The sequence below is a fragment of the Athene noctua genome, chromosome 5 (genome assembly GCF_965140245.1).
Source record: "Athene noctua chromosome 5, bAthNoc1.hap1.1, whole genome shotgun sequence".
NCBI lineage: Eukaryota > Metazoa > Chordata > Aves > Strigiformes > Strigidae > Athene > Athene noctua.
In genome coordinates, this window is record NC_134041.1 from 21,225,365 (window position 1) to 21,297,453 (window position 72,089).

Here is a 72,089-nt window from a genome sequence, read left to right on the forward strand (position 1 = left end):
ACTGCTCTTGCCACAAGCTCTAAGCGCTTAGTGAGGAAGTGACCTTTATGAAATTATTGTTTATGATCTCTCCGTGTGTGCCAGTATAGGCACAAAGAGTATTCCAATTTATTTAAAAGGTTACATATCAAAACTGAATATGCAGTACAACTGTGTTATCACATTGTATAGCTTTTACACAGGAAATGCAATCCTTGGCATGTATGCCTTCTAGGCACTGGGGCTGGATTCCCTCACTATCAAAACTAGAGATGAAGAAGTAATACATAACAAATTATTCATCCTTCTTTTCTTGTTTATAAATTGTCTACAAATCACTTTGAAAACTCCCCAAATAATCCCTGGCTTTAAATTACTCACAAATTTCTTTCATTAAATAGTATTCTAGCTTGCAGAATATTTGAACATGGAATTCAAGGTACTCAGCACCTGTGCAAGCAAAGACTGTTCATGCTGAATAATTTAGTTGTCTCAGTTTCGGAAACCTGATCTGATTTCTTCTGAGCTGTATGACCCTCTTAGGGTACCTTATGCATCATAAACAATCTCCCCCCTCGACTGCTGCTTGTTAGGGGCACAGACTGTGCCTGCCGAGGAAGACTGACCCAGCACTGCCTGTTGCCTGCCCTCAAGCTGACTCTAGTAACTAGCTGGAAAACCACTCCCCTGCTCCAAGGTAATACGTGTGTGCTAGTGTGTACTTCAGTTCTTTCCTCCCCAAGCAAGAAAGTGCCCTGAATCAGCCATAGGGAATGTGCCTTTCACTTGACAGGGTAAAAGATTAAATCAGGACACATTCAGTTCTGTAAAATAAGTGGCTAGAGTCCTTATGCACAATATGGGATAAACTCACAAAATAAAAACGAAACTAAACTTAAGAAGTGCATTTCTAGACTAAAGTTATTGATATGGACCTCTCCTAGCCCCCCCAAGAACAGCAGCACAGTGGGCTGGCAATTACAGTTCCAAACCTCACCCAGTCTGTTCACCCCGAGCAGCACCTTTCCCTGGTTCAAGGTGGATGAGCTCACCTCCTCTGGGCTAGCCTGGGAGGTCCTGTGGGCACCTCTGCAGGCTGCCAGCAGCTTCTCTTTCCTCCTCCTGCATCGCAGCTCAGGCCAGAACAGATCCCACTGGATCTACGGCATCCTTCCTTCCTCTCTTTGTTTCTGGGAATACAAATGTACCTGTGCCAAGCAGGACATGTCCTGTCCTCTGACCTCACCTCCTGGGGTTGGTTTCTTCCCCCACTATGGAAGGTCTGCTGACTTGTCATTTCTATCGTATTCCCTGGTAAGAATATTCTTTTCAGCTTCAGGTCTTCTTGCAAGTCACAACACACTCAAGATTATGCTCAGACTTGAAATACCATGAAAACTGTTACATACAAACATCTTATTAGAGTTAGAGCTTCTTACTTGAAGTTAGCTTCTAACTGAAACCACACATCACATTCTGGAGCTCCAATGACAGTCACTGCACGTACACCACTTTTTCTGTCTAAGTTACCCAAAATTATCAGCCATTGCATTCTATCGATTCCTGTGTCTTAAATGGTTAAAAAAAACCCCAACTACTTTCTTAAAATTATTCTGCTTGGACATAGTCACTGAACTTGCCAGCGACAATCTCCTGACAGCACAAATGAGGAGAAATAGGCCTCTAAGATTCACTTTATGCTGAAGTATCATGTTCAATGCACTAAAAAAAATTTCCTCAAATAGAAATTTGAAATCTGAAATCTGCACAGTTTCTTATTTTCTCATATCTTTTGATTTGTTTCTGCTTTTCAATGAATCCTGCAATTCACAAGGTAAAGGTTCTCCAAAGTCCTCCATCCAGCCAAAATCTTCCTGAAGTCTTTCAGGTATGCAGTCCCATAGAATTGATGACAAATACCAGGCAACATGATGTGAAATCCAAATCTCACAATTTAATATATCACTGAAATTTTATTTTCTGCAAGTATCTGAAAAGTCTAATTGAAAATTTGCTTTTGCAAATATTCATGAAAGATAATTTCAAGTGCTTGTATGCTCATAGAGAGCAAATTCACAAAGAGTCATAGACATGATCAATTTGGAGTTCATTTCCGAATTTAAATGAATATTCATAGACATTTTTAACTATTCCTTTAACTTCAATACAGACTCATCAGCTCTCATTTGCACCTAGTTTTTATTAGTGCAAATCAGGATTGAAAATGTTGAAATCAAAAGTTAAGCGTGTCTGAAAAATGCTTGAAGAACAGAATTAAGCCATCCTTTCTTATCTTCAGAATGGAATAAATCTAGCTTCCTTTTTTATTAAAATTTGAGAATAATTTGTGATCTTTTGAAGTTATTGTTCTGCTGTCAGCTAAAGCTATTTATATGCTTTGATACTAAACATTCCTTTACATAAAGGTGTCTCTCCCTCCCAATCTCTTAAAAATTATTCATCTGCAATACTTTTTTTCCCATTTCCTTGGATTCAGTTTAAATGAAGTTTATAAAACCCTCATAAAATTATCTATTTCAGGCTGGTTTCAAATGCTACAAAGTTGAATATTAAAAATTATTTCACTTATGAAAAATTTGACAATATCAAGGAAAAGGAGGAAGATAGTTGCAGGCCAATGAGTTACTGAAGCATTTTCCTGAAGAGCAGCAATAGTCACACTTAGTCAGATTATTTACATGCCCAAGTTCCCATGTGACTGAAGAACTTGTGGGATATGATAATACAGTAAAATCACATTGTTTTGAAAAGATTTAGTCCTGGAACTTTCTTCACATCTTGTGATTTATTCTTTCTCAGTTTGAAGCTGATCTCGGTGGTTCCTCATTTAATTTGACTCCAAATTTATCTGGAAATGCTGGGATAACCCCTGAAGCTGTCTGGAAAGATGGGACTGAATTAAAGGTCATATTTTCAAATATATTCTAGGTGATTTAGAAGTATAAAGGTCTATTGACCTATAGGATTCAAAATGTGTACTAAAACGGGCAAAAATCTGGGACTATTTGGCTCTTTTGACTGTCTTCGTAACATTACTCATCAAAGCTATGCACAATAACATACACTGAGTTACATCACAAAAACTAAAGAAGATAATTGCATTAGAGCTAATTAAGTTTGTGCATGACAATGTCAACCATAAGCCTTTTCAAAAAGCCACTGATGAACCTCATGACTATCATTCTTGAAGAGTAACCAATGAATTCATCCTTTTGCCTGGAAAGCTGAAGTGATGTGGAACAGCATCTCTTAAGAATATATCCTCCAATATCACAGCACCTTCTAGAAGTTACAAATGTAGTATTTGCAGTTATTGTTTGCATTTATGTGGAGCTAGTTGCTTCTCTACAAAAGAATTTTCTGGAAACTATTGGCAACAAATGAGAAAGCTAAAACATCCAAAATGAAGAAGAGACAGAGAGACAGCCCCCCTCCCCGCCCCCCCCCCCCCCCCCTTTTCTTTAACCATTTTTCTTAGATTATCCTAACATCTAAAATCAATATTTTCCCCCCTACTTATTTTTTTTTCAGTATCCAGCTTCTGGGCATGTTTTATACAAGGCAAAGTGAAATTCTTGGCTTTGAAGTCACAGAAAACTCACTGGCCAAGTGCATCAGCAATTCATGGAAATACACATGAAGGCACAGAGCAGAGAATTGGTACAGATCAGAGAAACTACACAAGCCGCTGTATCAGTTCAGCTTCATTTATTAAAAGGAATTGACAAGATACTCTGTATTGGAGTCTCTGCTATATTACTTACAGAACAACAGGTCAAACTTTATGAGAAATTTCTGTTGCTGCCTTTTGTGGATGCAAAGATCTTTACTGCAGGTGAATCATTTAACTCCCCTGAGATAAGATATTCTAATTCCATCCAGCCTGATCACTTTTCACCTTTATTTCTTAGATCATATTCACTCTTGTTGCATCAATCACTAATTATCTACAATTCTGCAAATACAATTGAAACATGACATTTCCTTAAATCCCTTTCTATTATTAGAACACTGAGGCATGCATACACCTCCTCTGATAATTGATTAGCTAAGATATGTCTTAGTGGAGAAAACTGGTTTAACATAGGTTTTAATTCAGACTGCAAAATCCTGCAGCATTCTTTAAAATTCTGTACAAATAATTTTCATCCTTGTCTTCTTTGCTTCCTCATTCACCGCACAGTCACTTACTCAACTATGGGGTTATGAAGATGGCAGTAGCAGTTAGTCTACATGAAGAAACTGTTACATTCACACCAAATATATGATATGCAAATCTACCATTGTAATTCATCTGTTTCTTTAGGCTAATTTATATTTTAATGAATTTTGTCATTGGGAATTGAAGTACTTTAGCTTCAAAAATAGAGCTTGTTGAAAACCTTTTGCTGCAATATATAATTTTCAAGCAGGTTTTCAGCCAGCTCAAATCATTGTTGAGATCCTTTACTTAGTGAACTAACACTTCAATAAATAAGACAGAGATATGACTTTTGTATAATAGCCCATAATTTTGTATATGAGATACAGGGACAGCAGAGAAAGCCATGCACCACTGGGATAGTTAGATAAACTATTTCTGAGGTACAATATAGTTATAAGCCACATTTTGAAAATTATTCTAAAATGACTTTGCCTTCATTTTGTTGCAGGAACAGCTTTTTTCAGAAGATAATTTAAATTCATTTAAAAGATGCCATTAAGATTTAATAGACAAATTCTAGTCATAACTGGGAAACAATGTTCGGAGTGGCCCATGTGTCAGGCAGCTGCAGGAATGGACCGATGGGAACATTCACAAGGTGGAAGTGGCGGATGTCCCAGCCTAGCATCACCAGAGCTGATCTGAGGAAGACCGCCCATATCAAAACTCTCACAGATCTGAAAGAACTGGAAATTAAGCGTAGTCCTTACACTGGCATATCACAGAGCATTTTGGTAGGAATATATAGAACTCACTTGGTGAACTGAATTCAGGCATTAATGAAATTTTCTGGGGAAGTGATGTAAGTCTTGTCCACACTGGGTGTGGTGCTGACTAGCCAGTGACTTCTGAATTCACGCAGCAGCTTAAAGGTATTAATTTTCCCTACAGAAAAGCACGGAATTTGAATTTTACCTAGGCTGAATTCAGTCTGACATCTGCAAAAAATAGATTTTCCATTGGCAACACTCAATTACAAGAAATGTGAGCTTTTAAAGAAACCCCTCACACAACGGACATTTTGGAGCTCTTGTTCATTAGCTGGGGATTACTGAGCTCGCTGCTGCTGGAAAGCCTGCACTGTCATGGTCAAGCTAGAGTCGTGCGTGGTGGCAGTTTTTGGCTCTTTAAATAGATTACTTCAGTTTGGATGGAAAAAACATGCAGATTCAAGATCACAATCAGGAGGATGGGGACAGACAGAATGAGATTAAGAAAGATATCACTAACAAACCTCACACACTGAAAACAATGGCAGTAAAATCCCAATGACAGAACAATCATTTATGTCATACCAGTTTGAGAGAACATCGATTTAAAAGGTGTAATCAGATCCATTTATTGCAAGGACTAAAAAAATATGGAAACTGTGAAAGTGAATACAAATACATCCTTTGCTATATTTTAAACCAGTAGCATAGCTTTACCCAATTAGAATGAAATCCATCTTATAAGAAATATCTAATTAGATATGGTAAACTTATTTTATTTTAAAAGAAAGACATTGATGACTCCTAATTATACACATACATGTTCTCTAAGTAAATTAGTTATTGTCTCAGCTATTATGCTGAACATGTCCTTATACAACAGTGTCATCTAGTGGTCAGCGGTCAGACTCTGCTTTGGCTGGAAGAGGGAGATGATCAAAAAGAGGAGTAATAACACCACCGGGTTTTTTGTTTGTTTAATAGATTACATTATTTCACGTAAAAAAATAGTTCATGGTTTATTATGCTCATGATAATGACAGGCCTTTCAGCACACTAGCAGAAGGCATGAACGGACTGATACTGGGGAGAAGAAAGCCTACAGGCTGCTAGTCCAATGGAAACCAGGGCTGAGCCGGGTTCTGCCATGTTAGCAACAACGACACGTTTAGTCTTTCTCTGCCTCCAGATGTGTTCCCTGTAGTCCTGTTGGTCCAGACTTACAGCTCCAGCTGGGGGAAGTTTTGCTGTTGACTGTGTGTGTTCAGCAGGGAGCATGGCGGGTCCATGCTGCCGCACAGCCCCTGGCTGCTCCACAGCCTCCCCTCCCTGACAGCAAACAGGGAAGAGAAAGCCCCAGCCAACCCCCACATGACTGAAGCAATTCAGATCAATTATGCATTCAGGCTCACAGTCTCTTGCATCGAGGTTTTCTGCTGTATGACTCTATTGTATTCAAGAAAGCTTGCTAATACTTTGCTTCCTACCAGCCAGCTAACCACACTGGGTGAGAATACGGCCAGCATGTGCTGCCTCTGATTGAGACACTAGAGACAAAACACCCAGTGGAATAAATAATTACATTTTACAGAACTGCATCCTAGAAGTTTTCGTAATTAATGGGAAACAGAAAAAAAAATATGGGAACTGGTGAGATGACAACATGCCCTAAAAGCAATGCATCACCATGGCCCTGAATAACCTGCCACCAGCTGAACCCTAGATCTACCCGTAAATCTTATTTTATGAAAAACAAGAACTTTATATTCTAAAACTATCTGAAAGTTCTGGATAACAACATTGTGAGCATATACTCTGGATAGGGACATCTACCACAGACTTCAGTGAAATCCATGTTCTATAAGGTATGTACATGCCTCTCAGATCCAATACTGATCATAACGGTCAGACATTCAAACCCAGACAGTATTTCTCTGCTCCTTTCTGTAACAGTTATTCCTGTTCCCAGAAAAGCCCTGGGGCTTGATCAAAGCAATCTTGACAAATCAAACATCACAAAATTGTCAGATTGGCAAGCTGTGATCTTTGAGATAACCAAATAAAATTCAGATTCTACCTCAATTCACCGGAATTCAGTACTATTTCCAAGAGTCTACTAATTCAAATGTATTCCTGGAAGACTTGAGGCCTTATTTCTTGACAAATAAATATCATAGTTGGGATCATTAAAAGACTGGATTAAATCTGGAAGGTCTTTCTGAGTATGTTCTACAAAAAATTTCACAATACATTATACAGAGATCTTCAGCATCCAGCAATTACAACTAGTATTGTCTTACATATATTTCCCCTGAGGGAGAGAGGGAGGGAGAGAGAGGGAGAGAGAGGGAGAGAGAAGGAGAGAGAGGGAGAGAGAAAAAAAAATCTGGTAGAAATCAGCTTGTCAAGGGTTTTTTGAGGTAAGAAATAAATCAAGGCCTGGATTTTATGCAACAAACCTGGTCTCTAAGCAGTATAGGGTTTTGCCTATTCCATGCTGCTGGGTCCCACTTAGCCAGCTTTTTCTCTCAATCCAGCACTCCCGAGAAGGCCTGCACTAAGTCAGCATTCTTTGACTGGATTGTTCCAGTGATCAATAGAGAAAGGACAATGATTTATTTATAAAGCAGCAATGCAGCACTGCAAGAATTAGTTCTCTTCTGAAAATGTTTCCCATTTTATGCATTTCCTACATAAAAGAACGCACAATAAACTTCAGCATGAATTGCAGTGCGAACCACATTTTAAATTTACCTGTTCATTTTTTTTTCTCATTTGGAAGTATTGTGTGGGTTTGGGTTTTTTTGTTTTGGTTTTTTAATTCTATTTTTTTATTTAAAGCTTGTTGCATACTGATTTTGCAAGGAATAGAAACAGAAGTGACTGATCCATTGGCTATTGTGAGCTATTCTGATTATATTATACATAGATTATGTAGTTTATATATATAAATAACATAGGCAAGTTTTAGTTATGCTTCAACTAACATAGGCAGTATTGTTAAAAGCAAGAGGTCCATGTCAGCAGTATAATATACTAGAAAATGTTGTTTTGCATAGGAAATGGCATATATGTTTCTGAGTTCCTTATTATGTTGATTATTACATTTGGGAGAAGTAACATTCAGTATTATTATGGCAGTTTGAGAAATAAAAATGTATCTGAATCTGCAAAAACTACAGCTCATAACAATCTGGGCACACATTCAGTGTTTCACAAAAAGTAAATGGGATAGAAAGTATGTTTTACATCTTCAAAAAGAGATTTTTTCCCCCCCTTTTGGGTTGCATGTTTCTTCATAATCATCATTTAGCAATATAATGTCAGAATGAAGCACAAAAGGGATTTTTTTTTCCCAACAATTGGAATTGCCATGGCAACACCCCAGATCTCAGATAAAGTTTGGTCCTGTACCGATAGTCACATTAGCATTTGGTTTTGTGCTAAGCGCAATACTGCATATGAAAAGCACTTTGGTCTCTCTAGTTAAGTACAAGAAGGTGTAATTTAATTATTTCAGAAATGTGAACCATTAGATTTTGACAGCTCCATAGAAAGCTCCATCTTTAAAACCACATATTTTTGAAATTACACAAATCATCAAAAGAAAATTAGCTAGGGCTATCAATATTAAGACCAGTTGTTTCCATCTTTATTCTCAGTTATGCTGAATTTGAATAACCGTCCACTGTCCTCTTTCCAGCAGCTCTTAACTTTCCCAAATATGTTAATCTTCAGTCTTTGTATTCACATATATATATAAAGAAACAGATCAAATTAGCCTTTAAGCTACGAAGAATCAAAAGAATCAAAATGAGACTATCTTTCCCAGACATCTTTATGAGGATAATTTCCTTAATACAAAGAATCAGTTGAAGATAAACACAAGACATCTGTTTTCTGACACTCCAAAATCCTATCCAAATTATAAGGGAACCAAAACCCTTTAAATTACAAATATTCTAACCCAGAGACTATACATATCTATAGAGCGTATACACGTAAACATATTTAGGATGTGTTCAGGAGGTTTTTATCCTATAACACTACTCTGTAGGCTTGTAGAACAACCTACCAGAAACAAAATACAGAGGGAGAATACATGACCATTCAAGCTGAAACCCAGTTCTTCCCCAAGCAGAAAAACAAAACTTTCTATCAAAGTAGAATACAGTTCAGATTTCAATTAATGATTTTCTCAAATAGTGTAGAGACAAAGGCTTTGTTTTCAAAAAAACATTCTGGAAGTATCTATGAGACAACCATAATTGTTCCCAAATAAATTGTCTAGCAAATAGACAGAGCGCCAAAGTACTTACTATGAATTTTAACAGTTCCGATGACAAAATAAATAGTACAGAATGCAAGATGAGACTGAAATTCTGTTGCAAAAATAAGAGATTTCAGAAAAATTCGATTATCTATCATTGGGCAAATGTCATGAGCCATACAAACAGAGCAATACGAATACGTCATCTTGGTATACTCAATCAGGTACCACATACTCTGTAATAAATACAGTGAAGAATATAATACACCATGTTTCCAGCTGAAGAGGGAATAACTCGAACGCAAGACCTGCATCTCCCTGCTCTTTAAGAGACAGTTGGCTGAACAGCACTGGTTAGGAAAGGATCTTCCAGAAGCTTGACATTAAACAAGTCAGTCATGGCTGTCACTGGAAAGATTCTAAATTCTAACATTTTACAAGGATGCAGGGTCCGCTTGAAATATATGCTGGTGTTTAAAGCGCTACTCTTTTCCTTAGCTCTTCAAATGAAAAAAATGACAAGCTGCAAACTTATTTAAGGGCAGAATAAACTAATGACCAAAATCAAAAGCACAAAAATATGAAAAGCAAAAAGCCCAGGGCCAGATACCGTTAGCTGTCATGGGGCTCAGTTTCCAAGCACTCAGCAGGACTTTAAGTCCCTATTTACTTGCCCCAAGAGGCATGCATGGCTCTTTACTGAGAATCTCGATGCCTTGATACACCGGTGTCCTACCTGTGACACTCAAGTACTTAGAGTTAGGCAAGGACTCCTTAACCACTTTTGAGATCAACAACCTCGACAGTTGCAAAGCCCTCGGCAGATAAATCCTGCACGTCCCAGATGAGGTCCTGAGAAGCCAGCAACATGTGCTTCATTAGAACCAACTTAAATGTGATTGATTTTTAGTATTTACTGGTGGATACTAGGAAATAGAAGGGAACTTCTTGCTACAATTCTTCAACACTGTTTAACGTTTTTCTTTATCCTATTGATTTCTATTGTGCAGGACAGGTTGCAAGCTTTACAATGCAGTGATCATCATTTGGGTTCACTCCTGCTTTAATGCACAAATTCTTAATTAACAGACCTTTCTTACAGAAAAGGCAAAGCATTTCTGTTAATGCACAACATCTTCCACTCTCCAAAGTAAGATGTTTATTTTGTATGGGAAATAACTTGGATCTCCTTGAAGATCCAGGCATACTTTGAATCCGCTTTTCCAGATTTCACGCTGTTAGGCATGAATTATTATTCCCTGTGATGTGAGGCAATAAATAAGTTGAGCTATGAAAACTCAGTACTTTGGAGATCATAAACCAAAACAAAAAACAGGGAGGGAACTGGGAAGAAAAGACCAGCAGCAGTGAGACCACACCACTGAGCATCTGGGTTTTTTTACACCTTTTCTTGCTGCCTTACGATTTTTTTCTAGTAGCTCCTCTTTGAAGGGAATAATATGCAGGTAGCTGTGCCACTGGTAGCATTATCTGCAGCCATGCAGTTGTGATTTTATTATGCAGTGTTGTGTTTTAATAGCCATTTGAAAGCATTATTGAAATATCTCATTGCACATTACGATGACTCTTGTACCAGTAACTAAAGATGTAGTCCCCAGGAAGTGCCATTTATTTCAGTGGAGCACAGCTGCACTAGCGGAAAAAGCCTGGGGCACCCACAGTAGCAATAGGGAAGCAGAGGGAATCAGCAGCTTCTGCCCGATTTGAAAGAGGAAACATGTCTTTTAAAGTATTTATTTGCAAACACCTTGCATAATTACAGACATTTCTAGAGGAGTCTCCCATTTGTTTTATTTCTGAAGCAGTTTTTCTTCAGGTGTTTTGATGATTTTGCTAACCTTTTCCTTTGCAAATAAATCTATTCCTTGTAAAAAGTCTAGCAGTTCTTTTTTTAGTATCCAACAAGCCCACACATGGAGGTTACACATTGAAAAACATATGCCCCTTTTCAACTTGTGCTTGTGCTCTAATGGAGGAAAAGCAGCAAGTCTTTGAAATGTCTTCCTTCCTATGCAAAAATTTTGTTTCTGTTTTTTCCATTTTAGAAAAACATTACTGAAATGACAGTTGGAAACAGTAGTTTCTGAAAAACATTTCAATGAGGTTTACAAAGCCAGTGTAAATAGTTATAGTAACTGTAAATAGTTATAATTATTTCTGCAGAGAAGAAAAAAAGGATAAAAATAAAATTCAAGGCAATCCCAAACCCCTCACTTTTTCCTAAAAATCAGGAATTACATTTTTTATGCCTCCAAATTTAGTAGGTTGGGAATCTACTTCTCATGCTGCCAAAGTGTGTGTTGTGATCTGGAACAGGTCACTTAATCTGTATCTGCTGTTTTTATTCTTCCTTCCATAGTTGTCTAATTTATACAGTGAAATATCAGGACAGACTATAGCACTCTGCTGACGATACAGCATGTAGTAAAATGAGGCATGATCTTTTAAATAGAGTATTCATTATAATACTGGCATTGGAAATGCTTTACTCTTTTACAATGCAAATAAGAACATCTTAGTTATGAAGGTTACATATACACATGTCACAGAAGCACATTTAAGGACAAGCAAATACAGGGAAAAACAGAATAATCTGAATGATGATTAAATTTATGGGGTAAAAATCTGATCATGAAGGACACTTTCAGCATAGTTCATAATGGAGGGTACAGTGTATTCATTTATGTTCCTCAAACGTGTATATTTTCAGTGTGTATCGTTCCAGTAACTAGAAAAAAAATTTGGGTGATAGAGTTTCCACAAATAACAAAAATCATCAAGATGCATTTTTCTCTTGTCCTTTTTTTTCATTTTTATCTGACATATTTTTTTTATTTCCTTTATGTGATCTCAAGAGATTAAAGTCCAAACCACCTAGCTGTATCACTGGCAAAATAAGTCATATGACACACTCGATTTTTAGAGTCATTAGCTATCCGCAGGCATCGTCTTAAACACCGGAGTTAAAAAACCTAAAGAGAAAAAGACAGAATATATCTGAGGGTAAAAAGCCTTCGTGGGTGTTGATGGAAGTATATAGAAGAAACCAGCAAGAACAGTGGATAATGGAAGATTGCTAGTGCAGGTAGTGGGCTTATCTATATGACAAATTGATGAAGAATGAGGAGGAAAACTATGTTGATTTAATGCTGGCAATTTGAAGCATAGGCTGCACAGCTGTTTCAGACAGAAATACCAAGATAAATTCAGAAGCAACCCCTGCTCTGACAGATTAATAAAATACCAGGAATTATTTGAGCTTCTTAGAGGAAGGGATCACTAAAGAGCCCTTCAAATACCCAAGATATTGCACATAAGAATAAAAGAATGGCTCATCCAGCCCTTGCCTGCCTGTTATCAAGAACATGCTTTAAACTGATAGCCAAGCTTTTCTAGCAGACATGAAAAAATACGTATCAGAAGTGGAAAAGTAAAGAATAAAGTGAACACCTGCTATTGATACAATTTTAGAAAAAAACCTGTCAGTGGTAGAGCCTTCAAACAGGACACCTAAGAAAGGCTTACCTAAAATAAGAAAAATACGCCATACAGGGTCTTCCGTTTCAACTTATGCTTCTTAAACTCATTACTAGCAATAGGAACATTTATCCAGATAAATGGAAAATCCAGGCTTTTTACACTTCAAAAGTAAGTCAAACCAACTCTGTGTAAACATTTTCACCATCACTTTAAACATACCTGTGAATGCCGAGCTCTCCATTCTCTGATCAAATATGAAAGAATACATTTCCCTGGTTCTGACCAGGTGTTTAATACGTGGTTTGCATGCTCACTACCAACAATGTCAGTCTATCCAATCATTAGAAAATATATTTTAGCACATTTTACTAAGCAGTTAGCCATGCTTCCTGGTTGGATTTCTGAAAGAAAGTTTGATTTACCAGCATTTTTGTCCAGTTCTAGACAAGCCAGCACTCTCAGAAAAGCTACACTGTGTCAGCAGTTTTCCACTGCTCTGCTCCAGAACCTTTTGGAAAAATAACATGGATTAATTTACAGACCAAAAGATCAGAGCTGAGAGTAAGTTCCTTGCTGGGAGAGAAGCTTGCTATGGAAGAAGGCTTAGCAAGTGGTAAGACTGCATGGTAGCATTTAAAAAAAAAAAAAAAAAGTAAAAAAAAAATTAAGTACCTTTGGTATCCCTCCCCTCCTCCCCTAAAAGAAGGGAATGCTTCTTTGGAATACTTCTGTGTGATGGCTCACTAATGAATTATTCACGGAAGGGTAGGACTCACTTTTCTTCCCAGGGGTTACAGCAATGTCAAGTGAAAACATGTCAGTCTGCCAAGAAACACCAATGGTGTGGAATAATTGTACCGGAGATGACACAATCACCCCTTTAATGATATGAGCTCTTTTGATGAGTGTATCTGGACCACATTCCTAAGAGGGATGCCAGGAATTACCAATAATTTGATATTTAATTTTGGAAAAACTTAAAAGATTAAACAAGCTCCTCTGACCAACTTCTAAAGCCTTTATTTTTAATTTATCAGCATTGCTTAAACCTGTTATTCATTGCATAGGCCTCTTCCAGCACTATTTTCAACAGTATAAGCACTCTAAGCACTAATTTTAATACTAAAATGACCTGTGTTGTAAAAATGCCCATCACCTCCTCATCTCAGTTCTGGGAAGAACTACTCAAACCTCAGTCCAACAGACAGTCCCAAAGGGTGGGGAAGAGCATAGGTCACAAAATGTAAGTGATTTCTCTCTGATATTTAAGTTGAGGCTATTTTTCTCTGTAGATGTAATATAGTCTTTGTAGTATAGTCTCTGTAGATGTAATACAGAAAATGTGGCATTTAGGATGCTTTTTGTCAGGCTGTTGGTTCTGGTGGTCAAGAAGGAAATTCCTTTACTAGAGAACCTACTGGGAAAGGTCGGTTGTGGTTTTTGACCTTATTCACAACATCATTGCTTAAATATAATTCAGAAATAAATTTAATTTTTCTAAACAGATTGCAATTTAAAACTTAATTTATGCTTAGTGATAGTAAGAGGTCTAAAGCACTTACCTTCCAGGACAAAACCTGAAAGTCATCTAGTGAACTTGTTTCCTATGGGAAAATCTCTGTAGACTCAAGTGTGTTCTTCACAATCTCTCTCTCTCATCCTCAAGAAGAAAGCTAAGATAATTTCAGAGTTAGCTGTATTCATAAATCAGTTGGAAAAGAGCCTCACAGAAACTCCATAATCTGTGTTCTGCACCTATATTAAGTTTTGGTACTTTGTATGAAAAAGTTGTAAACTACAACTGAAATCCATGTTTGGGCAAATCTTGATCTGCCCATTATGTATCAAAATTAAGTTACAGGCAAGCAATTAAGAAATGCTAGACTGACTCATGCTCAGACACTAAAAGATGTCCAATATTACCTAAAGGTACAATTTGTTCAGGAGAAGTATTTAGCCTGCAGGTGGGGTAAACTGGCCCCTAAGAATGCCTGGTCCCTGATGAGGGTAAGTGTGTGCATACTGCCCACAGCAGGCTGCCAACACCAGCAATCCTGTGATGGTCCAACACCTACAACCAAAGCTGGTATCAGTCAAGCATTTACAGGTACAGGAAGGATTCCATTCAAAATTTCCTCTAATGCCTCAAGGGCAGACTAATGCACCTATAACTACATCAAACTGCTTGTATCTCAGTTGCAATGATTTTTATTTTAAAGCCTGTGGACTCATTCCTACTAGGCAACCTCCATTTCCTGCCACAGTCAGCTGCAGGATTTCTAACAAAGACAGAATAAAACATTTTTTTATTTTTATGGTCATACATTTAACCTCTGAACAGTGACCCTATGTTGTTCTTAGTGGTTTGTTTCTGAAACCACTTGTTTAAGGCTGGGTAATTTTATCATGTTTAATATCCAGTGTGAGGTCTAGTTCTGTTTGACTTCTGTTCAGTTCACCTTATTCTTATGCTTCTCTACCTCTTTTGCATAGATTTATTTGCCTGTCAGTCCCTTTTGCAATCTTTTTTTTATTCTACTCATTTATTTTTAATTATGTGGCTATTCAGTTAATTCCTTCTACAATGTTTCCTTCTTTGTCCTGGATATTAATCCCAGATAGTTTTCAAACTTTTGAGTAAGAAAGTTCCAGACGTCCTCCATGTTTGAGTTTCTGCCTTCTTTGGTAGATTGGTTTAATCTTTCACATCCATAGAGTATTGAGCTTTGAAATCCTCAGTTATGTACCTATTTGTTTTACTCTTGTAATTTAATTATATCTGAATCACATATCATACTTTCTTCAATCAGCTCATCCAGAATATCTTAATTACTTAAACGAAACCTTAAAGTTGGCCTCTTATCCATGAAGTGAAAATACTGTCAGCTATTACCAGCAGAAATAACCAGTATTATTATAGCATTTGTTCTCCAAGCCATACTGAAGAAGTTAAATACTTCCATATGTGGGGCTACCCACCCATATGGTCACAACTCCTGGTAGTACTTAGAGCTTTAACCACGCACAACATGTTAAAACATAAAATGCTTTTAAAAAACCCCACCTTTTAGTAACCAAATCGAACCCTACAATATCTTACAGACTCAGAAATTAATAGAATCTTTCTATCATTCCCTAACTGTAAAGCGCTTTCAATTCAAACAACATAGCTACACTATTGCTACTTTCTTCTTTAATCTGCCTCATAAATGAATGTGCAATTCTATCTTTTTTGATTACCACACCCCTATCTACGCTTGTTTTTCCACTACATTCTTGTAGTCCTTCTACCATCCCACATTTTGCTGGGCTAGCTCATTATATTTGCATACAAACATTTTAATTACTCTTTTCTGACCATCAGTTTTTACCCAGATTAATCAAAATCCTTCTGCTGATTACAGCACCTAACTATAATCCTGAAGAACTGCTCTGGCCTGTTGTTTTTCCCTCCAGCAAGATCGGCTGCACTGCCCTTGCCAAACACCTGAGCATGCCCTCTGGCCCTAGAGTGGCTACCCCTGTACCCCTGCCCAGGCGCAGAGGCGAGGCAGGGAGCGGTGGCACGACGTGTCTCCCTCAGAGGTGCATCCATTGGTGCAGGGCTGACAGAACAAGCCCCAACAAGGAATACATCCCTCGCACTGCAGAAGCTGGACCAGACTGGCCTGCCTGACTGTTGTTATGCAGATCCTTATCTTCTATTCTTTCTGCTTGCTGCTAACTCCATCATGATTGGAAGACACTTGAACTCACTTTTTCCCTTTACAGGAGATAGGTTAGGCAGTCCAAAAATCTCTCCGCCTTACTCCTCATTTCTTAGTTTCAGACTCATTTTACCAATTATGCCAATCTCAGTTCCCAGAGGCAGATTACCATTTTGATTACCTAAAAATTAACTGATTCATTTGTAAATAGGCATAATTTTGTTTCAAAGTCATTAGTATTTCAGACCATATTTATACTGGAGACTCAGTCCTTCAGCTTCTGTACTGATCTGTACATTACTTGCTTTTTTGTTCTAGAAAAATAATAGTGAGAAAAAATGCTTTATTAACTAGATCATACTTTTAAATATGTTGCATAACTAGAGGATTATTGAAACCTTTTTTTCATCTAGGTTTAAGTTCATAGCTACCATGTTAGCTTTTATTGTTTCCTTTTGCCTTCTTTCCTCACTCCTATCAGGCATGTATCTGCATTCAGGGTAATGTTAAAAGGCACCCACACACCAGCAGCACATTTTCATGGGAACCTTAGGCCCATTTCTTTGTTGTCTTGTGAGTAATTTGCATTGGTTCTGTTAGCGCATGGGAATCATGAATCCTCTTGGGGAATGCTCCTAAATCCCTAAAATGGCACATAAATATCAAAGGAGATTTGCTCCAATCTACCTAGTAATTTATCAAGCAGAGAGGACAGCTGAAGGCAACAATGGCTTTCTTGTGCTACAGCACTATATCCAAAATACTTGCTTTCCTTGTCAGCATAGGTATTCAGAGAAAAACCTTAGAGCTTATCAGGAATTATATTAGACATGTTTGGCAGAGTGGGAACCAAATCAGTGTCTCCCACATCTTGTATCATTCCTCCTGGCAGCTTGAATGGCTTTCTGAAATAGAGATGCAAATTCACCTGAAGGCACTCCTAACTATTCCAACCTGCTAAAGAGCTAATGTCATCGCCAGCTGATACAAAACCAGATGCGTTTACCACCGAGAGCCTTTCCCTACGCTCAGCTATTGAGTCCAGCATCAACTGAGTTTGTCCATCTAAGAACCAGTCTAAGAGATGCTAGAATGGTTAAACTGGAGTTTCCTCTTAAGCAAACCCAAAACTGCTCTCAGAGATGTTGTATATGGACAGTGAACTTTTTCTACCAGTTGTTATCTGTTCATTGCTGTTCTCTTCACATGTATCACAAGAGAATGAGAAAGGTCACAGTTTAAAATTCTAGCCTGTTTCATATACAGTCTAGAAATGTGAACAATTTGGTAGTATAAATCATTATGTCAATTTAAAGAAGAATTCTTACAGAATGTCAGATCAACTGCTGCAGCATACATGGCCACAGGCTGGAAAATGCAATCCAGCAGATAGTCATTTGCAGTCTTAGGTGATATGACATAGGAAAAAACCATATTATTCTGTTAAGGCTTCAGAAGTTCAGTAAAGTCAAAAATACCATGCAGCTTTGCAGATAAGGAAAGCACAGTTATACACTTAAAGGTGAAGAAACTGACCTCTCCGATTTCCAAACTTTTTCATAGTATGGAGTAGGTTAACTGTAAATATTGTACTACGCACCTCTCAAGTTCTCCTATATTTCTTCCCTTTTCTTAAGTCTATCGTATCCTTCTAGCAATCACTTATCAGAAAGATTAAGAGAAATTTCATGTATTTAAGCTTTCATCTAATGTGACAGTGACTTAATTCCTAGGAGTTGGGGAGGTACACCTACTCTTCCCTTCAGTTTCATCTTGCCTAACAACTTCTCTTTCTCTCAGTGGAAAACAAATGCCGGTGCTGCCTAACTACAGAGCTCACTGTAACTCACCAGAATACAGTATTTCAATGCCACAGTCCATCCACAAACCTCATTTCAAGTTCTCATTTTCTAAGTTCCCTTGCAAATCCATTGTGTCAATGTCTTAAGTACTCTGCTATCACATTACCCCTAAGTGCAAAATCAGCTGAATAAAATAGGGACCTAATTAATCTCATTGTTTCCCCTCTAAAATACAGACCAATCTGGTCTTTCTCATTTTCTCACAACCTAAAACACAACTACTGATAGTTATTAAATAAGAGAAAACTGCAGGAAGCATATGACTCCTTGTGCCGCTACTGTAAATGACGTCTGTTGGAATTCTGTGATTCTGTGAATACTTCCTTCCCTGTCTGATCTCAAGCTCTTACAGCTGCAGTCTGACCACACTGTCCAAAGTTGCTCATAAAGTCTTGAAATTTAAATTGTTTCCTCTGCTATTCTTTTCTAGAATTTGGCAATGGATCTTCTTAGTATTTGGAGACAAATACTTCTCAATTTTGAAGAAAAGGAGTCTCCAAAATGGTACACAGTGCAAACACACCAAGACATGCTAAGAAGAAAGAAAATTTAAGGAACTATTCTTCTTTGGGCTATGAAATGAATGAAGTCCTTTGTATCTGTGCCGCAGCTCACTCACACATTCCCTGTATAGCATTCCCACCAGATATATTATATGACTTATGCAGTGGTGAGCAAACAGGCAGTAGCTGGTTCATTGTATTACACCTGTTCTGAGCACAGGGAAACAAATACTCTCCAGCACTTTACTGTCCACAGGAGAAACTGATATTTTTTAAGCATAAAGATATTTGTGGGGGGTTAAATATAAAATAAGGGGATACAGTAGAAGAGCTGTCCACTATACTATCAGTTTCATAGGTATGTACACTGTCAGGAAAATTTTGAGGTTTCCCAAGAAGTTCTGCCCAAGTAAGGAGTAACAGATCAAGCCAAAATGTAAAAAATATTCTTTCATCTGTAAATCTCTCTCAGCTCTTTTTTGGGTTTAGGCATCTCTTTTTAATGGTGTTGAAACTATTTTGAGCTATTTAGCAACTTTATAGCAAATATTGCAAGGAGAAGAATCTTCTGTTGGACCAACTGCCAAGTTTTCACACAAGGGCTTTTCCACATATTAATATTTGATAAGGAAACTATCCTAAAATGTTGTAAACACAGCTGTTTCCATTCTAGGATTGATGTCTTCTATGCTGGGCAAGCTCAGTGCTCATAAAGTACCCTAATATTACTCCTTAGTAATTTTTACTTATTCATAAGCCTGCTTCCCTGTCTAATCACATTGTCTGATAACATACAATGTTCTTTTGGTCACTTCTGAGTCTCACCACTTTCCAGATTTTTAAAACAACCTCCACTGTTAATTGACATGCATCATTTGTTTGCAAGGACTTAACAACAGCTCTTCATAAAACGAGAGCAGCCTTTGCCTGATAGGTTGTGAAAAAAATCAGTTACACTCTGTGTAAATGGCAAGAAAGGTATCCATGAAGTAAATTCAGAATTTACACCTGAAGATGCTGCAATTACCCTGTCAGGCTGTGTGGATTTCCTTCTAGCTCCGGCAGACTGTAATTGTTTACTTAACCTGGATATTGATTGTAGTTAGACTGCTGGCTCGCTTCCTTTGACTGCAATTCTCATTTTGGCAGTTTCATGTACATCACTTAAAATTCCTCTCTGCAGCCAAGTTGTTCACATTCTTTCCTCTGGGTCATAATCTATTATCCATGACCGTATTTTTATTTCTGCATGATGATGATGATGGTTTTTTTGTTACATTTTCTGTTCTCTTTTGTTCTCTCTTAGAGAGAGGCAGTTTTTAGCAAGAATGACCTTGAACCACTGTCCTTTACAATTAGTATCGTACTGAGTTTTGTTGGAAGAGAATAGCTAGAATAGCTCTGTGACACAAGATAAAAGTGAGAGACTGTGGCAGTGTAGCTGTAGAATGAATTTTCTACATGTTTGATGAATGACTATATACATATCATTTTCTGTCAATAAGTATTAAAGTGTTAATTAGGTCCCATGTAGATCCCAATTTATGTCAATAGTTCAAATGTAAACTTGAGGACTAAAAAACCTTTCATGGGAAAACTTTCTTAATAGTCATCCTGGTAGTAATAAACAAAGGCAACAGGCACACAAAGTTTCTGTCTAAAAAAAAATAAATCTATCAATACAGATGTATTCATCCACAATGTGCCTCCTGAAAGTTGGTTTAAGTAGGCTCACCAACCTGCCGGCTCCCTTTGGTGAAGTTTTTAGGGTCACTGGAAGCATGTGTGAACAATAAAAGATTGTTAAATCCTTATAAAGCAATTCTGTAAAGGCTAATAATCCTTGAAATAATGGCAAGCCCTGTGCCTAAAAGGTCAAACAATGATCACAGGCTTGCACAGTATTTTCAGAGCCTGTATATTACACAGCTGAAATACAGAATTCTTCAGTTCAAATGGGGTATAAACAGACATCTGTAAATGACTAACATTCATATCAGTCACTGTCTTTCAGTTATTTAACAAACAGGACCACATCCGGTCACTGATAAACAGGTTAACTGAGGTCCAATATTAATTTTTTTCTTTTTACCTGAAGTTCAGTGTTCCCAAATTAGGCATCAAGGAAATTAAAACTAGAAAGAACTCAGATCCATGTATCAAATTAATTCAATAAGCCTTTAAAGGTATGCTAAATATTAATATATCTGTTGCATACTTTTGGACTAGGAGATACTCTAATATTTCATGCCATGAAATACAGATTGCTAAATATACTAATCATCAAAAAACAAGAACACCAGCAATTATCTGGAAACACAAAGCCATTCCTTCAGCAGAAGAGGCAATGCTAGATTAGAACAGATGGACTCTATCTGACAAGAGTGCAAAGTACTACCAAAAAAAACCCCTCAATGCTTTCATATCCAACGAAGCTTGGCAACTGTTTTTAGATATTGTAAAAATTATGAAACTCAGTAACGCTTCACCTGGAATGTTTTCATGTCTAAAATTTGGCAGAGTCACATAACTTAAAAGGATAGCAAGTCTCTAGATATTGATCAGGCTTTGTACATCTACAATGTCATAAAAATGATCTGCAGCTATAAAAGAGATAACATGATTATGAGTGTACTACATTGTAATTTCCTTTGGGCAGTCAGAAAGCAAAGACAGTCTGATAGTCTCTAGAAAAAAAAAAAAAGCTTGGAGGATAGCCACTGTCTGACAGATAGATTATTTTACAATATTCCAATTAAAGCACCTTCCAAGCATAAACTAATAACAACAACAACAACAAAAACCCAGAAGAGGTTAACAGTTACCTGTCAACCAAAACACAATGGGCAGCTGAAAATCTAAGCAGCTCACAGTTTATCTGAGAGCCTTTATGCTCTAACTCCTTTGCCAGCTCAGGCATGGAACACAAATAGTCAACCTTATTTTGAGCCATTATATGGAGCTTACTATAAAGCTTGCTCTAATAAATGGCATGATATGAAGGTCAGCCCTTAATTCACCATCAAAATATCTTTTGGGTGTAAACATAATGACTTCTGCTTACACACTATGCAACCCTGACAAGAAGGCTACTTGACAATGCATTTCAGACCTAGAAACATGTTCTCATTTGCGTCAAGGTGCCGAATGTCAGCAGATTCACTAATATGCTTATTATTTGCACTGCAGTGGTGGAACAGAGTAAAACACCATGAGCCCTCCCCATACCCTGCTACTGCCTGGCTAGGGAGCTGATGAAATAAACCAAGATTTAATCCTGTCCATATCACTGTGCAGTTGGCGAAACTCGACAAGTCAACATTAAGTATTCGAAGTGGTACTGTGGCCTAAAGGGATCACATGCAGCCTGCACATGAGAGCAAAGGAATAGCTTGGTTCTGCTTCGGTGTTTGTAAATTTAATTTGTTCAAGAAAAAGCAACTCTGGAAGGGATTACTAGCTAGGATCAACGCTCTTACCAAAGAAAAAGGGAAATGCAAGCAGGAATAATATTGACATTTTTGTAATAGCTTTTTGGGCTTAAGTGAATAAATAAAAGTTGGAGGCAATTGCAGCTCGGCCTTGACATATGTGAATACTCCAGTCAGTGTTCCTATGTAGGAGGGTCTAGAAAGGTTGAGTATGTAATTAAGATTGTATAGATATCTAGAAACCACCATATTTTACAAAATATTTATTTAGCAAAATATTGTCAAGTATTGTCTCAGTGCAATAGCTGTTTCTTAAAGAAGTGGAGCGATAATATTCATGGCATAGCAACATCTGACATGTTGACTCTTAATTATTGCCAAGATCTAATTCCACGGGTTCAGGGAAGAAAATCTGTGGTTAAATGTGTAATTCCCAGGTGCTCAGGAAACATGGATACTGTTGGCATACGTGTGCACATACACACATTGAAATGAAGAATAACTAAGACCTACAGCAATGCACTTTTGAAATAACAGCACAAGAGAAACCTGTAAATCCCCTCTGGTAAGTTTAGCTCTGTATTTATCTACCTGCAACATCTCTGAATAGCACAATTGTTCAACTGTTTAAAGTAATCTCTGGTCCTAGAGCAGAAAATGAGCAACAAATTCTTGAGTCCATAAAAAGCTCTTTTTGCTAAATACCGCAGAAGGACAGGCGCTGGAAATCCCACTTGGACTTGGCATAGGAGGAAAGTTGCCTGAAGTTAAATTTACTCCCTGGGCCCTTTCAATAGTGATTAGACACAAATGGGTAGAGGGTGGGGAGGCAGGTGAAAGTGATGGCAGAACTGTCTCCTACTTTATTTTAGCATGGGTCCTTGCAATCAATGATTAAAGCTCCAAATAAATGTAATGCATATTTTCCTAGAGAGAGGGACAATGAATACCTTTTCCTCACAGATTGGTACTTCAAATAAAAAGCACTGAAAGATAAGCACTGCCAGTGAGGAATCTAAAAATATGTCTTGTTAAGCTTGATTAATGAGCTAATAAAAAGCTATAATAAGAAAAAAATCCAATTAAAGCATCTTGTGAGATTTCTCTCAAACAGAAATAAAGAACCCAAGAGAATGGTAAAACTTTGAAAAATTAGTATGATCCAGATGACAGCCTTAGTATTCAAGCCTACAGTACACCAGTTTTATACTTTCTTTGACTGGCTGGCCTTTATTTATCATCTCTGATGTGTGCTGTCTGGAATTCTGATCCTCACTGAGTCTCCTTTTATTTTGTTATTGCCTTACAAGTATAACATCTGAATTTAAATAGAGATGTATTAAAAAATCAGGCATTTTGTGCGTTGTAGGTGCTTAGTCTATTCAGAAAACCTGTCGGCCTCTGGCACAAAGTGTGGCACTTAGTGAAAGAAAGGCAAAAACCAGAGGAAACTAAACTCATCCATCACCTATATAAAGTCAGAAAACAAACCTAGCTACAGTTGTCTTATCACAGATATACAAAAGATGGGAGCAGAAACAGTAGAAAATTTATATTCTGATACTTTTCGTCAGTATCTGGTACTTGAGTGTAACGGAGCAGTGAGGACACTGGAAAGGAACTGTAAAAGACACAGAAGTGGGGAGAGTACAGCTTTGGTGCTGGATGAGAAGCATCTGCACCTTGCAGAGCCTGGAGGTGAGCAGCACCCGGCCGTGGCAGCCGGGGAGGAAGGCATCGCACCAGAGGAACCCCAGCTTCCTCAGAGGGAGGGCAGGGACGGTCTACACAGGGTCGGAAGGAAAAGAAGCCTGAGGATCTCGTACCAGAGCCAGTCGTTATTTTAAAACTACAGAAACTTATTTGAACTTACTGAAACAAACTTGTGCCATCAGCGAGTATCCGAGCTCCCAGCAAAGGGGCGTCCCATCTCCCTCTGGTGGCTGGTCCACGGATGAGAGCAACCGACCACGGCGAACGCTTGTCTGTCTTGGCATCACTTCAGTGCAAAGGTCCACCGCCCCCCGACCCGCAGGTCCCTCAGAATTTTAGTTCGTTTGTTGTGGTGTTGTTTTTTTTTTTTAAACAAACATGAAAATGTCTTAGCATACATTCTCTGCGTATTCTTTTTCTTCTTTGCACAGTTCAGTGAATATTTAGTGTTTATTTTTCTTTCAAGTTGTGGCTCAAGACTTCGCTGAAAAGCATGAAATACCAAATGAATTCCTCATCAACTACCAGGAGCGTCTCACGAATGAACGCTTTTCAAAATACTTTCATTTGATTACGGGGTTTGCCTTTTTTAATTTGGCAGCGAGGGAGCCAAGATACACAAAGATTATGTTGTATGTGCCTGTTTAAGTGTGTCCCCCCCCGACTCTCGAACCCACGTTAACAGCGAAGTTCCCCCGCCTCGGGACGTTTCGGACGGAGCCTTCGGGCCGCGCCCGGCCCCGCGTAGGAGCCCCCTGCCCAGCGCAGCAGCCGGTGCCCAAGGCAGCGCTGAACCCCACCGCAGCGACCCCAGCCTCCCCCCACCTGCCCGCTCCTGCCTACACCGCAGCGACGCCCCTCACTGCTCCCGCGGCCAGTAGCACTGCTCCTTACTTCCGCTTCAACACCGGCAACTCTAAACTCCCTCAATTCTGACGTTTTTATTTTCTGCAGCTTTACTGTTTTTGAATACTCGAGGTCTCTCTCACCACTCCTCTTCAGATGTGGTGTGTGTCAGTTTGCTCTCGCAAGTAAACCCCTGGCCCCAGTGTCAGTCAGAAGGCGCACGCCAGACCCGCGGGGAAGGAGGGAGCAAGCACAGCCTCCAGCTACAAAGCAGCGAGCGGCCGCCCCAGCCGCGCTCCCCGGCTCTGCCGCGGCGGGGACGGGGCCGCGCAGCCTGGGCTGCCCCCGGTAAGGGAGAGACGAGCGGAGGAAGGGGGAGCGCCGGGGCACGCCCGTCCCTGCGGGCACTCCCGGGGCTTCCCGGGACACCGGCTGGCGGACGTTGGGCTGCCCCGGGCTGTCCGATCCGAGGCACAGCTCACGCTTTCCCGGCGACCCGGGCCAGCAGCAGCGAGGCTGCCCGAGCCCGCCCCGCGGGCGGCTAACCGAGGGCGGCTCACGCCGGCCCGGCCGGCCCCGGCCGCCCCGCCCAGTCCCCCCGCAGCCCTGGAGGCGGCCAAAGCGCGGAGCTGGCGACACGCGAACGAGCCCCACGCCCCCACGAAAACGTCTGTGGGCGTTGTGAGCAGCCGCCGCCTCCTCCCGCCTCACGGCCAGCCTCCACGGAGAGGCTGCGGCCTCCGCCACACTCCCGCCGCCCTCCGAGGGGCAGGCCCGCAGCCGGGGCCTGCCGGGAGGCACGTCCCGTCCCATCGCGGCTCCGCTTCCCGCTTCCTCCCGGCCCGGCAGGGCAGCGCACGGGGACCCTCCCGCCGCCGCTTCCACCCCTGCGCACTGGGCGCGCCGCCCGGGCCGGACCGGGCCGTGCCGGGCCGGGCGGGGGGGGGCGGCGGGCGGCCACTTGCGGCCCCCCGGGGAGCGGCTCTGGCGGGGCCGCCTCCCGCGCGGGCAGGGAAGGATGGAGGCAGAGGGCCGGGTGCCGGGGCCACCGCTTCCCCCGCCTTCCCCCGGCGGCGGGGCAGAGGCCGAGGCCGACCCTCCCGCGGGCGCCCCCGGAGCGGCCCGGGGTCCGCTGCTCGCCGCCGCCGCTGCCGAGGTGCTGGCGTTGGACGATGAGGAGGACGACCTAGAGGTGTTCAGCAAGGTACGGCAGCGCCCTCCCCGGGCCGGGCCGCGCCGGGGGCGGGCGGGCTGCTGGCCGCCCCCTCGCTCGCTGGCGTCTCGCCCTGCCGTGCGCCGGGCCGGCCGGGGGGCCACGGGGGGACGGGACGGGACGGGGCGGCCCCGCCCGGGACGGCGATGGCGGCCTCGGCCCTGCTGCCCCGCGCTTGGCCGGGCAGGCTCCGCTCCCTGCGCCCGGACGCGGCAGCGGCAGGGCCGGGCAGGTCCGGCTGTCGGCCGCGGCCCGAGGAGAGGACGCCCGCGGCCCCGGGGGCGACCGAGCGCGGCCCCAGCCGGCCCCACGCCCGCAGGCAGCCCGGCCCGCTCAGCGGAGCCCCGGGCAACAGAGCGGGAGGGTTGCTGCTTCAGAGGAGCTGTGCGAGTCGTGACTGCTCTTACCTTAAATTTACAAAGCAGTCTGGACGCGCTGTAACCTTATCATCACATTTGTACGATGCCATGTATGTATCTGAAAATTAAATAAACAGCCGATTTAGTAATTGCAGTTCTATTTAAATATAAATAAATAAATATTTGCATGTTTCAGTTTTCTTTGAAAAGATGAAAGGAAGTCTGGCACCTTCATATAGGAGGTTGGAGAAGGTAACATCTGTATTTTGATGAAGGGAATAAACTGAATGTAACTGACAATATCTTAGGGTCCACCTGCTGAAAGCACCCAAGCGTTAGCTAGGTATGTGGGCACCAGTCTTGCCAGTATTGCTGATTTTTAATTAAACTAATGAAGTACGGTATGGCTAACACTTATATTGTTTCTCATTTTGTACTGATTTGGTTAAGATGAGACTTACTCTTGCCTCTCAACCATTGAAGAAGAGAGCATGTCATGGATCTATTGGTCTTAGCAAGGCAGCATTTAAAATATAAGGACATACAGATAGCTAAGGTGGAAAAAAACCCCATATATATATATATATATATATATATATATATATAGGGGCTAAGGCCCTGCTCACATTCTAAGACTTCTGAACTGCTGTGTGACACTGGAGAAAAACAGCAGATATGTTTCCTGTTTGAAAATTTGACATCAAATATATTTTCAGTAGGACCAATTGTCATATGAATTAAATGTGTATTTTTTATATATTCCTGTAAATGAGATGCTTTTTTTGGTATTCATGAATAAAAACATTGGAATAAGAGCTTCATTCTTGGCAGCTATGTATTTAAACTTTAACTGTAGTAAAGTTCTTGAAATTCATTAATTTTAAGACCAGAAGGGACTATTAGGTGATTTAATGGTCGGTAACATGCAACAGGTCAGACTGGATATCCCAAAGTTATATGTGTTTTTCTGAAGCGTAACTATGGTTTAGCTAAATCATATTTTCTAGAAAAGCACCAGTCTTGATTTGACATAAAGAGATGAATGATTCACTGAACTTGCATGCAAAAGCAGTGCTGAAGCATATTTTAGTTGTTTGTTTCTTTCTTTGAAACCTTTTGCTTTTACTAGGTAAGCTCAGGCAGTTCTGCATGCAAGTATCAGTACAGTGTATCAACAGTTAATGCTGCTTGCTTGTCAGGAGCGATGATCCTTGGGAATAAAAAATAAAACCAAGTGTGGTTTACGAGTTACTGCTGCTATATGGCAAATACCTGTATCTTTAAATTTCAGCTACATAGATTCATGCCAAATAATTCTTACTTATGTTAAATCTTAACCACTGTTAATGCATGCCATATAACTTATTCCTGCAAACAAGAAAATTTGTCATACTATGTGTAAATACAGCATTCTTTCCAAAGCTTGGACACCTGGATGTAGTGGTTATACATAGACCAGAAGTTCAAGGTTTGCTTTCAGGTGCAGTTTGAGGGCTGACATTTTGAGCAGATGAAAATCTGTGAGGTTGATTGGGCTTTACATCCTATTTGTTCATGTTCCATAGATTCAAGGGAAACTGACAGGCTAAATGTAGCTTCAGACTAAGTTTTGTAAAACCAATTTTTCCATAATGTACTGTTCCCGGAAGCTACCTAGTTTTAAATTGTATCTTAATGGGGTTTCTCATGCCACTTTCTTTAAGGCAGTGGTGTAGCATTTGCAGGCCAAGCAGGACAGCAGGGACAGTGCAGGGCTCGGTGCCTGACGCTGACATCGACTTCATCTTTCTCAGTTTAGTCAATGAAATGTACCAGCTACCAAAACAGTGAAAAATGAGATTCTTAAAAATTGTCAACCTTAATACCCTAAGTTATTACTCAAGATGTAAACACAGGGCTTTTATTTTATGAAAATTCATAGACATTTAACCTGATAGTGTCATAAACCGCTGATCCGGTATCCTGTGACATATCTCAAATATTACAGACTAGCATCTTCTTTGGCAACTCTGATAAAACATTTCATGACGTGACGTGCATTTTACTTTATCCTAGTTTCTGTTTCCATGGAAAAAGTTCTGAGGTCTTTTTAGCAGAGACAACTTCTGGGGGCTGAGTAATGAGTCAGACAAATACAATGTTTTCAACCTGCTTTCTTCCATTAGTTTCAAAGTATAGAGTACCACATGTATCACAATACCCATGCAGTTAATCTTTGCTTCCTTGTTAACTGATATAGTGACCTAGCATTGACAAAGCTGTCAGCACTGTGGTTAATACTTAAAATCTTTAGTAGCTCTTCTCTCAAGCTCTGTTTTACAGTGTTTTTCTCCATTTCATAATTACAGAAAATTTAATTAATGGTATTTCTGGAAAAGATGTACGTGCCACTTCAGAATTGCATGGAGGCTAATTTTTCTTCCAAAACAAGTTGATTAAGGACTTGAGACTGATCTATAACGGAGTTTCTTTGGCCAAGAAACTGTTCTGTCTTCCTGAATCTCTTTGCTTCTTTGAAGAATGATCCAACAACTAAGCTATTTGCTTACAAGACAAACTCTGCCACCACGTCCTTTATTTCCAGACCTGCTTTGGATCCCTGGCCTCTGAAGACTGCAAGCTCTGGATCCTGCCTGGGAGGGAGGGATGGATAAGGCCTGGAGGCAATTCTGAGTCAAGGATCTATGCTCTGGGCAGGAGTGGTATTTAAGCAAACCCCTAGGCTTAGTGTTTTATACAGAGAGCTACAGGCTCAGCCTACTATGAGGCTGCTTATGCTTTGTGTTTTCCTTCCCTCCTTGGAGTCTTAATGACCCGTTGCAGCCAAATGTGAGTGAGATTGGGTAACTGCAAGTATTAGAGGGAGGAGGCCCAGAACAAGGCTCTTACGCTTCCAGGAGCTCGCTGATTTTCTATCCGTTTTGTCTCCTGGCCTGTAAATCAAAATGCATAAACCTATTTGCTGATCGGCACACAATTCTGCCAACTGCTCTCAGTAGTGAAAGGGCTTGGAAGGGAGAAAGGGGTTACTGCAGGTAGGTGGAGCTGGGGAAGGTGGCGTGGGAAAGGACCTTGACTCTCTTTGCATGGATGAAGAGGAAAAATTTTTTTTTTTTTTTTAAAAAGTTATACAACCTAAGAGCTAGAAGAATTGTTTATTTTTCCTGTGCCGCAAAACTACTTTTGCCCTCATTCGTATGCACACAAAAACATAGTTCCAACTACAAAATTTCAGCTGTATAGAAAATACAAAGTTATCATCTTTTTTTACCATATTTCTGTGATGACATCAGACATATGTCACATGAACTTCAAGAACTGCTGGAAGCAAACCTGAAGTATCATGAGGATAGAGAAAGAGAAACATGTTTGTTTAAAACTCACATGCATTCGTTCATGTGCAGATGAACACTAGAGCTATATTACAACAGAACTGAAGACCTGCTTATTCTATGGATTTTTATTGCCTGTGTTTTGTTTCACAAACCACGTATTCATGACCTTCCATATAAAAAAATCTACTTTCAGAAACCTGTCTGTATAGAGCAGTTTTTAGTAGCAACCTAGAAGGAGGAATGAAACATTAAAGTATTAATGACCCATGGAAAATGAGAAAATATGAAACACATTTGCCTTGATCCAATTTAGGCTTTGCACAGTCATTATTCTTCAAGTTATATGGCATTCAAGTCCCTTATGTGCTCACACGCGTTTCTCTTTCCCTGGAAATTTCCCGTTGTCTCAGCACTTCTAATCGCATGGGCTGCTCTGAACTAGTGGTCCTCATTCTCCATGCAGGGCATGGCCAGCTAGTGCTAGCAGGCAGTGAAAACAGCATCTCTGTTTATCCTCCACCACTCAGGACAGTGCTGGCTGGACAGCAGTATAGAAATCATGCGTAGGAACACAATGACTAAAAGTAAAATGACTTACTGGTGTACAAGTAAGCAGCTATATACTATTTAAAGCATTGCCTTTAGTCTTCCATCCTGCTTTTGCCTCTGTTTGAGGAACTGTACCTAAGTGATGGGAGGAGTACTGGGGTATCAGTGCTTTCTGTGCATAATTCTCAATATAAATTTATATAATTACAAATCCAAAGGAGAGGGATGGCAGTAGGCAATAAGTTTTAAGGCAGGAAAAGAACAAGGGAGGAGAACGTGTTCAGAGAAAGTTTTGATCCAGTTGAATTCAAAGGATAAAAAGCAGCTCTCACCAAGCTTAGCAGCACTGTAGTGGTTTGCTCTTCACTCCCACAAGATGGGCCTTGAGATGATGTTGTGGCTAGTTTCTGTGGACTCACATTTCTGCTTCTGCCATTTGAGCAGTTTTCTCTTTAGCAACATCCTTCTTCTTGCTCCACAGTTAGTGAGGCACCAGAAAGAGCAACTCCTTGCCACTTGGTAGTTAGCATAGCCTAATACCCTTCTAGAAAACTTCCAGGAAACAGATTAATTTTGAAGTTTGTTATAAAAATACTTCTTGCATTGGATCTATTAGCAAAAGTGTATAAAATGTTTGATATTTAAAACATAGTGATTGATTTTAATTGTCCAGATTTATTTTTGGGGGGATTTCTTAATTTATTATGCTCTTTCATGGTGTTACTGAATTTATTTTCCTAGTCACTGTATTCTTCAAGCTTTTAGAGCAGTAGATCTTATCCAGACTTGCATCTAAGAAAGAAAATGAGATTTTTTTGCCTGTTTCTAATTTCCACTCAGTTTCTCAGAGTTTGAGTGATCACCATTGAATGCACTAAGCAGAAGCAGCTGCTCTGGGAGCATATTCTTAGGGAGCTGTGGTGGAAGGGGTTGATGCTATCAGAAAGTGGTTTTCCACTTCAGCAAAACAGTGGTTTGACTTTTTTTATAAATTAAACAACAAATTTGTGCTGCATCTTTACTGTTTTTCATTTCAAAAAGATTAAATTTATGTCTCTAAAAGTTTTCCATTTCAAACTTTAAAATGTATGCAAACAGAAATACCCAGTTCCAATAAAAATTCTCACTTGGATTTTGTCTTGTTTTCTTTTAAAATCATCGTTTTTTATCCGCCCTGTTAAAGTTATTAGAGATAATTCAAACTCTATAAGTCCCGAGAAACTGACTTCTATCAATTTTAATAAAGCTGGTAAGTATCCTACACAATTAGTGGGTGCTTGGATTGGTAACTAATTTTAGCATTCATAGGCAAGTTCTCTTTCTACCTCTGCATAACATTCTTCTCAAATGGTGGCATTTTGCTCTTCCATCAGTTTTAGAATGTATTATTTCTTACATCCTCACTGAAGCAAATACTGGAAAGGATAATAGATATGCTGTGTACTATATGATTCCTTCATCTGCTCTATGTTTTATCTGGTTTACCAGACGATTTAAAAGCTTGCCGTTTTAGCCTCTGAGACATATGTGTTTGCATGTGTGTGTATATAAAGATGTATTGATATGGATGTTCTCATGTCTTATCTGTAGGATACATCACTGGCTGAGGTAAACTCATTCAGTCCTTCAATGCCAATATCCCCCTCATCAATGATAAACCAGTATAAATTTGAAGATGAATCAGAATTAAGAGATCTCTTCATTACAGTCGATGATCCTGAAAGCCACATTACAGCTATTGAAACATTTATTACATACAGAGTAGTCACAAAGGTAAGCATCTACTCACGACTGTAACGGCTTACATTGGTAACAGTAACACTCTTCTTGCATACTGTTCTCTGGGATAGTACTAAATTTAAATTATACTCTGATTTTTCCATGAGTTATAGAAAAGTAAAACTGTATGAAACTGTGCAGTAGATTTGGAAAAAAATTCAGTATAAGTCTACACACATAGATGTTTAGGGTTTTTTATGCTGAGAAGATAGCCAGTAATTCCTCAACAGCCATATCAGTTCTATACGAGAATAACATTTTCCATTGTGATCTTCAGCAGGAATGTAAAACAGCAGAAAGACTCATTCAGTTCAAAGATACTGTATTAGCCCAAGTATTTATTACTTCTGAATCACTTGCAGGCGAGCAGTCTTTTGTCTTGCATACATGTTACCTGCTACCAAGTCTTTCAATTCCATTCTTTTGTAATTACAGCGTCCACTATCACATGGACATTCGTTTCCCATTTGCAGTTGCATATGATTTCTGGGGAAATTGCCACAGTTCTCCAATGAAAAAGTAATATTAGGAAACAACTAAGTGAATTTTTAGCTGTCCTGAATACAAATTATTTACTGGAAATAAGGAAGAAAGCCTTGTGAGAATAGCCAGCTCTTCTGGGATTACCAGCAAATATTCTGCAGGCTGCATTTTGAGAATTGCACTGTTAATTTATTTTGAGTTCTTTCTAAAAGATTCATTTAAACCCAAATTTTCAAATGGGAATTATTCATCCTTAAATAAGAGGAGATAGCAATTCCTCATAAAATATTGAAACAGTAGGAAGAGAGCTATTTTTGTTAGGTTGCTAGCAATAATTTTCACTTTATGCATGTTTTTGTAGACGAGAGAACATTTTTTCTTCAGGCAAGTATGGAAGGGCTGTAAGGTGGATTGCTTTTGCTTTTTTATCTGTTCTCTCTTATCGTATTTAATTTGAAGTGCTGGTTGTTGACGATAAAGTAATAGCATTCCTCCCACATACCTTGAAAAATTTTTATTCAACCCTCAAAAATGTTTAGATTACAAAAGCATGTTTTGAGGTTTTTAGAATTTACTTGCATTGCATTATAAATCTCTCTGCAACAATGAATGCTAAGCAGCACGTATTACTTTAATGAAAACATGGTCTCTTTGTGTCTTGGTTCTAGAAGATAGAGCAGTGATAAAATAAATCTCATGGTCTGACAATTTTGCAACACTGTAATAAGCATTTTTTTCTAGGCATTAAGGGTTTGTTGGCAAGTTCTAACAATGGGCTACAAAACTGGAATTGATGAAACGTAGAATCCATTAAGCAGCACAGGAAGTGTTATTGCTATGATATGCTGAAGTTTTCATGTTTTGAATGTGGGGCTCATTGACTAGTGTCAGCAGGTCCCAAGGACATATGTCAGCTATTTGGTGGGGTTTTTTTTTCAGAATGCTAAAAAATGGACTTTCCTCACTCATAGATAACTAATCACTATAAAAGAAGTGTCCTAAAAGTAACAAACATAACTGTGATTTCTGAAAGGAAAATGCCACACAAAAATGATTGAAATCTTTTGGAAACGTTCTGGTCTGCTAATTGTTATAAGTCACTCTGTGTTCAGTTTAGTGCTTTCTTGCTTTCTTTTTTTTTTTTACGATAGAACTTTGATTTCTTGCTAGAATGAGATGTGTTTTATCTCTTCAAGTAGTTGATCATTGCACTTTAAAAAACTGCAAGCAAGTAACATAGGCTAAGTGGAATCATGTATGCATTCCCTTCAAGTACTCAGTTTTGTCCAAAATCTGAAACTATTTTGGTCTTTTTTTCTGGTATTCTAACCTAGCCTTGTTTTTTCTGCCTCTGGTTTTCAGACATCTCGTGGTGAATTTGACTCCAGTGAATATGAAGTTCGAAGACGATATCAGGATTTCCTTTGGTTGAAGAGCAGACTTGAAGAAGCACATCCGACACTGATTATTCCTGTTCGTTTGCTAAAACTTAAGTTACTTCTATTTGTTTGTAAGATGGCTTCAGTTTTATCCAGAGATGTTTGAAGTCTTTTTTCAGTCTCAAAAACATTAAACCAACCTATTTCATTAGCTTCATATGTATGTGATAATTAAAAATCCCCTAAAGATATTTCTGATATTTGTAATTGTGCCATTTGCAGTAATTCGCAGTGATTTATGTCCTTCTTTCTCATTTGTACTTGTATTCTGCTGTACTGTGTGCTACAAGAACCGCATTATACCACTGTTGAATATGATAACTTCGTAACAGTTTTTCGCATGGTGGATTTTACAAGATATACCTATGATTTTTAGAAGAACTCTATGTAGTTTAGAAGAACTATTGTAATCCCCCTAATATAATGCAAATTATACAGTGTATTTCTTCATTTTTCCTTAGCCATTGCCTGAAAAATTCATAATGAAAGGAATGGTGGAACGATTTAGTGATGAATTCATTGAGACTCGAAGAAAAGCTTTACATAAATTTTTGAACCGTATTGCTGATCATCCAACTTTAACTTTTAATGAAGACTTCAAAATCTTTCTTACTGCGCAGGCCTGGGTAAAAATGACTTTATTTTTATTTACAGTTATGTGAAACCATGTCTTGTGTTAGTAGAGTATATCAGGAGTCTCCCTAGTTCAATATTCAATAGTGTCCTCCAACAGCTTCTAGTCAGTGTCTAGAAGTGTCAGAAGAAGGCAGGGGATTTATGTAATATTCATCCCCTGAGATAACCTTTTCTTCCATGCTTTTGGTAATCATGCGTGCGGCCATAAATTTTGCTGTACCTTCCAAAGCATTTTTTGTGCTGCATTTTGGATTTTTGTGGCAAACTGAAAATATTTCAACTCTGCATGCTTTTTGATGTATATATGTATATAGAGAGATATTAATATTTTTATATATATATATATTAAAAACTTCCACGATTATATGAAAAGTAGTATTTTAAATTAATTATTGTTTTGGAATGGCATTGCCTTTTTTATCTACTTTTAAAAAAAAAAGTTTACTACTCTCATAAAAGAAAAATACAGCTTTTAAATTTCCTGTTGTACTTTTGCAAGATGTATCCAGCTGAAAACTGAGGTATTGTACTCAGAAAAGCCTGTCTCTGAACTCGAGCAAAAGTAATTCTAGCAACATATAAAAAGTGTTACAAAAAATATAGATAGATTATTTCTTCCAGTAGGAACACTGATTGCTTTTCTCAGTGACTTATTTCTGCAATCATTAACCCTGCTTTCCTGTTCAAAAGGCTAGTTTGCAAACTAGCTAACTCACCTGGAGGAATGAAAGGGTAAAGGTTCTCTGCCATCCTTAATCGTTCTTGTGAGAGTGTGATACACCACACACTTGTGTTTGTCCAGGAAGGCTTAGCTAGTAAATGCACATGACAGGTATGGTTCTGACACTGGTCTAATAATTTTAAAGTAAGATTTATACACTAAAAAGACACACATAGGATTATGTATGTAGTTTTGTTAAAAAAAAAAGCACTTTAAATTATGCATTGTTTTCAAAGAATTAAATACTTGGAAGTAAACATGGCTTGTTCTGTCTTTAGGAACTCTCCTCACACAAGAAGCAGGGTCCTGGTTTGCTAAGCAGGATGGGACAGACCGTCAGAGCTGTAGCATCCTCAGTAAGAGGAGGAGTTAAAAATCGTCCTGAAATGTTTACAGAAATGAACAGTTACATGGAAACATTTAGCCAGAAAATAAATGTGCTAGACAAAATAGCTCATAGAATTTACAAGGAAGAAAGGGGTAAGTAGAAAACATGCATCAGTTTTTTTATTTAAGAATTTAATATATTGGAAAAGTACATTAATTTTCATTGTGCCAGGCAAAGTACTCTTTCCAGCAATCAGGGAAAAGGAGAGATTTGTGTTTATATTGTACTTTTCATAATGGTCACTGTTTTGGCAGACCTTCAAGCTAGTTTGAATAACTTGTTAATAGGAAGACTTAACATGTCAATGAACTACTTGATAAGAAACTTAGAGGAAAATGTAGCAAGTATGGCTGTCTTTTTACTTGTGCTTTTTGGAAAGCTACATGACCTTTTGTTTTGTGCTTTCAGTGGAATGTAAATAGTCACAGTTTTCTGTGCTGTCTTGTACTGACATAATGCTGTGTAGATTCCTGATCTGTAAACATCTTTTTTGGTTTCATTCTGCACCTTTTTTCTGTGTTGACCAAGTAGGTTGTTTTGTTTTTTTTTTTTAAATAGCTTTACTGTTGGCCATAATTTCTGTCATGGGAAACTGTGCCTGTTAGAGTTTTCTTAAGAATGATGACTTAATCTCTTTTTTTTCCTTAAGTAACTGCAGTTTGCACACCTACTTGGAATACTAAATTACTGACTTTCTGAGATTGACCTTGATCTCAGACTAGGCCTGTTCAGTAGAATTTCCACTGGTCAGCACTGGAGGTATTTTATTGTCTATACAATATAATTTGAAGAGCTGCAGTATGTTCTTTGATAACTGAGCCCTTGTGCTTTACTGTGCAGTACCAGATCTCAGTGTGTCCTCACTAAATTGGAGGGGTCTTATAAAAAGGAAAATACATGTTGGTGAAAAGAGATCCTTTTGATATAATCCATCTCAGTGGAAATAGCTGGCTGAGGATTGTAGGTTCAAGGCATCAGTGCCAGAATATTTCTTGGAAAACCTTAGGAATTTTGACATGCTCCCAGATGCTGCAGATTATATCTTCTTTCTAGATTTTCCAAATAGCACTTGGCAGAACACTTGTGTGCAGGGCCACACTGTCCTGGATATGAACTGTTGATATCTGTGATTCAGAGAACATTCCTGCTTGCAGTAGCTTAACATGGGATTCTTAATTACATCTTCCATGGAGGTTTTTTTTGTCCAATTAATCTCAAAATAAGCATTACACTCTTCATGCCACATGGCTGCTTTGCATCTTTTCTTGGACATTTCTTCATTATAACTTCAGTTGTGATGAAATGGTGATTTCAGTCCATGACCATTGTGTTCACAATATCCTCCTGTGAACATCCAGCTTTCCAGGTCATGTCCAGCCTTGTCCAAGTTTAGCCCTACCACATGGTACAGTGAATTCTGGGCCTTCTTTCTGCTTACAGTTTATCACTTGGCCTAGAGATCTAAGAGATAATTCATAGGACATCCTTGTATTTAGATTAATAAAAACTACTAAAGGATATTAACACCTGCAGAACTGAAGTGAACTTCAGTGTGTCCTCTGAAGCTTTTGGGACTTACCAAGGCTGCTATTTTTAATAACTGAGACAAGGATTCAGAGCATTAATGTAGCAGAGGAATTCAGGGCAGTAGAAGCAAGTCAGACTGACTGCTGCCCGGGGCTGCTATGGCTCCTGTCCCTCTCTATGAAGACGGCATGAAGCAATTTGGGTCATTGGGTGATGTGAATACAGCTCTTTAGGTCTTCCTGAGTATGTATGTCCTTTTGAAATGACTGGAGTATTTTTGCTGATTTCTAGGAACTACTTAATTGCAATACATTAATTGATTTGTTAATTATAAACTAAAAACTAATGCTAATAACTGCAGTTTACTTGGTCATTTAAGCAAATTTAAATATTATCCTCAGTCTCTATTTCCAGTAAATATGAAATTGCAATTAGTACCACTTAGACATCTATTAATGAACAAAAGAGTAATATGCTTATATGTTCCTGTTAAGAGTATTTTAATGAAATGAAGGAATACGGTCCCATCCACACACTCTGGTCAGCATCAGAAGAAGATATAGCAGAGTCCCTAAAAGGTGTTGCCAGCTGCATCGACAAGTGTTGCAAGGCTACAGAGAAGCGAATGGCAGGGCTCTCAGAAAACCTGCTGCCGATTTTACATGAGTACGTTCTCTACAGTGAAATTCTGATGGTAAGGTTTCCTTAAGGATTGCTTATGGCTGTATATAACATTTGGCTTAGTCCAGTGACAAACTAGAAGAGAATTTGTAACTGGTGAAAATTATTTTTCAGTCCCTCTATTTACTGTTGCTACTAAATGTGCACAGTGCACAGCATAGGCTAACCATCCATTAGCAGGCAATCCAGCTGTTCCTGTTTCCCTTTTTGATCAGGCAAGAGGCACCCCTTCCGGATGAGAAGAGCCTGATAGTTTTGCATGGCAGGCAGCCCTTGGTAGCAGTGCTAGAGTGTCTGATTTTGCCATCTTCAGAGAGCTCTGCATTGTAGCAGAGAAGTGGGAATGCAGGGAAGAGCAGCTGAGAAAGACCTCCTCTGACACTGCTGAAATCTGAACTCATCGAGTAACAGATTGTGTGGGGGAAAAGGAGTGGAGAGGTTCTTCCCTTTCTAGGAGATATACCTAAATTATGTTTTCCAGAACAGCAGGGAACTTCCAGTCCCTGTGCCATTATATAAGCATGTGTTAGTCTGCCATAAGCTGATGCTCTCGGTTCCCTTTAGAGTTGATAAACTCAGTGCTGATGGATAATCAACATAATTAAGTAACTGAATTCAGCATGTAATAATTCCTACTCTGCTGTCTCCAGAAAGCAGAAAATGTGTACAAAACCCTCTTTGTCTAGGTTTTGAGCAATGCAAGCTGCAGTATCTGTTCTTGCCCTACTGCTGGGAACCAGCTCCTACTGCAGTGGTTTCTGAGCAGGAGCTGAGAGTGTGTTACAGGCCATGTGTAAGGCAAGACACAAGTTAACTGAGCCTTTGCTGCCACTGTGCAGAGCATTGCCAGTTTCTCAGTAGCCTACTGAGAGGTTAAGAATTAGTGCTGCAATGACTGCAGTCTTTAAAACAAGCTTTACTGAAAGAGGGGCAGTACAAAATGTCCTGTATCTCATAGGCCTCATTATTTACATGTACTTGTAGGTAGATGGGGGTAGGTACTCCTTTGCTTAAAGGTCTGAAGAGATTCCTAGCAATTGCAGGTCTTCTTCCTCTCCCCCACTTCCAAATTTATTTTTCAGAATTTCTAAGTCTGTTACCCACGAACAATCCTAGCCTTCATGCTATCAAAGAGATGCTGCCTGCTCATTGCCTTCTAGTCTGCAGCTCGGCTCACCCTTCCTCAGGTGTTCTCTTTTGTCCAGAGAACAGAGAACTTTCTGTGGACAAACCCCCGAGTGACTACCTGGCTCTTCACGTACACCTTACAAGCAGATGTTGCCCATTGCATTTTTTTCTGCTTGCAGTGTTCTTGATGCAACACTTGCAACGTAGCTGCTATGAGGTCCTGTCCAGAGGAAAATCTTCCTCCACTAGCTCCTTGCTGTTCTACAACTGATCCTTTCCTCTCAAGTGCCCTGGATTTTTATTTTTCTTGCAGTTTACTTCAGTCATGCTAAAACACAATAGAGGAAGTCACACACTAGTAAAACCTGCTTTCAGAGGAGTGTTTTACTCCTCATCACAGCGACCTTTGTGCAGTACAGTACTGCCAGGATCATGCACAAATGTGCAGAAGGTGTGGTCAATACAATACAATCCTTGTATTTTCCAGTCTTGGGAGTGCAGCCTTGAACTGGGGAAAGATGAATTCATAGCTAAAATACTTATATCTGGATTGGCCCCTTCATAACTGACTCACAGAACAAACCTGGGGAGTGCAGAGTACTGCTGTGCCTCAGGGTAGAAATTGCAACAATTGGTAATGGGTCCACATACAATTATTTGAGGGTTTTGTGGCAGGGTACCATTAAATATTGCACCAAAAATTGTATAAGTATAGTAGTATGTTGTAAAAACACAGACCTGTTTGCCGTTAGAAGTTGTAGAACATTAACATTAAAAGAATTGGTCTTATCTTGTAATTTAAGGAGTATTTGTGATGCAAGTTGCCCAAGAGTCATTAAAACAGTTTTAAAAGAGACAAATAGTAAAAAAGAGAAAGCATTTGTAATAGGAAGGAAAGTTGTTCTAGACCTACTTGTTTTGCATTTATGCTTACAGCTAAAGGTTTTCTGTATTTATCTAAACAAAAGCTAGATCTGAGCTATTGAAACATAGATTTATGAACATTAGTATGTATTGCTAATCTATTACTCAGAATTGTCCAAAGTCAGGTTTACCAATTTTTTCTAGTGAGTACCTGTTCAAAAAGAAACATGGAAAAACTATTTGAAAATTAACCTCCTAAATTATTCTATTGTGTTTGTTAAAGTCACAAGATTTCTGAGAACTCAGTCAAATAAGACAGCTTAGAGAAGGTAGAGCTGCTTGTGCCGTGTGCTGTTTCGACATGCCCTATGCTAGAGGTGAATACTGAAAATCTCTTTAGTATATGCAGAAGAAGCAGTAAAACCAGTTGTGGCAAGGTAATGTAAAAGAAGGTTTTGAGATTTGTAATTATATATGTCCTGCTTCTGATTTTTTTTTTTAAAGGACTAAAGCCTTGCAATGTTTCTGTGATACAAGCACACCTGAGTGTGCTTTTACAGATGAGGAAACTAAGGCAATGAGAAATTTGTAAGGCTTCATCAAGGTCACAGAGCAAATGGGCATCAGAAATGGAAATTTGATCTCTAATACCATTCTTGTTTTGTAGTTTAACATTCCTACCCCTTTCTAATTATTTTTTGACATTATGCTAAAATCCAGTACCTGATAAGACAGTTGTACAGGAGGTAATAATTACATATTCTGAAAATAAGCACATACATCAATGTTAGAACATCTATCATTTTTATAATAATTTTATCTGATTTTTAAGACCTACATTTAGCACTTAATAATCTTTACAGTTAAAGTCACAATTTCAAAAATGCCTGGTATACCATTTTAGTAATTTATTCTACTTTATATTGTGACTTTTACTCAAATAAGATACTTTTGCTCGTGAGATTTGGCAAACTCACATTGTTGTTTTAAAATACGAATATGTGGTAAGTAGAGCTGATACGAAGTAAGCTGCTCTTGAAGTTTTTCTCATACAACTAGCAGTGATACTGTGTATGGCAAATTCTTGCAGCACTGATTTTGGATTTACTAAGATTCTTGAAGAACGTGTAAGACAGAATACAGGTATTGAAAAGTAAGTTCATGATTTTAAGATTTTTTTTTTGAGGAAAGTACATGTATCATGTCAAAATTATTAAATGGTATCATTCTGTGATCTTGCTTAATTTATTAAATAGTCAAGCTGTTTGATGGTTTTCTGAATAAACAGCTAAAATTTGGTGCAGTTTACTTCTTTTTTTTCTCTTCAACGTTAAGGGTGTTTTAAAAAGGAGAGACCACATTCAAGGAGAGCTTGACTCCAGAGTTGATGCTTTAGCCAGTAAAAAGACAGAAAAGGATCTGGTGAGTATGTACAGAAAGCTGAAATCTTCCAGGCCTTATTCTAACAGCAAAAAACAATCCCATGAAGAAAGTGTGTCCTCTGAAGCTGTGCTTTGTGACTGGATGGTGTCTCTAGAATTCTCATACTTTGAAAAGGACTGGTCCTTGTAGCTATGCATGCCAGGCAAAGGCAGTCACGAGGAAGATGCAAAAGTTCAGTAGATGGGCTGCTGGAGCAAAGCACTGGTAAGAATGGGCAACCACTGTGTTTTGTCAACACAGACTGTACCACAGCTTATTTTTAACATTTATGTTTACTTCCCCCCTGGGAGTTAAAGTAAGACTTGCTGCAGTGCTCTTGTAGCTGCTGCTCCACTGGTGTAGGAGAGGGAGAGAAGGTGGTTAGAATGAGCAAAGCTCTTCATTAAACTTTTTATTTTAAGTTCTGGATTCTGTTCTTTCAGGTTTCTGTCTTATCTGGTTTGGCCCAGGGATGCTTTTTTACTCCCAGTATGACACCGTCATTCATTCTAGTGAAACCAGACTGTAACTGGTAGCCCATGGGGGGCAGGCATCTCTGAAGCCATCAGCAAGGCTCAGCGAGCCAATTGAAAGGAACTTCTGGGATGGGTATTGGCATTTTAAGAATTTTTGATTGTTTAACTCTCCATCCTAAATAATGGCCTTTTAGCACAGTGTTAATACAAAGTGTTATACAGTGTAAATAACATCTAAAAATGACTAAATAATAACTTTTTAGTACATCAGAGGAAGAGTCCTTGACATTTCAGATGCTTTCTATTAGAGTTGTCCTAATTAGCTCCCATGTAAAGATGAGCTGTTTAGATTGGTTTTGGCACTTGAAACATGTATTTTTATTTGATTTCTTGTCACTGAGCTGAATAAATAAGAACTTATTACCACTGGGTGGTATCTACAATGGCTGTGGTATATTTTGTAACAGTGCGCCTCTGTGTACTGCAGTGGAACAGTAAGTAAATAAATACCTTGGTTTTGTTTTTTCCTGAAGTAGAAACTGTTTACTCATACTGTCCTCTCACTTCCCTGTTTTTGTGTTCTCCAATTTGTTTTTGTTTACTTCCTCTGCTGCTTCTCCTGTCCTTTGTCCTTAGTTTGCATATAAAGTTTGACGCTCATATGAAATGCAGGGAGGATGGTAAGTTGGAGAAGACCCCCAGCTGGGAGCTGGCGTGCCAGTGGCAGGGCTGCAGGCCCCTGGGTTCCCATACTGTCTGGTGAGGGCACTGGCAGACCCGCTGTGGGCTCCTCCCGTAGCCTGCCCATGTCCCCGGCACCCCGTGCCACGGGTACCCTGTGTGCCTGCAGCACGCGTTAGTGGCATTGCATGTAAAAGCACAGTATATATTACGAATGATCCTTATGGGTCCCTTCCAACTGGAGATATTCTATGATTCTAAGAATTTATTCTGGCAGAAAGGAGTGTTATACTTCATTGCGTAAGTTACTTATATATGGCTAGTTGACTTTTTAAAGTTGTGTCTCTGCTAATCAATACTTCCCATTTGTATGGTTTGTTGCCAGCCTGCAGAAAACAGTTGCATTCAGTGATGAATTCCAATTTCATACAGCTTGTTTAGCAGGTAGTCTTATTGCTGTCCACCGTAGGGAAGTGAACATTGTCTGGCAGGATGTGGTCTTTCCAGAACGTATTTCTGTTATAATCTAATGGAGTCCTCAGACAAGGTGTATGCTCTGTCTTTTCCTGAGCTGTTAACAGACAAAAAGGAGTATTTTTTCTTTAGCATACTATTGATCATACCATGTTGATTTGACAGTGATTTACTCCATGATGAGATGTTTGTACTTGTTTCCAGTAAAATTTTGAGATCAGTTTGCAGAAACTGATCCTTTTTCACTGTAACTGTGTTTACAGTTTTGGTAAAAGCCTTTTGACAGTGTGATTACCCAGGTGTTCAGACCTTTGCTTTATCTTTTCAACCCTTCTATTTCTTCTCATTTCAAAAAATCCTATTTCTGAGAGCCTGATTCTCCTTGCAGTCTCACGAGAGCAGTAAAACAGATGTCTGTTAGTCTGATCTGATCATAGAATCCCGTGTTCTCTGGTTGTGTGGCAGCTGTATTCTGAAGACTTTTTCTTAATTAGAAGTTGAAGGCTTTTTCTATTAATGATAGTTTGGCTGCAAAGGATGGTGTGCTGCTATTTTTAGCCATTCAAGTAACCTTTAACTGGTTTCTTAATCAGTTTTTTATTATGTTTTGATTTTTATTATGTGTTGAAATATTTTGCTGACATTTGTAACCAGACTGATATCAGAATAGAAAGTGGTCATAACACAGGTACTGTTATTGTAATTGGTGTCAAACGCTGAGTTTGGCTGTATTTGCACATTCCTATTCCTAAGCAGAACTCATGTAGCTTCTAATGATCTCATAGATGTCAGATTGAACTTGTCAGTGCAATATAGTAGCCAGAAATTCTGCTGACAATGAGTGGCATGAACTCTAATCTCATTTGAAGTACATTTCCACCATAGATAAGGCATCTCAGACTGTCATTAGAGCTGATAAAAGGCTGTGAGATCTTTAGCATTGGTCATGGCAAACATTAAATGATTTAACAAACAGGAGGTTGTACAGCAGGAGAATGCAAAACATCCCCAAGGTCAGCACAGCTGAAATAGGCTGGAATCGCAAATTAAACCTTAGGGGGTATCATGCGTATTGGCTGGTAAAAAATGTTTTCTTGAGCTGTTCTTTTGCCATTGGGCTTTTAGAAAGCTGCTTGTGGTGCTGCTAAAAAGCCGAAACCTTGTCTCCCACTCCAAAATTTAGTAGTCCACAAAGACGGTAGTTGTTCAGGGTATGAAAGACTGATTTTGGATGCAGGTTCTGACAGAGATATTTGAGAGGACTTTGGTGTCCTCCCGCTTATGTAGATCTTTCTTACCTCCAGAGCTCTGGCTGTAAAGATGTTGGTGTTTGTGGCTCTGTTGCTCCCATGCTCCATTCTGAAGGCATACACAGCAATGCTAATGCATCCCTCTGTTTTTAACAGTTTTAGTAGTGCCACTAGTGGTAATAGTAATTCTGACAGAAGGTTGGTATAATGTGCTCTGACAGAACCAGAGGAGCATTAAACGCTAACTTAAGGATTCTAGTGTTCGGGCTTGAAACTGAGTAGTAAGAAAATGAAATGCTGAATGTTATCATGTTCTGAATATATCTTATGTTTTAATTCCAGGCTAAAAAGGGTTAGTATCACCAAACTGTTGGATTGATTCATGTAGCAGATAGAAATCCACACTATTTTGCATAGGGAGATCGTGTAAAATGTTGTCACTTACCAGGTAATTTCGCTACTGGGCCAAGTTTCTTCAGCTACAGACCACAGTGTTCACATCTGGTAGTGCTCTGCCCTAGCAGTGTCTGGCTCCCACCTTCCTATCCCATGGTTTGATGCCTGATCAGCACTGTTCTGTCCTTCTCTGGGGATCACTGATGTGAGATTTAATATATCACACTAGCTGCCTTGGTGAGATCAGTGTAAGAAAATGGATTCAGAATCATATTTAATTTACAGGATAAATTGTAACAATTTACATCGTGTAAATGAGGAACACACTGGTAGATGTTTTTGTTGAGACCAAGCCATTCTTTGATTTCTGCTGTTACAGCAGCGGAAGAGAGTGACATTTATGTTTCTTTTGAGTTGTGAAAAAGTAGATCTTAATCCTCTCTACCTGAGAGGATGCAGTGTGGCATAATGCTGTCTTTAGAACTTAAGTCCAACCCTTGCCTTGATACAACATACAGTTTCTTTTGGGTTTTAGAGGGTGATGTTTAAACCACATATGCAGGCAGGGATGTAGAATAGAGTCTGCATGTCCACATCACATTGTGACTACACCGTGGAGAAAATTCCTAGAAAAGGCAAGACAAAAACAAACTGTGAAATACCTTAGCGATATGAAGAATGAGATAAGGGGAAACTGCTGCAGCCATGACTTCTAAGTCGGGGAAGTTCTTTATGTGTGTAGCCTAGCTTCATTCCCATATAGGGACTTTTCCCTTGCAAAAGCAGAAAATGGATTCAACTGTCTTTCCTACTCTAGATCACCTAAAATTATTCACTGTTTTCAGTATTCCGTGTGCATTCATTTTTGGTATTTGAAGGAAAGGCAATTAACTTGGGACATGCCCAAGATACTGAATCCAGCTGCCTCTAATTCCTTTAAAGGTAATTTCCCCACATTTAAACTTTTGATTAACCTTTTCATATTGAATACACTGTTCGTAGTTGAAATAACCCTTGTCCATGGATTGATTACTGGTCTGGCTAGATAATTAGAACTTGGAGTTTTCAGTAAAGTAGAAATAATATTTTGCATTTTGTTCTTGATTAATAACCAGTATTTCATTAATGTAGAAGTGTGGGAAGGAAAATCAGTGCAGAAATTAAGCCTAAGTAAAAATGTTTATTCATCTATGTATTGTGGAATGTGGAGAAAATTAATTCAGATGAAGTTTCGGTTTTAGTAGCTAAGGAGGTTTTGGCTACTTTAAGAGCTGAAGGATTCTAGTATGCCAAACTGAACTGGGATCTGTGATTTGTGAACTGGGCTCAGGTTCTGTCACCATTTCAGGCAGTGCTGCTTAGTTCATGTCTGATGGCGGCAGCACTGCCAGCTGTTCTACTGGAACACTGTCCTCCCTGCATGGTTCAAGCTGGAGGCTGTGCACCAAGCCTTTCCACATACTGCTCTGAATTTTGTTGTTTCTGCATTCTGCCAATAGCATAAGCATTCCTTGAAAATCCTGGAAGTTAATCTTGGAATCCTGAAGTTCATATCCATGAAAGCACCAGCTCTGCTGAGAGCACAAGGAGCTATCCAACCTTACAGGGGTGTTGTATAAGGAAAAAACAATTTGCCTAACAGCAAAATATAAGGAAGAAGACAGAGGTGTATTGGACCTGAGTTGTAATGGAAACAATACAAGGAGATTAACTTTTTCTGCTGGATGTTCCTTATTGGTGGTGTTTCTGCCTGACCTCCCTCCTGCTGCAGACAGTTGCTGTGCAGTCCCAGCAGATGAATTTGCACTATAGCTGCAGAAGATGTACCTCATTCTGTAACTGGGTGCCAGCCAGAACTGACACAGCTGATTAGTAAATGACAATAGGTAACAAAATTATTGGGAGCACTAGAAGAGAGCTTCTGTCCACTTACTCATTCACATTAGCTGAAAAGTCACTGTGTATCTACAGTAATTAGAAGCAAATAATGACTGTAGCATAGCCCTCAAGGTTTTTGATCCTGGATTGCTGTGAAAGAGTTTCTTCTTTGCAGAAGTCCTTTGGTTTAATTTTTTTTCTCTGCTGCTGTATTTCTCTCTCTTGTATGGTCACACAGGAGTTAGTTCCACAAGAAGAGATGGCAAGATGACAGGCAAGAAATCAGAAAGTTTGTGCTTTTGATTTCTCTTGTCTTCTCCTCATTCTGGTTTCTCCTGTGTTGTCTCAGTTGTCTCAGTTTTTCTGGCCAAATCTAATCTGTGTAGTTGATTCTGCTTCAGTAAAGCCCTCTATTTTCCTTTTTAGATGCATTACTATCAAGTGCTAGTGAAGAGGTGCTGAAGTCTGTAACTTCTCAGTCCATAAAAATATCTTCAGCAACACTTCACTTCTGGTCTAGAATTTCTCTTATGAATATTTCAGAAATTGTACTGAGTTCTTCATTCAGAATAAAATTTAAATTTATCCCTGGGAAATTATTTTCTGTGCTGACTTAAATACCAACCTTGGTTCTGCAGCTCACTAATATTTTTTAATGTTCATATTTATTTTTCATATTTAGTTCTCAGAAGAGATTGGGAAACTTGAAGACAAAGTCGAATGTGCCAATAACGCTCTGAAAGCAGACTGGGACAGGTGGAAGCAAAACATGCAGTGTGATATGAGATCAACATTCACTAATGTGGCTGAGAATAATCTCCGTTATTATGAAGAGGTAAAACACTTTCTCATAGCAATGTTATTTTTTCATTGATTATTTCAGTGAAGAATTCCATGGGTTGTCTGTAAAGAGGAATTTTTGCCTGTTCAAACCTGTGTTAACTTCAGAATCAGTTTTTGCAGGAAGAGGGAGGCAGTTACCCTTAATCTGACATGTTTCAAGCAAAACGTATTCTACTTGTGCCCAAGTGGTTGATCCCAAGTTCATCATCGACAGAGGGCACTCTTGTTTTACTAACCACAACAATTTGGAACATATTTTTCAGTTCAACATCAGCTACTATATTACAGTTTGGAAACCTTTTGCTCTAATTGCATGAAGAAGCCCTCTGGAAAGCTCAAACTTATGTGAATGATCTTGTATGAGGAAAACATTTAAATGTGATTCCATTTCAGAGAGCACATTCAGGAGATCCTCGTTATTTCTCTTAAGGAATTGTCTTTCATGAAATAATCAGACTTTACAAGGATAAAGAAGAACAATACAATTTTGAGAAGTCAGTGTGAAAAGCTTATTGCACTTTTAAAAAATAGGAATGCAGCAAGTGTATATCATTAATAAATTGAATCTTCTTATAATTGCAACTTAGTACTTCAGAAATAAGAAAAGTGGTTGAAATTAGATTTTTATTTTCAGCTCAAATGCCACAACTAATATTCTTGGTAAGAATTCCCTTTTATAATAATATATACTAAGAAAGAGAACTTGAAAACATGTAACAAAATATGTTAAGCATTCTGTCAAGTTTCTTCATGGAGAACATGTTGTTGATTGAAGTGCAGATTTTTAATATATCCCAGATGTCTTGAATTTTTTTAAAGAATTTCCTCTTATTTTGGGAAAGAATGGGAATACTCTAAGCCATCTATTAGTCATTAATTACTAATTTTTACAGATATATATTGACATTTGTAACTTCAAGTCCTGTATTCTGTTGTTTTTATGGATTGCCCAATAGCCAATGGCAGTGTCCCGATTTTACAAATCATTTTGTTAAAACATAATTGAAAAGACAGAGCTCTTGATCATCAAGTCTAATTAATTAACATACAGTCTGTGAGATGCATGGACATTGACAATCTGTTGTTACATATTAAAATCAAAATATTTTCTGAAATCAGGCAGCAAGCTTTTGGCATCCTCTCACATTTTCTTCAGTTATTGATGATCTCTGACTTCTATATCAACAGTACGTATGTTAGAATGATGCTAAATATATTTGAATATTTTGTTAATGAATTATTAGCTAAATTAAAACACTAAAATAATCTTTGGTTCTCCTTCCTGCCTAGAAATGCTTTTTGCTGAATTAGAATTTTAATTCAGAATGCTAAAGCTTGTACTGTTTATGAAATTACTATCATTAAATCACAAGCTGCAGAAAATGGTTCAGCTATCTCTGTAACTGCAAGTGGTTCTTCTTAAATAGCCTCTGAAATACTGGACAAATTGGTTTATACTGAGATTATTCTTTGTTGGTGTTTTTCTTGAATACTGAAATCTAAAATGTTTTTGCTGTTGTATCTCAATATATCTGGTTTTTAGAAAAAAACACCTCAACTTACTGCAGCACTGCAATAATAGAAGCATGATGCTAACTGTATCATTCCTTGTTTGCAAAGTGAGGGTTTACCAATTTTTTATCAGAAAATCATTCTCTGAATCCTGACATTCAAAATAATATGATAAAATTAATCTTTGGATTGGGAGTTTTGATCTAAAATATGCATGTTTATTTGAGACCTATGGTTAATGCTGATGATTAATTATTGGAGAAGTGATTACTGTCAGAGGCCCTTATATTGAAAACTATAGGTGTGAAATACACTCCTGAAAACAGCAGAAAAAGAAGCCCTGGCATCTGCTTTCTACATCTGTTTGGAAGGGAAACTTCAGCAAGAGAGTCTCAGAATCCCAAGAATCCAAATATGATTTTTATGCTTTCAGTAGAAAAAATCCTATCTTAAATATAACAGTTTGAGTCTCACTCATTAAACTCATGCACAAACACAGTGCCTGTTAGTGTTTTTCACTTGTTGAGTCATTACTTGCATCATTAACATTCTCTCACATGTCCAAAGTTAAATTACTCATTCATGCTTTTGATGCACCATTTGATGCTTACTAAGCCTTTTAGTGCTGTAGCATCCCTCATCTTATTTCTTGCCTTTTTTTTTTTTCACAAAGCATGTTTTGTGCATGCTCCCAGGCACCATGGATGCCATGGATACGATATAGTTGCCCTGCTCTTCTGTCCATCTTCTGCTCTCAAATAATTTAAGTCACTACCTGCTTTTCCTCCTTTCCAGTTTTTTCTCCCCCCTGCTCCAGTTAAACTCCTTTCCTCTCCATGAGCAGTGTCCCATTCCCTTCTCTGTGGCAGCGTTTCACTGTGCTCCTCATCATTCCCCAGTCTTGCTCACTTCATTTCCCAGGTGCACAACCTAACCAGGCGTCATTCCTGTTAGTGACCATTCTCTGTATCCCTTAAATTTCTGAGAACTACAGAGTAAGAAGAGAGACATCTCATGTTTTCTGGTGGCTTCTGCAGTAGAGGATCTAGTCCTTCAAGACTGTATAAAACTAAAGCTGGTGTGATCAAGTACAACAGAGCAGTGTGTCAAAGTACACTAGAATTTCTAAAATGTTATTTCCTCTTTATCACAGTAGGGGGAAAGAGTATGATCTTACATTTGTTTGGATTTTTCCTTAACTGTAGTTGCCCAAGGATTCTGCTGTCAACTTGTCAAGCCTCACTTAGGTAGTGTAAAACAGTATGTCTCCCTTAAGCTGAATTAATGTTCACATTACATGAAGTGCCACTTTAAAGTGTTACCTGTAATTATATTTCTCCAGATTTACTAATTCAAAACAAGTAGGGGTATTTCTGTAGCCTTCCAGTTTATTGGACTGTCTACATTTAATATACTTAAGAAGTGTTCCTTTGTTTCTGCAGCTGTGGAATAGCCAGTCTCTTTGTGTCTCTCAATACTGTGGTAACAAAAACACTAATTAAAGCCCAGTGTTGCAAATTTACAGGGTACTGCTTTGCAGGCCTATGAGAAAGAAGGCTTTCCTGTGATAATGCACAAGCTATGTTATAATACCTTTAAATATAATGTCGTTTAGTAGCCAAGAATTACGAAGAGTTTATAGAGTTCTCTACTTCCTTTGCTTCTGGAAAAGAGTTGAATATGTGCTGAAGTCTCTATTCCACAAAGGCTTAAAGCCAATAACATACCATAGCAATAATGACTGTAAGTGCACTGCTAAAACAGGGAGGATTTTCTGAAACAATATGAAATTTATTTTATTTCTTTTCTGCGTGCCTTAGGTGTGACACTGTTGTCTGAAATAGCACACCTTAGTCCAAAAGAGGTGTCTGCCAAACAGTTGAAATAACAAACTGTCCACAGGGTGGAGCTTACAGCTGAGAAAGTTAATTGTCCCCAGGAGTATTTTTATTGAGTTAGGTATAGATAGTCTGCAGAGCCCTAAGGATGCAGCATTACTCCAACCAAAACAAGATACAAAGTTAGTGGTGGTGGTGGTACTGTTACTTAGCTAGCATGTCTGAAGTGTTCCTGGTACAAATTAGGCCATATTGAACTCTGGCTTCAAAGAGCAATAGCAATTAAACATTTTCTAAATTTTTCCTTTTGTTTTTCTCATCTGTTTACTATAGTTGCTAGGATATTTACAGCATCAGAGTAAAAGAAACACTTTCATTTTTCTCAGCAAAGAACTTTGTTAACCTATTCTATTCAGAAGAAAACCAGAATAAGTGGCTAGATTTTGCAGCTCGATCCAAAGATGTTGTAAATCCACAGCATGTATACTAGAGTTTGGTTTTCCACTGCTCATGAGGTAGTCTAGTAAATGCTGAAAAATTGGGGTTCTTTTCATAATGTAGGATGATATTTAATTAGTTTTGGCATTGAAATAACATGTTTTTTCTTATGCATGGATGAGTCTTTGTTTTAAAGCATAGCCTCTAATTTTATTTTTCTCATGTCAAACTAATCCTGTTAAACCTTTACAGCTTCATCAGATAAAAAGCTAAAGTTATCTTTGATATAGTGAGATTCTTGTTGGTATTGACACAGCTTACTCTTTTCCAAAAATATATATAATTTCCTGATTTTCTTAACTATTTCAAGCATAATTTAGTTTATTTTTTGACCTACATGTTGTATAAATTGATCCAAATGATGCATCAGGGCAAAGCAATACTTCTTCCCCATTACAGCAACTTCGCTCTAACTCCAAAGCCCTTAGGTACCTCTTTATCTAGTGAAAACTGTAGAAAACTAGATGAGATTTGTTGTTTGCCCTAGAGGCCTCTGTTGTGATGCATTTAACTAGTTATTTGGTGGCGTAGCAAAATGTCAGCTGCTCATTCATGTTGATCGCATCCTACCTTAGCAATGCCTGGGAATTTAGCTAACGAACTTCATGTGGTTTTCAAAAGCTCCCACATGGCTGAGCCTGTTTGTCTCTGAATGTCGCTTCAAAGCCAGGATCCATCTTTGAATGCTTATTCACTTCAACCATAAAAATTTCTTTTAAATAATTTTAGGAAGGCATTTTTTTATACTTGGAATCACTATTTCTTTGCACTCTAGTTTTTCTTTCCTTGCACCTAGAAACTATGGAGGTGTTTTTTGTCTCTCTCTTGGATGCACACATCATTTTCAGATTCTACTCCAGGAAATGCAGTCATAAAGGATACCTTTAAAGTATCAACCATGGAAAACAGGGAACTGGAACAGAAACACACAGGGCATGTGACACACTGTTATCATCCCTACTACATATTCTATTTTTATATCTCATCTTTAGTTAGATACACAATTGTACTATATGAAAATTTGCGTTTTTTTCTAAAAATGATGGTGCGGAATAGATGTGTGACCTGCAGTAGTAATCTGAATATTTTAGGTAAAGTAGCCTCATTTAAGCTCTTGCTATTTCATTTTATGTATTTAGGCTTTTTTATGTCTTCCACCAGGCTTTTACAAGTAATTGGATTATGAATTTCAATCCTATGCACGCACATTTAATTTCCTGGGTTTGGTTTTTCTCTTTTTTTCCTTTCGTCTCCTTTGTGAAAGCTGGCTGATCCTCTATTTAGATCTCCGTTTTCAGCCTCCCAGGAGAATGAAGTAAAATCATTCTGTAATAATGTTGAAGTATACATCACTAACAAAATGTCATTTATGCAGTTCATGCGGCACAATATAAAAAGCTTGAGCCTAAGGCACAGAGACCTAGTTTTGTTTTGGTATGGTTAATTATAAAACTTGTCAGCTGTAGCAGCACTGTGATGTCTGACAGTGAAATGAGCCACCATTGCTCTTATATTTTGGAAAATGTGTTTTGATTATATAAATGAGGATAAATTAAAAACCGAATAACTTGTGTAACTGAAAAAAATGCTTTGCATCTTTGTCTGGAAAGACTTCAGTAGATTGTATCTATCTGGTTAAGCAACATACTGTGATTGCATTTTGACAAGTGCAGTTTGGCTCAGTGTTGCAAAGATAACAGAAAGCCATTTTTACATTCCAGCTAGTGCTGATATATGTATTTTAGTTCACATTAATTACAGAACGACAAACATGAAGTTACATAATATAAATTAAACTGTGGTTCAGAAGATAAAAGTCATTGCCAACAAAAGGCTCTTCAAAAAACATAATTTCTTGTCCCATACCTAGGAGAAGCCTAGGAAAACAGATGTGCCTTGCAGCTTTCTAGGACAGTAATCCAGGCTGGGCTCTAGCAACCAGAAATCCTGAGTCCGAGCGCCACAGTGAAGACACATTGCTAGCAGCTGCCTTACTGACATTTTAAAACCAAGATGCCACTTCGAGCTCAAGCATCTCAGATAGACTCAGCTGCCACAGTCTCACATGAAGCAGGGGAGAGTGTAATGGTCAAAGCTTAAAGGCTTTATACAAAAAGTCAAAAAGGCCTTTTAGACAAGACTTTTCAGAAATCAGTTTGCAACACTTGCAGATCACTGTTCCTACTAGCACTATTCTTCACTATTTCTCCCTGATTTTGTAATTAACATTTCAAAATAACGTTTCTCCAAAAAGTCAACGAAGAAAGCAGATTATGACATTAATCTTCCCGTTATTCCCCTTTACACATAAATCAAACCTTAGATGTGCTAAGCATAATGTTGTGTGCAAAAGCAGCAGAAGCTAGTTGGGGATTTTGTCAGCAAGATCAGAAAAGAAAGACTGGGCGAGTAGATCCATGGTTTCCATAGTCTAGGGGCAATATATGCATAACAGGAACAGTCTCTAATGTGCCTGATGATGACCAAAAGCTTATACAGAAATAAGCTTCCACATACCTTTTTCTTTGTGATCCCTTAGGTCAGTCGGCTGTTTTAACTTCTCTCATCTTGCAGACCCACATCATCCACTTTTTTATGTCTTCGCTGCTGACTTGTTTGCTGCTTCTTGTTACTGCTGTCACGTGTAATTTTATGGGTATCCCATGTTCTGTGTCCCTGTGTCATCATGGATTCCTCCACCTCTGGTCACCCTCTGTGTCTTCTTCATTTTGTTCTCTGAACTTATACTTCAACATTGTTTGTGACTATCAGATCCTCCCACTCGTCTGCTTGCACATAGATATGCAATAATATCAGGACCTAGGCTCTAATTTAATACAATTAAATCTATGTATTTAATGGCAGAGTTCTGAAGTCATTTCACTAGAAGTGTCTAATAAAACAGAGTTAGGTGGCTGTAAGTTCAAGCAGCATGAATGCTAGCATATTTTCCATGTCTTCTAAGCAATGACAAATGGATGCTAGACATTTCATTGGAGTTGGGCATAGAAAATTGCTGTGGCTTTAATAGCTTGTGGCAAAAGTTTTCGCTTAGGAAATGATGCTGTTTTCAGGGTACTGATTTAAAGGTTCAGATAAATGGGGTATTCTGTCCAGGTTTTAATATAAAAGAAAGTATTTCCTGAGAAATTTCAGAAGACTTGTTTATTATGACTATTTCAGATTCTTCATGAAAAAAACTGTGTACAGTAAGTAGTGAATAAGCTGCATTGTCAAGAGCAATAGGTATGAGCTTATAAATCAAAATTTTATTCGAACATTTCCATTTGAAGGTTTTTTTTCAGTAGCATCAAAACAATAAAATTATTGCATGACTTTGCCTGCCCTCTTCTACTGACAGACTTGAAATAGTAGAAACCTGGTACTTTGGGTAACAAGTATCAGCACACCACAGGTTACCTCATAGCCTTGCCATGACTCTCAACACTCATCTTATGATTTATCATGGTTTGCCAAGCTGCCAACACTCATTTAAGCCAAATTGAACCAAAGTTGGTTTATTTGAGTTTTTTGTTTTTTGTTTTTTTTTTTCATTTTACTGCCTACAGTCTTGGTGCTTCAATAAAAAAATTAGTTTGTACGATTACAAATACATTTTTCCATGAGGAAAAAAAGGCCACTTGTAAGGATGACAGTTTTCCCTTCCACCCCACCACTACCTTTCTGGTCCCATTTCCTTCCCATTACTCATCGGAAAGATAAATTCTCTCTGTATCTAGGAAAAAACAGGCTTAATTTAACTTGGAAAGAAAATTGGGCATACGATAGGAATCTATAGAGATTACAAGGGAATTGTGCATGACAGTGAGCTTTCTATTTAGAAGAGATCTTTGCCTGTAACTAAAGGGAGAGATTAAAGAACATAATTAACGTTAGCATCTTCCATGCTAACACATACAGTTACGACGCTCACACTGTGTGCTTGTCATTATGTAAAAGTGACCTTTATAGCTCACTCAGCATGTTGGCTAATGTTTTGCATATCACTGAACTGCCTAGGAAACCATATTTTGCTCTTACCATAGTCCCACCAAAGGAGCTTGTGACAGTGTGTATGTATTCTGCTTTTTTTTTTAAATTCTTGTTGGCTGCCAGTTTTATAGAAATCTATCTGCTGTATTGATATGTATCTGATTTTTTTTTTAAGTGCCTTGCTACATGGGAGTCCTTCCTAGCATCTCAAACAGTGGATCTTCATGTGGAAGAAGATTCTGAAGATAAGCCTTGAGTAATATCTCTGCCTTTTCCATGCAGTTTCTCCCAACCAAAGAAGTGCTTTATATGAGATCAGATACATTATTAAATTTAACTGTTAAAAATCAGTGAAATGCAGGAAACCAGCTTATTGAAAACTCAGGTATTCTAGTCCTGAAATACATTTTGGAACATGCTATATATTGCTTTATATTGCTTAGCTGTGATTTTACATATTTTTATGCAAGCGTTTGCATACAATTGTTTTCATAAATATTGCATAATTTGGATAGAAAGTATTTTAAATATGTAAAAATAGCTCCATTTTAATAAAAACTTTAATAAGAAAAGCTTGTCTTCATTCTGTATCCTAATCTTTAAGAAGTATTCTGGTATTTTGGCATGCTTGTTACACTCTCTTTGTTGAATAATTTTCCGTACTTGTAAAATTGCTTAGTGTAGTCTTCAAGGAGCTCTTCAAGATTATTTTAATAGATTGTGCTAGTCACCTGATGACAACATGGTACAGAAAGATGCCGAACATGTTCTGTGAAATTAATGCTGCTTTAAAGTACTGATAATTCAGGTTTCAGTTTGTGGAACTTCAGTGTCTATTAAACATCTTCAATTTGACATTTTTTAAAGGATAAAGAAAAAAACTGACAGTTCATGAAACAGATTTTCTACAAGGATACAGTGTTAGTCGCATCACTGATCCTGCCAATCCAAGTGCTTCCATTTGGAGTTTGTACAATCAAACTATTTACTCCCATGGCTGACCCTCCTGTAATCCTTAACTTCCTCCCTCTTTGGACAGCCAGTGTGGAAGAGAAAGGGATAAGAAAGGAAAAGAGAGTCTTGCATTAAAATGATTCACTGATTCACTCATGCAATATGCATTAAAGTGTTCTAGTCATTGAATTATTCCACCCAAAAGTTCTGTCAGTCCGCACTTGTAATTCCTGAAATTGTTCTCCCTGGTAGTTCAGGTCTAAGCAAGCCTGTCTGAATATGGAAAGGATGAGCTGCAGGAATTGGGGACAAATAAACCACATCTCTGGCCTTGCAGAACAGTCTGGCTTCAGCTGTCACATTCACCTTTTGTGGTGGTACTTTGTAAACTTGCTCTTTGTCACGTACCGGGGGTGTGGGAGGTGTCAGTTCCTGAGCACACAGCTGCACCTGGGTGGCAGTGGACCTGTCCAAGCTGGATGAGGCATTTTGTGACTTTGATCTTAAGAAATTTAGATTGCAAGTGAGACTTGGAATACCATCATGGCCTTTTCAACAATGCAAAGACAACTGCTCTTAATGTTGCCCCATGAAGTATTAATGAAAGCTCAGCTTGTTTTCAGCTATAAAATAGCAGTTAAGATGCTTCTGAAATACTGCAAGAAGCATGCATCTCTTCAACTTTGGACAACTGATAGATGAGAGGCGAGTCCGTGTTAGGAGGGAGGCGGTGTGGTGCTGAAGGGCGGTGACACGCAGTCTCACGTCCAGCAGCGCTGGCAGCAGGTGCTTGCAGGAGGCGTGGAAGAACAACGTGGCTGGACTACAGTCTTTTCCCACAATTTGCAGGAAAAATCGATTCATTTTGTGATGACCAGCTACCCAGTAATTTCAGGTAATGCTATCTGCCTCTTAAATTGTGAGAAGAGATGAACAATTGTTTCCTATTTGTCTTCCCTGTGCTACTCAAGAATTTACAAACCTCTAGTGTGTCTTCCAAGGGCTGCCTCTTTTCCCCCCCAAAAAAATAAATCACCATAGCTTAATGTCATCTTGTACAAAAGCATTTCACATCTCTGCTCATTGTTATTGCTTTTCTCTGTATTTTCTAGTTCTGCTGCAACCAGTGTTGAAAATGCAGGCACACCAGAAATGTACATGTTATCATAATTACGCTTCGATTGTTTTCATCATTCTTTCCTACTAATTCCTAATTTTTTTTAAAGTGCAACTGAATGCTGAGTTGCCATTCCATAGAACTGTCTACTAACATTAAGAGCTATTCTGAAGGTTACTAAATAATTTAATTTCTATCAGTGTGTATATATAGGAGAATTGGCTTTTTCCCAGTGAGCATTAATTTGCATTTATTAATACTCAATTTTGCCTGCTGTTTTTAGCTCCTAATCTCTCAGTAGTGTACAGTCCTATAAACAGGATTCCAACAAGATAGACAGCAGTAATACTCTGAATACCAGATAAGCAAAAGTTCAAGAAATTAAGCTTGCACAGGCTTACCTGGAGTGTAACCAAATACCATGCCTCTAATGTAGGCTCCTCTAAGAAAATGTAATGTCTGGTTAGCTGAGATGGGAAATACCAATGTGTACTGCATTGATTTTATCTGCATGTTCTGCCAGAGTAGAAAGCTGCTTTCTGAGGCATTTGGAAATCAGAAGCACCATTGGAGATACCTATAAGACGTTTGCTCGTGACCATGTTATTTTTCTGATTTTCTAGTAGCACTATCATCATGCAAAACCAAGGTCTCCTGTTAAGTACAATCAAATGTTATCCTTTTTGCATCATGCAAATACTTCTGAAACTTAACATTTTAGAAAGTCTGTTGTCTATTTAGACCTATTTCCAAAGATTTTTCTTTGATAGAGTCTTGCCTTTCTTAGGCTAATGCTTAGAAATTGCTCAAACTATTAGATTACTCAAAATCAGTCTGCATATTCTTATCGGATTTTCTTTCTGCTGTTTTCAGATAGTTTTGTTAGAGCCCAACCACTTTAAATAATTTCTGAAGTGCCAGAAGTCTGACTAGGAATTCAACTTTCAGCTGCTTACAGCTAAGAGCTTCTGTCTGCAGGCCCCAACTTCCTTCTGCGGATTTGCAGACTGAAATTAATTCAACACTTAAAAGGTAAATTCGATCTTCAAGAGAAGAAAACAGTGTAAAAATAGTGTGGTTTTAGTATGTCTGACTGCAGAGAGCATGAAACCACAGCTCTGAGTGGTAGAAAGTTTTGCATCCAGTTTTATGTGGGTTTTGTTCTCAAATTTATGTGAGACCACTTTAAACCACTGTTTAAAAACAACATTAGTGTTTTATTGTAAGATAGACAATTCAAACTGTACCTGCAATTTCCTAGATAGATAATCACCACCTGTAAGAACAGGCACAGCTTCTCAGCTTCCTCAGGCAGCCAGAGAAAACGTGACCAAGTGTATTTTCTTGGCCCAACAACTCCATTTTTTGCAGTGATGCCCTTTCTGCCCAGTGTCGGAGACGGGACCATTGGCAGGTAGTTGGAAGTTACTGGTCAAATACATTCAAAGTGCCCCTTACATTCTGAATTTATGTGCAGGGACTTGGAAAACACAACTCAGATGAATATTTAAAAGAAAGAAAAGAGGCCTCCTTTTGCTCGGAGTTCGGTGTGCAAAGCTCCTGGCTAACCACAACCAGCTTCCTCGGAGAGAAGTGTGATTGCACAGTTGGTAGGGCTGCAAGGTTTAGCCATCGTGGTCTGTGTCTTGGCCATGAAGAGGAAACAATTCCAAGACAAGAAAAGGTCAGTTGTTGAGAACATGCTGCCTCTTTATATGTTAGTGGTTCATACCTAGGGCCTGTAAACAATGCATTTCTCTCTCTTGTTAGACTGGGAACACATATAAAGACAAGCACAGAAAGCTTCTCAGCTACCTAACAGAGGAGCTGTCACCAGTGCAAACTGCCAGTAATAAAGGTAAAATAGAGGTGGCTTGTATGGGTGAGACATCAGTGGCTCTCAGCACTGAATGATTTTATGGTTGCCTGGTGCAGGCTCCATCACTTGACAAGTGATCTGTGGCAAGACACATGTCCAGAGAAAAAGGAAATAAATATGGGCACTAAAAAAAGAGCTGCTGGCCCCTGCTGCTGTCAGCCTGCACCCAAAATAGTGACTTTTCAAAAAGATTTGCACTTTATATATTGAAATTCTTTCAGTGGATTTGGGAAATTTTGGGGACCTGAAAAGTGAAGGTACATCCTGTTTTATGTAAGATACACAACTGAAGAAGTGCAGAAATGTAAAAGGATGTCCTTGTTTAAAATAGGATTAGAAAAATTATCAAAAAACATTGTGTTAGTTTTCCTACAGGCAAAAAGCCATACTTGGAGGTTTAAAATTTTTGATCTGGACTGATGTGATACTGAATTTTCAGTGGGAATAATTCCTTTGATAATTGTATTGCTTAGAAGGTTAGTTAAGGAATAAGCATTATTATGTCTGCATTAATAATTAACCAGGAGTTGCCAGTAAGCCATGAACTGTCAAAGCCAAACTAAGAAACTTCCTTGGAATCAAGGCAATGTTGACTACGTGGTGTGGGGAAGACCCACTGTTCTTTAAATAATTGTTATAACACTATGTCAGCTTAAAGAGCAACTAAATTGCCTTTTTGAATTAACTTCTTTAATCAAAACTTAAGTGGTTGCAATGTTATAATGTGATTTTTTTTTTTATTTTTTTTTTTTCAGAAGTAAAGCATCTCACTAGGCTCTTTTGCAAATGAAAATAAATAAGAAGTTTATTTTTTTATTTGTACTCTGGAATTGTGTTCATTTAAATAATTAAGCTTTCACCAGGAGGTAAAAAAACCAGCATGTAAAATGAGAGCTGAGCAAGAAGCTCCATAAGCATACAACTATCACAAAGCTCCTTGCTTCTAAGTGGAGAACAGTTTTTTCACTTGGGCACTGCATTATATGGCTATTGGGTTACAAGAGAAGGCCAGAGTGTCCCTGAACATCAGCACCTCCTGTCCAGGAGACTGTAAGAATTGCTTGGGCCCCAGAAAGCTGGTACTGAGCCCTTAAGACTGGCAGGGACTACCTAGGTGAGCAGTAGCTCACTGAAGTTTCAGAATCACTAATGCTTTTGCATCTCTTTTTACCACACAAGAGTCTAAAGTTTCTATCTTATGAAAGCAAAAGAAGGAAGTTTATGAGGGTCCCTTTCAACCTAAAAAGTATTCTGAGTCTATGAAATAAAGTGAAAATTGAGAGTAATTCTATGAAGTATTACAGGAATTTAGGACATACTCTCCTTCTGTCCACCAGCTATAGCTTTTGCACTAAACAAAAAAAAACAGCAGACACTCTGCTGATAACAGCAAGTCTAAAGCAAGGTTAGAGGAAGATCTGTAATTGGGTTTGAGAGAAAATAGCTAAGTGAGAATAGCTCTTTGGAGACTATGTGTTCACTCACTGACAGGACAGAACAAATTTTATAAGCAAATTAATTGTGACAGCTTAACATAAGTAAGTTGTGCAGTATTTATTGGTGCCTTCCACCATGTTGCTTTATTCCTGTGATTGCACATATTTTGTTCCCATCTCCCTGTGGGGAAGAAAAATAATGGAGAAATATAGGAGGGGATATGCAAAAGCAAAAAAGGCAACTAATTTATAATCTTCTGTGATGATGATTGTACACTATGGCAAAAAATCGCTAAATGAATCTTAAAATATTATACAAATACAGTTGTGCCTCATTTTGGCACATATGTGTGCAGCAAATAATGAAATACACTTCTGCTGAAGACTAGACCTAGAACCTTTTTTTTTTATATTAGCATTTTCTTCATTTCTGAGTTTTTGCTGAAGCAGAGAGACTCTCAGTACAGACCAGCATCAGCCCTATCCTGAATATCTAATACAGAAAGGCAGTACTGGATCAAATTGGCAAGTCTTAGCCAGCTTCTTTTAACCAAGGTAAAAAAAGCAAAGCCCTATCTCACTAAAATACAAAAACACCAATAGAAGACATACTCAGATTTCTTTTTTTTGGTTGGGGTTTTTTTTCCCCTTTCCATATGAACTGCAAAGCCACTTGCCAGAGGTCTCACACTGGTTCCTGCTCACCCACTGAGCACCAAACCCAGGTTTAGTCAGGGCTTTTACAGCCACGTTAGGACAGGATCCACAGTGCCCTGATGGAGGAGATGGTGAAGAGCAGAGTGCAGAGGGCTGGGAGCCAGGCACACCCTGGGGCAAGGCACCAGTGCTGAGGGACATGCTGAGGAGCAGAAGGACCTACTGTACTTTGTCTCATTACTCAACAGAGTTTCTGGGAGTGGTACAAAGATAATTGTCATCTGTCACTTGGATTGCAGTCTATACATAGATTTCAGAATATAGAAGATCAAAAAATAGTACGGAAGGAAAAAAATACATTGGATACAATTAGAAGAAAATTTTCTTTCATGATTTAAATTATATTTAGCTTAGTTTTTAACCCTTAACTCTAAATGTTCCTGTCCTACTTTATATGGCTTGCTACCCACAACGAATCTGTGTTGCGTCTGAAGTTTGTGAGGGTTGCCATGGGAATTCTGGCTTCACTGCTCAGAAAGTCATTGTCTGCAATTTGACAAAGCTGATCAATGTTATTGCTATATATGTTCATCTGCCTTTAGAAGCATTTGTCTTATGGATGACCTTTATGGAAAACAATATTATTTTATATCTGCTTTTTAATATGTCATCTCATTTATCAAAAGTATTTTTTCAGAACAAATAAATTGCAAGGCTGTGAAGATTTTCCTTGGGAGTCCCTCTCCAATACCACAGATCCAGACGTTTGATTGTCCTAATTCATTATCTATGGTACAGCTATTTTATAGCAAGGATATAGGATCACATATATAGCTCCATAAAATGCCCAGCACAGTGTCACACGGCATGGCCATGTGCCCATAAAGCTGGCAGCTCTGACATTTAGCTCACTCATCTGTGTGGAGAGCTGCTCAGTGCAAGGAACATTTCAGTATTAATTTTAGTCAAAAATATGAGATCAGTTCAGAGCAGAATTGAGTTCCCTGAGTAATTTAAACTATGCAAATGTATTTACATGGTGCCTCTTGGTTTTTGGTCTGTTCATTCATTCTGGGATCTGTGAATATTCCCGATGTGATTGTCGGGATCACTCTGTCATCATGCTGTGATCCAGAATCCATGAAATGAATGAAAAGACCAAAGACTGTGTTCAGCTGTTCTAATATGAAATCTCCTAATTAAGCAACATTCAAATTATTAATATTTGGGGAAAAATTGCTCATTAAAAAGAAACTGGAGCAGAAAAATATAATCAGTATATTGACTTACTCTTATATTCGGTAGTGACCACAGCGTTTCTGCCATTTGTTTCTAAAAGGTTAGGGGGTGACTGGAGGGGGGGGGGGGGACGGGACACACAGCATTTTCCATTGTCTCATTTTAAGTATCTCAGCTGTTCTCCAGCAGCAGTCACATGTGTTCAGAAGGGAAGCAATAAAGCCTTAATTATAGGGCAGTGTAACAGCTACAAATGCATATTCTACTGCTACATGTTCTTCAGAAGGATGTAATCAATTCACACTGTTTTTGAATGATGTTTCATATTGTGATCTTGTAAACAGAACTTAAAATAGCCAGTTTATAACAGAAAGCTAAATCTCTATAATTAGGAGAGCTTTATTTTTTCCAAATTAATCCTAAAAGAAAAGTGGGAGGATGGAGGTGCCACAGTTTTGATTTTGAATCCCCTACTGAAGTAAAAGAATGCTAATAATTTGAAAGTTGATTTTGTTTTGTTTTTTTCAAGAAAAATGTACAGCCATTAAACAACATACACAACAAATAAATGTGGTGTGTCAGAGATGAATTTCAAATGGTGTTTCTGTAATGCTGAATCACCATGAATTAGTTCAGATAGTGAACAGTGACACATTGTTTTGGATTTCAGTACGAAAACAAAAAAACAAACCAGAGTTGACAGAATCCAGCATTTTCAGAATTTGTTTTGCACCATATCCTTTAACTAGTGGCCAGTGGCTTCTGCTTCATACCACGATGGTGAAGTCCTGTTGAAAGCTCACCTCTCTTGTGAATTGATTTTAATTTGGGGTTTTAAATATGCCACCAACTGAGGCTGATAACATACCATCCAGGAAAAAACTAAACCAATGTTTCATTACAGCTGATTTTGACAACAGCTGCAAACTCCTTGCCCTGGAGAGGGACATATAGTGTATCCAGAGCATGTTTCATCCTTTAGGGTTAACTTTGAAGAAGCTGGGATTAATGGATAAATCATAGTATAACAGTTCTATTCCAGTATCTATAGCCTTGAACTATAGTGTCCTAAGAAAGAGGTGATTAATATGAATGCAAGGTAATTAATGTTGCTTAGTGAAAAAGCAAATTTTAGAGGATCCTGTAGCTGAGTCCAAAGGAGTTACACCAGCCCTCTACTTGGCCCTTTTTTTGAGATATGGCCACTGAACACAGGGGCTGAATGTTGGTGAATGCTCTACCCACGAGACAAAGTAGCACGAAGATGCCATTGAACCAATTTCTGGTTGCTAAGGCATTTTGGATTGTAGGCCTTCTCTCCTTTGCCACCTGCCAGCAAAATTGAGCACAGCTGTCAAAGAGCTGATCAACAAGCTTATAGTTTCCATATTTTCTGAATGTGTCATTTTGTGTAGCAAGAGCTTCTTATTTGGGTCTCCCATGTCACAAAACTTCAGATGAGAATCCCTGTCCATCTTATTTATCATTTCTTTGCAAGGACAAGTTCTTAACTATGTTAAGAACCAGTGAAAGAAGGTATATCTATTATATTTGGGGGAATATTATGCCTTTTTACAGTATGATTGTTCTCAAGTGAACAGAACCAAAAGTATTAGAATAAATCATCAATTGCTTTTGCCTAATCTCTTGAAGTTGCTTAGTACACAGTGATATCCCTACCCTATGGCAGAGGGCAAGAAGAGCTTCTCACTTTTTTAAGTCTTCAACAAAATAGTAGGAAGGAGGAAGGCTGTCAAGTCTCCTGTCCTTTACTGTTTCTTAAGTTTTATCATGTACTTCTGCAGCATATGGGTATAACTAATTACATTTTCTGAGCAGATGTGCAAAAGATGGATTGATATGCCAAGGCTGGTAAATGTCCAATGAAGAGGAGACTGGTGTGCCCATGACAGATTTTGTAAATGAGACATTTACGGAAATGACAAACATAAAACATTTCATTTTAATATGTTATTCCTAAGGTTAAAAGAAGCCCAAGTCCACTGTCAATGGGGATAAAATGTGTAATATTGCTGTTGCCAGTTTTAGAAAAATTAGTTTTTACAAATTTTGTTTGGAATATGTTGGGGTTTTTTAACTTGTTTCCTCTCTTCTCTCCTATTTTCTACTTACTGTTCAAAAGGAAGATAAATAGGAAGGGAGTTGGAAGGAAAAAAAAGGTTAAATCCCTCTCTCACACAAAAGTAAGATTAAAAAAGTATTAATTTTTCAAATGTTGTGTCAACTGATAAGACTACTGAGAATCTGTACACACTACACCTGAGCAAAACAGCAAACAAGGAATTAATGACCCTGTTACTTGATGCGGTATGTCAGAACAGATTTGACTGACCACTCAGACATGCTTAATGGCACAGCCGCTACTGCTGCTGAATGTGCCTACCTGAAGCACAACAGAAACCTTATGGATTCTATCTTAAAAAAATACACCATCCTATTGTCCTAATTCAGTATTAAGCTGGTAAGAAAAGTCACTTTGCAAAATAAAAGTAATACATTATTTGATAATCAAAATGGTACTTTCCCCCAAATGTTATGTCCCTTTTGTAAATCAGTACTTCTGATCATGTAATTCCCTTTAGCCAGATCTAGGTATGTTCCCACCCGGCTAACTCTAGGGGGTCTTCTTTTGTTTTCTTTGGGTTTTTTTAAACAGAGCTGAAGGAAGTTTGAGAAGTTTGTATATTCTCTGGAGAGAAAGAACTAAAGGTGAAGAGTATTTTGCCTCTCAAAGTGTCTTATAGTTGTCATCCGTTTTATTTTCTCCCATTAGTCTAGTCATTATTATTCACATATCTCAAATCTGTGTATTCACCTTCTCCAATTTTCAGGTGCTCTTCCTTCATAGTTAATTTCTTTCTTCATTTAAAAATACTTCATTTCCCTCTGACACCATGTAATATTTATTACATTAGTGCTAAAGCTGCATGAATAATTTATCAACTATTTTGCCTCTTTTCCTATTCAAGTTTGGTCCATAATGATTTACTTGAAATATTCATTATTTGAAATGTGTTACTGAATAATTTTTGCAAATAATTCTTGGCCTGTGTATTGTTCAGAGGTGCAGCCAAAAACCCACATGGCAATGATTTAACACTTTCACCCAACTGTCCCCTGGGAAGCACTTCTGATCCAATGTTTGGTACACCTGCTGAAAATGGCCCCACTTGAAACTGGCTTCCTGAAAATACTCCTCAATGCTCACTTAAAAGTTCTGATACAGAAAAAAAAAATACTCACCAAATAGGTGCATATTTTTAGACTACCTGGAAAGGAAGGACATGAGAGCCAGTGGTCAAAACAAACTCATTCAGCAGTGAGAGTGCTATCTACAGGGAGCTTGCTGCTTGTTCAACTAGCCGATGGGCTGCCCATGCTGTCTTTATTCAGTCACTTGCTTCACTCCTCATCACCATCAGGCAGCACAGGTTACCCCAAGTGACAAGTTTCTTAAAAGTGAAACGTTATACATATTATTTACATAGCCAACCTTCAGGAAGCCTGAAAGAGGTGATGCTGATACTAGGAGCAATGACAGTGCTGCGGAGTTTCCCTTGCAGCATCGATGCTGGGAGCAGCAAGAGGTCAGCATGGATCCTGAAGTAGAGGGATGCAAACAAGAGGCTTCACTTACATTCAGGCACACATTTTTCAGCCGCCAGTGGTAGCCAGGATATGGGTACTGTGTTTACATGGATGAGGGATGCCACACTTTGGGGAGTGAGGGGCTGGGCTTTCAGGAGTCTGAAACCTGGTGGGATCAGCAAATCCTATGCCCTGTTCACCACCTGCAAGCAGATGGGTTTGCAATCACTGTCCCCTCTCACTGGGGGAACAGCTGTTTCGAAGTGAGCTTCCTAGACTATAAATCCCTCTGTTAATGAGATCATCAGGGGAAGATCCTTGGGCAAACCCATCCCTTGCATCCCCAGCTTCCAGTTTCTTTCAGCACCTTATTAACAGGTGGCAGTACCTTCTTGGCTAATTTGGCTTCTTTGGTGAGTTAACCGGTGATATAAATAAAAAGTTACAACAAATTTTAGTAGTAGCATGGTTATTTTTTCTAGGCATTTGTGTAAACATCTGTGTAAATATTGCAATGCCTTAGACTGTCAGCTTTCAAGGGTGGCGTGGGTTTCAGTTTTGTTCATAAAGCACCTAACACAGCAGTTTCTGCTCTGAAGGTGGGACTTCTACTTGCTTCTACAGTGGAATTAATATTTACTTCTGCACATGTATTTTTGGTGTGTCCTAGGGATGCAAACTATTCACATTTGTAGTAGAAGCAAGTAGTCATCACAAACCCAGGGCTAGGCCCCAGAAAAGTGTCACATATAAAATGCAGTAAAGCTGTTTGCAAAATACTGTCAGCTATAAAGTTAGTTCTCAATGACATTTCTCTTGCAGTGAAGAGGCTGTTTTTAATTTAATTGCTAATTAAAAGTTCAATCATTTACTGCTTAATATTCCCAATTTAGCAGTAAATGAACATTAAGTGATATAATTGCTGCTGAAGTCCCTGACTAAATTGGAAAAGGAGGGGTGGGGGCAATCTTTCAAAGCACCAGGGCTTGGAAAAGGAGGGGTGGGGGCAATCTTTCAAAGCATCAGGGCTCGCTCTGTGCTTATGCCAATTTTCTACCTCCTCCTTTTGTTAGCAGTGCTAAGTGGGGAGTGCTGACCCGCAGAGTTAGCTTCTCTTGAATGAAAAACTGAAAGTTAAATCAGTGTGGCTATCTGCTTCGGTCTGTGAGAGCTGCCAGCTGTACCTGTGCTCTGCAGAGGCTCTGGGAGTGTGTCCAGGGCAGCAGGGAGTGAAACACTGAGAGGGAGAGACAGCATAGATCAAATGGAGCTGTGCTTTGAAGAGGACAGAGGGAAGGTGCTCTGTTACATACCAAAGCAAACAAGTGGGACTAACTTAGAAGACAGTGAGGAAAACAAATATATTTTTTTCTTCCTGAATTTCTAATAAAACCTTGATACATAGAATTACAGAATCACACAGAATCACAGAATCATCTCCGTTAGAAAAGACCTTGAAGATCATCCAGTCCAACCATTAACTTAACACTGGCAGTTCTCAACTACACCATATCCCTGGGCACTATGTCAACCCAATTCTTAAACACTTCCAGGGATGGGGACTTGAGGCCATCACCTATTGCTTGTTACTTCATTATAGAGACTCATCCCCAGCTCTCTGCAACCTCCTTTCAGGTGGCCGTAGAGGGCGATGAGGTCTCCCCTCAGCCTCCTCTTCTCCAGAGTAAACACCCTCAGTTCCCTCAGCTGCTCCTCGTATGACCTGTGCTCCAGACCCTGCACCAGCTTCGTTGCCCTTCTCTGGACACGCTCGAGTCATTCAATGTCCTTTTTGTAGTGAGGGGCCCAAAACTGAACACAGGCATCGAGGTGCGGCCTCACCAGTGCCGAGTACAGGGGTCAGATCCCTTCCCTGTCCTTATATACATAAGGAAGACCACAAAGTCAACAATTGGTACTGAGAAGTAGTCTGTAAATGATTGACTTTTTGGAATTGTCATTTTTTTCTGTTAGGCTGAGCTGTCACCCATCATAGACAGATTCTGTGGATTAATGGGTATCCTGCAATTAATTATTACTTATTCTTTTTCTGTCTGACCCCTGGAGTTGGTTTTTATAAACTGCAAATTATCAGAATCTGATTCACATTCAGTGCTACTGACAGTGGGAATGATCAGAAGAATTCACTTAACAAATATAGATGATAAAATAAAATGTCACATTTTATTACATACTTTTGTTCCATCTGTCTGAGCAATTTTAAATGCCAGATTTAAAGAAGTGCCAGCAGGCCACATCTTTCAGGGGTGCTTGCACATAGCTGCTTTTAGCATTTTCTTTGTATTAACTGGATAATTCAGTGGTACGGTAAACTCCTGGAAGGGGGTGAGAGCATGTGTGTTTGCAATGGGACACTCACCTGTGCTCCTGCCCCTATGCCATGTCCCAACTCTCCAGTCCCTAGCTCACGCAACTGCTTTTCGATGTGCTGCCCCAGCTGGGAAGCTGCATTGTTTCCATGCAGCTTTTGAAGGTCACCACCGCTCACCAACATGCTGCTTGCTAGTAATACACTACAAAATTATTTCTGTTACTGTGGGCTTTTTCTATCACTCACAGCATTTCTTTTGTTTGTGTACCAAAATATCGAGGCTTCAGAAAATTTCAGATTATCTTTAAAGTACTTGTGTTTCCATCAGTGAGGCAGAGCAATGGTGGCAGTGATTAGGTGGCAGGTTGTGGTGCTTTTTTCGCACTGGTGAACAACTCCCATCAGACTGCTCCTATTTTCTTTTGATCCTTGCTGGGGAGAGGCGGTACCTGCCCTGCCTGCCAGAGCTGCCTGACCAGCCCAACACACCAAGCCCACCCTGTCCCCTCCTCACTAAGGAGGGAATTGAATCCACCTCAGCTCTGAAGTCCCTGAAAGACTGGGTTTTAAAGTTCACTCACACTTGAAGCATCTTTGATGCATTTTCTTCTTCAAAAATGCTGTGAAAAAATGAACAGTAAAAAGACCTAGAGGAAATAACTCAGTGCAGAAAAAAAAAAAGATTGGCAAATGGAGCACAAAGAGGTAGGATAAAAAATGTAGAGAGTCTCTGATCAAAAAGTAGAGAGGGGAAGAGAAAAAAGAGATAATGAATAACAAAGTAAATGCTACATGCTCCATGTCCAACTGCTGCCTTCTGGACCAGCTCAGTGGCACTCTGGCTCTGATGCACAGAACTGGCGCTGCAACAGGGAAGAGAGGTTTCTTCTCCTTGGTAAAATCTGACTAGCCTTCAAGAGGGACAATGGTATTATGGTATTATACAGGAAAATCTGTTACTGCCCCAGCATTAGTGCAAGTAAGGTACAAAAATGAGCTGCCAGGAGTACTTCTGTTGATGTCCACCTCATGAAAAAGAATTCTCATTCCCCACTCCACCCTTTGCCATCCTGTTTGTATTCCCTTTGAGAAGCTGGCAACTTGTTGAAATGTGAAAAAAACATGTTTAGGACTGAAGAAGCTAGATAGTTCCCTCTACACACACACATCCATTTCACACAGAGAGACCTTAAAAGGTGCAAAATTTCAGTCACACATCCCTACCACTTACTGAAAAAAAAATCACCTTTTATTGCAAATTACCAACTACTTGGAAATATAGGTCATAAGTTTTTGTGTGGCCTTCCATGGAAATTCAAATTGCATTCCAAAGTTGAAATTTGCACTTATTTTCAGGTGTTCACAGTATCTTGCCTTTTTTTTTTTTTTTTTTTTTTTTTTAAAAAAAAAGTGTTATTTCAGCTCATTTTAGGTGCATATGTGGAGACAGGCAAAAGTAGGAAGGCACAACCAAAGCCCTTTATTTCTCTTGGCTCTAATTTTCTATATTGAATTAATTAGAGTTGGACTTCCCAATAGAAGGTGAACTTTCATATCTGTTTCTGTGAACTGGAAAGCAAGATGGTAAATTGCTTTGGCTGCCTTTGAGGCACCTAGTGTATTTTTAAGCCTTTCATTTAAAAGCTGGCTGTGCAATGGTAATGGTCAGAGGAGAAGATGCCAAACATTTATCAAGTTAAGGGTCATTTTAAAAAATATACCAGGAAATATGTATACTGGAGCCAAATATGCCACATATTTTAACAACCATTGAACATGGTTTTGCTGAAAGAGAAGACAGTGAATTTAACATATACTCTATCTTTCCCTACGAAACTTTTGAGAAGACATTGAATTTTTTTCCGTGGTTAAACTTTTACCTTCATGCTTGATCAATGCAAATACCAGAATTGGGGCCCTTGCTCCTCAAATAATATAGGTTATAAGGGGAGGTAACTTGAGTATTGGGATTTGAATGCGAAAACTTTGCTAACTCCAGGCTACTATTAAGTTTTACACCCTGCCAGTGAGTAAAGTATGGAGTAGACTCGCAGAAATACCCCCAACTGTGCTCATGCCTCAGGGTGGATTTAGATCAGACTGATTGTTCCATTAAACTCCCAATCTGGTGAGAAGTCACACTAGTAATTTGCATCTTCATAAAAGAATTAGCAGAGCTGTTGCTTTGAAGTTCAATTATCCATGTGCATGTTTAAAGCAGAATATTGAAAATGCATTGTGCTGTTTGCACAGCTGCGGAGAACTAAATACGTGGGATGTTTGCAGGTTTGCTATCAAACTCTCCGTGCAGCCAGGGAAACACAGAGCTATTGTGAAGTCTGCAGAAGATCTAAAACCATGGGCAAGCATTGAAGCAGAAATGAAGCTCTAAAGAAAGTTTATAACTTCATTTGTGGACACTGAGGATAAATTCAACAGGCCACTTAAGTGTTTATATTATGAGGTGCCAGCTGCAGCTCTATAGTGAAGGCTGAACTGAGCTTTGAATTTAAATCAGGGGTTTAATAACTTCATTATTTATGTGGATGATGTGTTTTCCTTTTTTTCCTCTTGTCTTGAAATCTACAGTACTTGCTCTTTGAGCACATGATGGATTTCAGTAAATCAAGCAGTTAAGGGTTAAAAATAAACTTTAAAAAAGATCCCTTATGAAATTAGCTTTTGTTCAGAATACTACTAATTTTTTCACATTGTTATCACTGTTAAAGCTCAGTTATACAATACAGAAAATAGCTTAAAATGACTATTAAAATAATTCATCAGTGTTTATATAATTTCTATGATCAACAGGTCATTTATACTTATAGGCATTATTACATCAAAGCTGATGCAGCCTATCGTCCCTCCTTCCCAACACAGTCATTTATTGCCACAGTACTCCAGGTTACAGCTTTCCATGCTACACTGCTCCAACTCTGAGGAGGGCAACAGTCCACTTAAACATCTTGGACCAGTTATTATGGCCCTCACACCTTGGGGATCTCCTACCTGTGTGGCTGCTTGGGTGTGATTGATCCTGCAAGGCTCTGTAAGACTCCCTGCACGAGACCCAGGCATGTTCCCCAGAGGGCTGGGGGTGGACAGTCTCTGGTAGTTTGGCACTTTAAAGCCTCTTCCTATGGACCTGCCCCAGCACTCCGTGTGGGAGCACCTTCTGCACCAGCCAGGGCAGTGCTAGGGGAAGCCTGGAGCTGCAGCTCCCACCTGGCATGCCCCCCTGCACCACCTGTGCGGCTGGTTAGCAATGAGATCACTTGCAAAATCATCTGGAAAATACGCTGATATTGGCCTGCGCACCCCATTGAGAGAGATTCCATGGCTGAATGGGGCTTTGGAGACGCCACATAGACTAGATTATCCATTATGAAACAGTATACACTGTGAGAAAAATTAATATTAAACAGATTGGCCCAGGTAAACTGCAGCTACTGCTGTCTACATAAGGCACTTGATATATATATTATGTCCTTCCTCTTTACACAATTGACATATTTCATGGACCACTCTACTGCTTGCTGCCACTATGCCACATTTTGGCTGCTGGTCATTTTTACAGGGAACAGGAGGGATCGCTGCAAGAGAGACAGGCATGACACATAATATTTATCTATGAGTGAGGAAGATATTTTGATATGACTTTTATAGTTATCACTAGTGACTAATCAAAGTTCCAGCTCGGCATCTGAGGATCAGCATTTCTAATTTGCTGGCTGCCTATCTCTTAAGCAGAGCAAC

At 38.9% G+C, this 72,089-nt stretch overlaps 1 protein-coding gene across 1 annotated transcript; it reads left to right on the forward strand.

Moving 5' to 3' along the window:
* Positions 1 to 25,463: 25,463 nt before the first annotated feature.
* SNX7 (sorting nexin 7) lies at positions 25,464 to 55,675 on the forward strand. The gene is made up of 9 exons (XM_074906630.1): positions 25,464 to 25,951; positions 31,794 to 31,976; positions 33,828 to 33,938; positions 34,366 to 34,530; positions 35,540 to 35,741; positions 37,671 to 37,870; positions 41,185 to 41,271; positions 47,109 to 47,261; positions 55,286 to 55,675. The coding sequence occupies exons 1-9, from the start codon at positions 25,766 to 25,768 to the stop codon at positions 55,364 to 55,366; spliced, it is 1,368 nt and encodes a 455-aa protein (XP_074762731.1). The 5' UTR covers positions 25,464 to 25,765; the 3' UTR covers positions 55,367 to 55,675.
* The last annotated feature ends 16,414 nt before the right edge of the window (positions 55,676 to 72,089 follow it).

Bases quoted from the DNA above. Each gene is read 5' to 3' on its own strand.
- SNX7 (XM_074906630.1), top strand. From the start codon at position 25,766: ATGGAGGCAGAGGGCCGGGTGCCGGGGCCACCGCTTCCCCCGCCTTCC. The intron at 31,977-33,827 runs GTAAGCATCTAC...TCTGGTTTTCAG, and splicing joins CATACAGAGTAGTCACAAAG to ACATCTCGTGGTGAATTTGA. The intron at 34,531-35,539 runs GTAAAAATGACT...TTCTGTCTTTAG, and splicing joins TTCTTACTGCGCAGGCCTGG to GAACTCTCCTCACACAAGAA.